The following is a 72,089-nucleotide window of genomic DNA, read 5'->3' as shown; positions in this document are numbered from 1 at the left end:
GTCAGCAAAATGGGAAAGATTAACACAAATTGAACAAACTTCCTTTGGCAAGGCAGTTTGTGGATTAGCAACAGGAGCAAAGCCAGATGATAAGATTTGATCAAACCTACAGTTCAAGGCTTCTATTTTAGCGGCTAACTAATTAGATTTATCTACCTCATAAAGTTTTTCAACCTTATGCATTCTAGGTGAAGACATAGACCTCGAGGAAGAAACATGTTGCACTGAATTTTCACTTAGGGCCTCAAACAGTTCCCAAGCATCAACCAGACTCTTACGCAGAAAGGTTCCATTACTGGATGCATCAACCATGTTTCTATAAGAATCTGTAAAACTATCATAGAAAAGCTGTATTAAGTGCCATTGAGCAATATTATGGTGTTGACACTTTCTTAGAAGATCATTATATCTTTCCCATGCATCATGGAGCTGTTCTCCCAGGATTGGGAAAATGCCATGATTTCTCTTCTCATTTGTGTGGTTTTACCCACAGTACAGTATTTCTTTAAGAACTCCTGCTGCAACATGTCCCATGAAGATATGGAATTTGTTGGAAGGGACTGCAACCAAGTTCTTGCTTTGTCCTTAAGAGAAAATTAGAAAAGACGCATCCTGAATGAATCATTGGTAAGGGTGGTCAACTTGGTAGTCGAGTACAATTCCAAGAATACATCCAAGTGCTTATAAGGATCCTCTATTGCAAACCCATGGAAGGTAGGAAGCATTTGGATCATAGCAGGCTTGATCTCAAAATGGGTTGCATCAACATCCGGAAATACAAAGCACAAAGGGGAATTATATGTGGTTGGAATAAAATGGTCCATTAATTGTGGTTGTGGTGGAGGACTAGGTGGAACCTGTTCTCCATTACCATTACCATTGCCATTACCCGGTGCATCACGCTGATCAGCCATATTATCAGAGGAACTTCCTATGGAATTCAAATGTCTTTTAAGTTTTCTTAATTGACTAAGAGTTCTCTCTATTTCAGGATCATGCACTAAAGGTTTTGACCGATTATGGCGAGTAAAATGCAATAATTCCACTAATCCTAAAAGTAACAAAAATAAAATTTTCCAAGTAAAAAAAAAATAGTAAAAACTCACAAAAGGTTTAATAAACCGAAGCTTTTTATCCCTTAAGCGTCTTTGCCCTCACTGCTATTTGTACCTGAAAAGAAAAAGAATTAAGGTGAGATATCAGAAAATCAAAAGACTAGTAAACCAAAAATAACTAATTAAAAACTAAACTAATAACAAATCTCCCCGGCAATGGCGCCAAAAGTTGTTGTGTGTTTTTGCATACTACTTATAAATTTACCACTTGCAACAGCATGAATCCTTGCAGAATAGCACTATATAGAGAGGTGTCGATCCCACAAAGAGATGAGTTATTAAATTTTGCTTTTAACTAATTCTATTGGTCTATAGGTAACTGGTTGAATAGATTGATTTGGTTATTATGATTATAAACTGAAAATTAAACTAAATTAATCTAGAATGATCAGAGAAAGAAATCTTAGGGATTTGACTTCACCACAATCATCATATTATGGTTAATTGTGTCAACTCTGGGGATTCAACAAATTATGTTTTTAAATGAATTGAACTCAATAACATTCGTTCAATTCGAGTTTTAAAGAAAGATATTTTATAAAAGGCAGTTAACTATAACCTATCTGCGGTTAGCATGGACTATCCACCTACCTACTCTAACTACTTTGCAAATAATCCATCTTTCCTAAGCATAGACTATGGAAACATTCTTTTATAAAAACGTTGGAACACCATTATATGACCTCTATTCTCATGTCCGGCAGGACTCTGCCAGATATCGTCCAAAAAGATAGGTTGAGAATATAAAACAAACAGTTATATCTAAGACAAGGTAATAACAATTTGTAATCTATTTAAAGCATGAAAACCAATTGAGTTGTCTTAATTGCTCATAGTCATATAATAAAAAATAATAAAAAAAAAAAACATAATATACATTAAAATAATCCTAGAGTTAAGAACAATCAAGCCATAATACTAGATCGGGTTACATCAGTGTCTTAAGAGAGGAATAAGCTACTCATGACGATGTCGGATATCATCTGTGTTGTAATCATATCTATCTTCACGGACAGCACTTCTCTTCTCAGGATCTTCACTTTCAAGGTTATGGAAACCCTAAAAGCCACCACAGTATCAGCCTTTTGAATCACACGAGAAAAAGGACTTGGAATTTCGGCACTTTTCTATCAAGGCTTATGCCTTCTTTTATAGAAAAAAACTAAGGATCTGGTGGGATTTTAGGTCTTGTGGCCCATCTGGAATGATATATGTCATGAAAAGAGAACAATCCCGAAACTTAAATCAGACATGTCATGGAAGGCTCGAGCTTTAGGAACAAAAGCTTGAGCTTTAAGGTTCGAGCTTTATGTACATGTATGATAACATATACATGAATAAATCAAAATGCACCATGAACATGGCGTTAATTTAATTTTAACAACGATGGTGTCATGATCAAATAACCAATTATTAAAGTTGGGTAGATCTGAAAAAAGTTCAAAATGTTGGGAATTTATGTATCAAGTGAGTGCATGTATCATGTGTGGTTGAGAATTGTTTTGAAAAGTTCAATAGTCTTTGAGAGAATAGTCTAAGGGATTTGTTGTTAAGAAATATCAATACAACAAATAATTCAATACAATACAGAAAAATATTTGTTTCTTCATTCTTCTCATTTCTTCATATAAAAATTATTTAGTTGATTGAAACTATAACCAACATAAGTGGTACGGGAGACATTTCTTGTGGAACTTCAAGAAAAATGCGAAGCCTTAGTGATGTGTATGCAAGTTGCAATTTTTGTATTGTTTAACCGAAGAACTTTGAAGAAGCAATTAAAGAAGAGGCATGGAAGAAAGTTATGGAAGATGAAATTTATGTGATTGAGAAGAACAAGACTTGGGAGTTAGTAGAGAAGCTGTAAGATAAAGATATGATTGGTGTGAAATGGATTTTTAAAACAAAATTTAATCCGAATGGCTCCATTCAAAAGAACAAAGCAAGACTTGTAGCAAAAGGGTATTTACAACAGGCCGGAATTGATTTTCGAGAAACTTTTGTACCCGTGGCTCATCTTGACACAATTATAGCACTCATTGCCTTGGCTACTCAAAATGGTTGGTCCTTGTATCAACTTGATGTAAAATCAGCCTACTTGAATGGTGTTTCGAAAGAGGATGTCTATGTAGGATAACCTCAAGACTTTGTTGCAAAAAGAGAAGAAGAGAAAGTTTACAAATTGAAAAAGGCTTTGTATGGCCTAAAATAACACCCCGGGCATGGTATAGTGAGATTGATTCTTACTTCATCAAAAAAGGTTTTCAAAGGAACAAAAGTGAGACAACCTTGTACTACAAGAACACAAAATATACATGATTCACCCAAATCTTAGGGCTATCTCCATGGAGCACACCAAACAAATTTACTATATATGAAGAAGATGAAGAATTATAATGGAGAATTTTTTCTCAATCTTTCTCAATTGTAAGGCTTCAAATGAGTCGAGCTTTACCATGTTCGAGCTCGGCTCACCAGTGCCATGAGTGAACTTGCGCTCGGGCGAGCCTAATCAAACCAAGCTCGAGCTCTGTTCACCAGAATTTCGGCGAGCTCGGGCTCAACTCGGCCCGATCTTGCCTGAAAAAAAAATTTAAAAGAAAAGCTTTAGATCTGTGTTTTCAACGAATGAAATCTGGAACCCATGAATCCATCGCTGCATTTCTTTCACTGAATGACATTCTACGCATCTTCCTCTGATCCTATTAACACTAAAATAAGATTGAGACCTCATAAGAGAAAAAAACTCAAGAAAGAGATTTGAGAGACAGAGATCTGTGGATACCGTCACTGATGAGCGAGAGAAAGATATTTTGAATTGCAAGGGATTAGAGAGCCGACCAGTAAGAGAGGAAGAAGAATGTTTTATTGAAACCGAAGGTCATTGCGAGATCTGCTATGGCTAGATGTGGGAACTTAATAGGATCTTATCTCAAGTAGTCAAATGTAATCAATGGTTAATACATACATAATATATATGTGATGATAGAGTTAACAGGTTAGTAGAGTTGGGCTCAATTTAAAAGAACTTGGGCTTAATGAAGAATCAAGTTGGGCTATTGCACAAACAGTTTGGACTGAATTTATACTATATGGGCTAAAAAAATTGTATAGAAAATTTTAAAAAAATAAATAAATAAACCTTTTACTAAATGAGCCTGTTCACGAACCTAATGAACTGAGCTTGGCATTGCTCAAGCTCGGCTCGTTTACTAAATGAGCCCAAAAAATGTGTTCAAGTTTGGCTCGTTTAAAAATGAATGAGGCCGAATCGAGCTTTTAACAAGCTGAGCCCGAGCTGTTCATGAACAGATAACTCGGTTCATTTGCAGTCTTACTCAATTGCTCTCTCTTGTATTGACACAAATTAATTAATCACACAACACGTATGATGATCCTCTCTTTTTTCTTCTCTTTATTTTTACCACACCACAAAAATCTGAGTAGAGTTCATATATATATAGCCCCAAATAATTTGTCCTATAAGAAATTGTCTTTTATAGAATCCAAAACCAATAAGAAAGTTAAAACAGATCAGGAAACTAAATTTTCCCTAAAATTTAGTAGTCTTGAAGTTTCCATATAATTAAATCTTCCTAAAAATCTTTCACCTAATCAGACTCGACAAAACCACAACAATTTCCCACTTGGAGACTGGAGCACTTGTAAACCTATTCCATCTTCTTCTCATGCATGTTGGTGCGCTACTCTCTGTCTTCAAGCTAGAAGACTGACTGAAGCTGCGCATAGCTTCAGTTTCTCCACGGTCACTGTCATGGTCAACATATCAGCCGAATTCTTGGTACCAAGTATTTTCTCAAGTTTTAACACCCCATCTTCTAACAAAGATCTGATGAAGTGATACCAAAGTCCTATAAGCTTGGCCTTGAATGAAATACAGAATTCTTTACCAGATGTATCGCACTCTGACTATCACTGTGCAAAATATTCTTCACCTATTCGAATCCCAACTCTGTCAACAAACCTTGTAACCAAATCATCTCCTTGTTGGCCTCTGTCATCGCCACATACTCTTCCTCTGTAGTAGATAATGCTACAATCCTTTGTATTTGCAAAACCCAGCTAAATAGATATCTCAATATCCATTTCACTGTTTCCCAGTGTAGCTTGTCTGGATCCTTCATGAACCTGCTTACAGCTCCTACTGCATATGCAATGTCTGGTCTTGTGCACACCATGGCATATGGCTGAGGCATATGGAATTTTAGCCATGAATTTTTTCTCATCCTCTGTCTTTGGACATTAAGATAATCGGAAGTGATTAGCTAAGGGAGTACTCACAGCCTTAGCATTATTCATGTTGAACCTTTTCAGAAGCCGTTCAATGTACTCAGTCTGAGATAACTGCAAATTACCTTTCTGCTTGTCTCTGTTAATCCCCATCCCAAGAATTTGTTTTGCTACACCAAGATCCTTCATCTCGAATTCGTTAGATAACTGCTTCTTCAATTTGCTGATTTCTTCAAAATTAGAACCTGTCACTAACATATCATCAACATAAAGTAGAAGGATAATGAAACTTGACTTGAACCTCTTGAAGTAGCAACAATAGTCAGCATTACACTTGTTGTAGCCATGTCGCTTTATAAAATCATCAAACTTTTTGTACCACTACCTCGGGGCTTGTTTCAAACCATACAAGTTTTTTTTCAACTTGCACACTAGTTTCTCTTTCCCTTTGACTGAGAAACTTTTCGGTTGTTGCATGTACTCCTCTTGGTCACCATGAAGGAAAGTAATTTTGACATCTAACTACTCAAGGTGCAACCCCTCTACTGCAACAATGCTTTAGAACTTAGCGAATGGTACTTAGTTTCACAACCGGGGAAAAATGTTTGTGTAGTCAATGTCTTGCTTTTGCTGAAAACCTTTGACGACCAATCTCAACTTGTATCTCTTAGAACCGTCATGTTCCTCTTTTACCCATATACCCATTTGTTGTGAAAAGCTTTTTTCCCAGTAGATAACTTGGCTAGTTCCCATGTTTTGTTAGAGATAAGTAATTTCATCTCATCTTCTATTACAAACTCCCACTTATTAGTATCTTCAACCTGACATGCTTCATCATAGCATTTAGGCTCACCATCATCTGTGAGCAACATATAATCCATATATTTCCGATTTGGTACGTGAGGACGCGTGGACCTTTTGGGTGCAGGCTTAGGAGTTGGAATCCGTGGTGAACTATGTTCTATGAGTTTTGGCCAAGAACCCTCATCTGTCTACTCCGCATCAATACTCTCTGAATCATCATCCAACTCAATAAACTCAAGGTTACTCTGTACATGACTAGTTAACTATGTTGTATCTCTATCCTTGCACATCACCTTTTCGTTGAAAACCACATCTCTACTTCTGATGATTTTCTTGTTCTGATTTCCCAAAGTCGATAGCCAAACTCATTTCTGCCATACCCAATGAAGATGCATTTTAGTGACTTAGGGTCAAGTTTTCCCCTTGCATGGTCACTAATATGCTCATATGCAATATAACCAAAAACTTTCAACCATGAAAGATTTACCCTTTTCCACTCCAAACCTCTTCTGGTATTCGATGCTCCAAAGGCACCGATGGTCCACGATTAATTAGGTAGGATGCTGTATTGACTGCTTCTCTCCAAAACTGTTTAGGTAGACCCAAATATATGCGCATGCTTCTGGCTCTCTCTGTTAATGTTTGGTTCATCCGTTGTCACCCATTCTATTATGGGGTTCCTTATACAGCCCTTTCTAATATGATCCCAGTATCAAAACAGAACTTCTTGAACCTAGTGTCTTCATACTCACCACCATTATCTGACCTCAACCTCTTGATCTTCAAACCTGTCTCATTCTCCACCACTCATTCTCCACCATGGCCTTCCACTGCTTGAACATATCAAAATACCTCAGATTTGTGCTTCAAAAAATACAACCATACATTCCTCACGTGGTCATCAATGAAAGTCACGAAGTAGGATTTTTCGCCAATGGATAAGACAGTGGCTAGCCCCAGACATCTATGTGAACTAGCTTAAGTTTCTCTTTTATGAGATCTCTACCACTCTTCTTGAAACCGACCATCTTCTGCTTGCCCATCACGCAACTCTCAAAGAATTTAATATCAATTGCCCGTATGCCTGGTACTTTCCCCTTTGAGTGCATAATCTTAAGCCCCCTTTCACTCATATGACCTAGTCTCTGGTGGTAAAGGTTATGATCTTCTTTATTTTCTGCAATTGTTACAGACCCACAAGCACTGGTAGTTGTGTAGAGAGTGCCAAATTTCTTGCCACATGCAATGGTCATAGCACCTCTGGAAACTTTCCACAAGTCTCCACTGAAACCTTCATCTGATAATTATCCCATCGGAATCAAATTCCTCCTCAAGTCAGGAATGTGTCTCACATCCTTCAACTTCCAAGCTGACCTATTCAACTTGATTTGCACTTCACCCTTGCCAATGACGTTACAAGGCTAATCATCACCAAGATACACATTGCCAAAGTTACCCAGTTCATAGCTATTAAATAGCTCTTTGCTTGAGGTGCCATGAAACGATGCGGCAGAATCTAAAACCCATGACTCATCTGATTCTTCTGAGACAACGTTTGCTTTAATTTTTCTTTCGATTCCCTTCTTTGGAAGTCTGTAATCAACACGGTAATGTCCCTTGTTTCCATAATTCCAACACTCAATATCACTGAGATCTGTGGAATTCTTGAAATTTTGAGACTGTGACCTTCTATTCATTAACTTGGATCTGCCTCTGTTTCTATTATTGTTTCCCTTCTTCTTATTTGAACCCTTGCCTCTACTTTCAATATTCAATGCCGAACCACCGGTGGAAACTTTTGTTGTTTGCCTTCTAATTTCTTCAGTCAAAATCATGATAACAACTTCATCAAACTTTAACTTAGTCTTCCCTGCAAAGCTACTAATCGCTGTAATTGTGCCACTCCAACTCTTGGGTAACTGCCTTACAATTAGCAATGCTCGGACCTTATCTTTGAAGTCGATATTAACAGACTCTAATTGCCAACTATCTCGTTAAACGCATTTAGATATTCGTTGAACTTACCACCTTCGACCATCTTCACGTTGAACAACTTCTTGATCAAGTGCACCTTGTTCGCTACAGAAGGCTGTTCATACATACCAAAAAGGGCTGCCATGAGAGAATTCATCATCTTCTCGTCCTTGATATTAAAGGCGACTGATTTTGACAACGCCAATCTGACGGTGCCAAGAGCCTTCCTATCAAGTTATTCCTATTTTGCATTCTTTGTTTCCTCTGGCTTCTCTCCCAAAGGTTGATACAAATTTTTCTAAAATAAGAGGTCTTCAATTTGCATTTTCCAGAAACTAAAGTTTATACCATCGAACTTCTCGATCATAGATATGGATGTCTTATCTTCTAATGCCAAACACCTTCTATGCCCTAGGTTCTCAACCAAAGGCTCTGATATCAGTTGTTGGAGTTGCTCTGCATAATCAACCGGATTTGATACCAGTTGTTGTGGCGGAACACAAAATAAAAAATGTTGTTTAAGGAATAAACAGGCAATCATAAAGAATAGAAAAAATCACACACAAGAACACAAGATATATATGCTTCACCCAAATCTTAAGGCTACATCCATGGAGCACACCAAACAAATTCCAATAGAGAATTACAATAGATGAAGAATTACAATAGAGAATTTTCTCTCAATCTCTCTCAATTACTCTCTTTTGTATTGGCACAAATTAATCAATCACACGACACATGATGAGCGCTTAAAAGTACGCATTTAAACCCCTTAAGTGAGGCTATTTTAGTCCATTCATCTATCTTTATTTACCCATTTTAGTACTTATTTGTGTTTTTGTCTATTTCAGGTCAATAAATTAAAACGGGCTAAAAATGGTTTCTTAAGGCCTTTTTGGAGTCAAACTAAGTCTTGGTGAGAATTTGGAGCAAAATGAGGCTGATTTGGAGCAAAAAGAGACTGATGTTGAAAAGCTGCCAAGTAAGATCGATCGTGAGAACGATTGAAAAAATTAAGATCGATCGAACTTTTCTCTGATCGATCGAATTGTTCGCCAAAGTTATTAAAAAGCAGATCTGAATCTCATTTTGAACTAATTCCGACAGAGCTTGTAAGGGGCGATTCTAGGGCCGAGTTCTCACATATTTGGGCTCTCAAAGCCTTGTATATAAGAGGGATTCAACCATTTTTGTTTAGATATCCATATTTTAACATTGTAATTTGTATAGTTTCATTAATTTCTCTCTCTAGAAAATTAGAAATTAGGGTTAGAAGAAAAGAGCAAAGTGGAGGCACATCTCAAGACCCATCTTTAGATCCACTCTCTCTCTATCTCTAGAGCTTCAAAGAAGAAGAAGAAGAAGAGGAAGAAGAAGATGGAGCCATGTTTGGAGCTTGCTTTTAAGGGTTCCATGACCACATCTACCTCCTCCATGATTGGCTAGATCTACACTTAGGGCTTGGATGAGCCCTAAGTCTTATGTAATCTAAACCCTTATATTTCTATTCTTGGGGATTTGTATATGTTATTGTGATTAGTGCTCTAGTCTTGTGAATTTAATAAATCTTGGTATATGGTTTAATTCTTCCTATTAATTCTCTAGTTTACTTACATGTCTATGTGTGATTAAATTAGGAATTATGTCTCACATGATTTATATGGATTAATTCTTCCTATTGATTCTCTATTTTAATTATATGTTGTCTTATATGTGATTATTTGGGAATTAATCTCTACACTAGTTTTTCTATATTAATTGCATGTCTATGTGTGGTTGATTGAGAATCTAGTGATAGCTAGACACGGGTTTTCATTAGATGGGTTTGTCAATTAATTTGATGGATTATTCTTACACTTGATTGGTTGTTCTACAATTTAATTCATGTTTGTAGGTAGGTAAACAATCTATACTTGATTTGATATTCCATGGCTTATTATTGCAAATTCCATGATTTTCTAGATTGATGTGTGCAAAAATTGTTACTAGTTTGATGGATCATGCTTAGAATTGATGGGTTGTGCTACACTTAGTTTAAGTAGACAATTAATTCTTTAATTTGATGGTCCATGCTTAATATTGTAATTAGTAGTCGCATTTTGTTCACAATAATGTATTCCCCATTAATGGAAAGCAAGTGGTTAATTACATGAGCTTAGTGGTGATTCCAACACCCTAAAACCTCTTTTCATATCTCTTAAATCCCTATCTCTCACTAGTTTACTTTAATTACATTTTAATTTTAATTCACCTTAGTGTAATCAACTAAACCAACCCTCCTTTGTATTCTTTTGATACGCTAGAGTCGAAGTTAAATTCCAACACGTATAATCTCTGTGGACGATCCCTACTCGCTATACTTCATTAGTTGTAGTAGTGGTTTTTATAAATGTAAATTTGACTAGAAAAGCTTCCGAAACCACATTCATATTTTGACTTTACGAAGCGACCTCTCACATTAAAAAGTTCACTTTCTAAATGCATTAGAAAGGGGCTCGTCAAATTTTGGCGCCGTTGCCGGGGATTAACGGTTTTATTGGAATTAAACTAGACAATAGTGTTCATTTGATTGCTTCTATTTTTATTTTATTTTCCATTGTATATTTTTTTCTCTTGTTCTCATTATTATTTGCTCAATTAGGTACTTGACTACAAGAAAGGAAAACTTTGGAACTTGAAGCAATAATTGGAGCATAAAGCTAATATTAAAATTTGAAATTGCTTAAGGACCGTTGTGAGCAATTCTTAGAACTCTTAGAATTTTAATTGTTTCACTTCTTTGCATGTTTTTGATAGCCCTTGTTGAGGCTTATTTCATTGCTTTATTTTAAGTCCAAGCATAAGCCCTTATTGAGGCCAATATTTTCTTGCATTTGGATTTTAATTGTGAATGGAGGAATTGTTTGATCCAAGTTTGGGGGGAAATTATATCCCTTCACCCTATGCTTTTCCATTATATTTTAATCCTTACAAGATAGAGTCCAATTCATTTCATGCATCATCTTATTATGGACTTAATCACTCTTTTGATCCTTCTTATGACTATTGCCCTCCCCCACCATTTTATGATGAACCAACTCCACCACTTTCTAGGTACTCACCCGGATTTGAAGAAAAAGTTTTAGCTTTACTTGATGTGTATATTTCACAAAATTCACTTATTAATTCTCATTCTCAAACTTTAGCCAATCTTGAAGCTCAAGTTGAGCAAATTGCAAGTACTCTTTCTCGTCAAGAGGAGGAGGAAGAGGCAAATGAAAAAATGGCAAGAACTTCAATGTATATAAATGAGAATGATGAGAGTGAAGAGGATGAAACAAGTGAGCTAATGTCTAGCACTCTATCTTGTATAGAGGAGGAAGTGGCAAGTAAGTTAGTGGCTAATCCAATAGCGCATAACATGATTAATGAGGACTTTCCTTGTTTTTATTATGATTTTATCTCGGACAATGCTACTCTAGAGAGTAAAGAGACCTTGACCACTATAGAGGTAGGAAAGGAGGAGGAGGAACTTGTTGAAGAGGGCCTTCTTTCTATTATCTCCAAAGATCCTCTTGAGGAGTGTCTTTTAGAAATGTATAAAAATTATGGTTTTGACCTTGAAAGCTCCAAAAATGAAATAAACTCTCTAATGGACTCCTTAGCCAACTTGGAAGGTAAGGAGGTGTTTATTTTTTAAGAGGAGAAAAAGGATGAAGAGAGGGTGTTCCTTGATATTCCAAATGAGTTTTTGAAAGACATGAACTTGCCAATTCACATAGGAAGTGATTCTTTGAAGACACTTCAAGAGCACAAAAATAAGGCAAGGCTAACCATGATTGATTTTGTTTTCAAGACCGTGGATGAAAGAAACAATATCATCTCTTTCATTTCTTTTCAAGTCATTCTTTTGGAGAATGATTTCATTGTTATAAGTGAGGCATCAAATGAAAAAAGTGAAAAGAGGGTCAATAAAGATATTTCATATCCAGTTTTTGAATCTTTTGATTAGTGAGTAAGCCCAACGTCTTGCTAGAGACGTTAAACACTAGCATTCGTAGAGTTTTCAACTCTATTCCTCTCCCATTTCTTTTTATTATTTATTTTTATTTTTCGTTTTTGTGTACATTCTTCTATCCATTTTTCAATCTCTATTTTTGTTAGCATCATTGGGGCTTAGCATAGGGTTTTCTGCACTTTCATATTGAAAATTGAGCATTTTGTATAAGTTCGATCGATCTCAAATGAGAGTTCGATCGATCGAACTTCATTCCTGAAGCAAACCTACATCCAAATCACTCTCTGTCTCATCAATCCAAGAAAATCTTCAGATCTCAGTTCTTAGTTAGATCGATCAGAAAACCTTCGATCAATCCAAACATCAAGTTCGATCGATCTGTAGTTTCAACACTTAGAAAAAATTTGAGCCTGCATCAACCTACATATTTCAGCTCTTTGTCAGATCGATCGAAATTACTCCTAGATGGATCTAAAGTTCTTCGATTGATCCAACTTCATTATTGGATCGATCTTGAGATTCCATACTTAGAAAAATTTTCAAAGCACTGCAAATTCCATACTCTCTATCCCATCGTGCGAGCATAGATCGATCATAGCTTTGCCCCTTTTACTTTTTGACTTTTTCCTTTTTCTATTTTTATTTTATTTTCTTTTTCATTTTCTTTTTCCAAAAAAAAAAATAATAAAAATAATCTTTACATTCTTTATTTCCTTACATTTTTATTTCTTGCATTTTTACTTCTTACATTTTTATTTACTTGCCTTTTTATTTTTGTTTATGTACATATTTGTCTTGTCTAAAAAAAAATTATTAAAAATAAAAAATTATTAAAAATAAAAAAATATAATAAAAAAGGGATTTTTCAAAGTAGCATTCCGTCTTGCTAGAGACGTTAAACTTAGCACCCACATGACACATTGTGTCTTTTATCTCTTGTATCATATATGTTTATTTTCATTCTTATTTCTTTATTTTTCTTGCATTTTGTTTTATTGTACATATTTTCATAAAAAATAAAAAAATAAAAAGAATATAATTTTTGCATCCCTTATTTCCTTGCATTTTCATTTCTTGCATATTTATTTGTTTTATTTTTGTGTGTGTGTATATACTTGTTATGTCATAAAAAAAAATTAAAAAAAAAAATGAAAAACAAAAAGTAAGAAAATTTGTATATACTTGCAATGTACATATTGATTTTTCATTTCTCGCATTGTACATATTATTTCATTGTATTTTGTCTTCTTGATTTTTCTTTTTGCATTTTGTTCATGCATTTTATTTATTTTTTTATTTTCTTGCATTTTGTATATACTTGCTTTCATAAAAAGAAAAATATAAAAACTTTTCACCATTGTGCCCTTATGTGTAGTCATGCTACTTTCATATTTGATATTGGGCTTGATCTCATATCCCTTTTTCATATTGTATTATATTGCCTTAGATTGTATGCCTTGGTTATTCTTATCCCATTTGATATTTGATGTGAGTTTGTTAGTGTGGTATTCAAGTTGGTTGTTGATTCCAAGTTTGGGGGAGACGTCTTTCGAATTGGATCACTACCGGGCTTCATGTCTTTGCCACCACGGTATACTCTTTCTATCTTTTCCATTATTCTCATTGCACATTGAGGACAATGTGTGGTTTAAGTTTGGGGGTAAGGTGACTTTGTTGCATTCTACATAAGTTTGAGACTTAATTACATTATTGAGATTTGAGATTGATGTTAGCTATGATTTTGATCTTTTGAAGACTATATTGCTTAGAATTTAAAAATTGCTTGACTTGAGAGTCCAATACTCCTCGTATGCCTTGTGGATGCCATTTATGAGTAAATTTTTCGAAAGATTGATATCATGATTGCATTTGTGGTCCACATCATCTTGATTTTGTGATTGTTTTGAGATTCACTCTAGGATTCTACACTAGCACAGGCGCACGCTAGCATTCATTTGTGGGGTACATGCTTTGTTGACTATTGAATCGGTTATATCCCAATTGAGCTAGTAGTGCATTGAAAGCTTTCATCTTGATAAAAGTGGATAACAAATCCTTTTCATTTAGTAGCCGGGATTCTAGCCTTTCTCGCGCCGAAAGATGGAGAACCCAAACTCTAGGTTAATAATTGAACTTGCTAAAAAAAAAAAAAAAAAAAAAAAAGGTAAGGACTTCTCCCAAAAGGTGAGAAGTGGGAAATGATTAGATGTAAGTTGTCTTAATTTGTAGCCTAGTTGATTTGAGCTTGTAAGTCCGTAGGGGTGTTTGAATACCTAGTGCCCTAAAGCCGTCTGGTTTGGGAGTCATTGACCTAACGCTCGACCTCATGGATCGCTAGAAAGCTTAATAGATCAACATATTGTACCATGTTTCCATCTTTGATCCTAAAAAATAATAATAATAATAAATAAATAAAATCGAGTGGAAAGAATAAGCACACCTAGAACAATAAAGCTCTAAAAAAAGGTCCACTCTTTGTCTTGATGATCGGTACTAGATTTGTGTGTTAGTTTAAGGGTAAGGATGTGATCATTTCTTTAGTTGGCTAAAATAGCAACATATTTGATGTCGGTCCACTCAAAAAGAATTCTAGTGTTGTTTTGATTTGCATGATCATTTTCTTGATGTGTGGAGGACCATATTTGCTTACTTGATGTTGAGATTTTAGGAGATTGCTTGGAAAAGGTTGAAAAATTGCATACTTGCAGTAGTTTTCTCCCAAAGCTTGTTTGTAATATTGGTGCCTTCTTTGAAAGAATGAGCTTAATGTTTGTACGTATCATTTCTGGAAACCTTCACGAGACTTCACTCGTCCATTAGGGGTAACTTAGGGGTTTAAAAGGCATGTTGCATACGCTAAATGCAATCGTGTTCCTTACGAAAGTGGCGTTATCCATTTATTACTTTCTATTTCGTAGTTGTTTAGTTGTTCATTTCATTCCTTTACTTTGTAGTTCATTACTAGGGACTAGCAAAATTTAAGTTTAGAGGTGTGATGAGTGTTTAAAAGTGCGTATTTAAACCCCTTAAGCGAGGGTATTTTAGTCCATTCATCTATCTTTATTTACCTGTTTTAGTATTTATTTGTGTTTTTGTCTATTTCAGATCAATAATGTTAAAACGGGATAAAAATGGTTTCTTAAAGTCTTTTTGGAGTCAAACTAAGTCTTGCTGAGAATTTGGAGCAAAATGTGGCTGATCTGGAACAAAAAGAGACTGATGTTGAAAAGCTGCCAAGTGAGATCGATCGTGAGAACGATCGAAAAAAGTGAGATCGATCGAACTTTTCTCTGATCAATCAAACTGTTCGCGAAAGTTATTAAGAAGTAGATCTGAGTCTCATTTCGAACTAACTCGGGCAGAGCTTGTAAGGGGCGATTCTAGGGCCAAGTTCTCACATATTTGGGCTCTCAAAGCCTTGTATATAAGAGGGATTCAACCATTTTTGTTGAGAGATCCATATTTTTATATTGTAATTTCTATAGTTTCATTAATTTCTCTCTCTAGAAAGTTAGAGATTAGGGTAAGAAGAAAAGAGGAAAGTGGAGGCACATCTCAAGACCCATCTCTAGATCCACTTTCTCTCTATCTCTAGAGCTTCAAAGAAGAAGAAGAAGAAGAGGAAGAAGAAGATGGAGCCATGTTTGGAGCTTGCCCTTGAGGGTTCCATGACCACATCTACCTCCTCCATGATTGGCTAGATCTACACTTAGGGCTTGGATAAGCCCTAAGTCTTGTGTAATCTAAACCCTTGTATTTCTATTCTTGGGGATTTATATATATTGTTGTGATTAGTGCTCTAGTCTTGTGAATTTAATGAATCTTGGTATATGGTTTAATTCTTCCTATTAATTCTCTAGTTTACTTACATGTCTATGTGTGATTAAATTAGGAATTATGTCTCACATGATTCATATGGTTTAATTCTTCCTATTGATTCTCTATTTTAATTACATGTTGTCTTATATGTGATTATTTGAGAATTGATCTCTATACTGGTTTTTCTATATTAATTGAATGTCTATGTATGGTTAATTGAGAATCTAGTGATGGCTAGACATGGGTTTTCATTAGATGGGTTTGTCAATTAATTTGATTGATTATTCTTACACTTGATTGGTTGTTCTATAATTTAATTCATGTTTGTAGGTAGGTAGACAATCTATACTTGATTTGATATTTCATGGCTTATTATTGCAAATTCCATGATTCTCTAGATTAATGTGGGTTACAATTGTTACTAGTTTGATGGGTCATGCTTAGAATTGATTGGTTGTGCTACACTTAGTTTAAGTAGACAATTCATTCTTTAATTTGATGGTCCATACTTAATATTGCAATTAGTAGTCGCATTTTGTTCACAACAATGTATTCCCCATTAATGGAAAGCAAGTGGTTAATTACATAAGCTTAATGATGATTCCAACAACCTAAGACCTCTATTCATATCTCTTAAATCCCTATCTCTTACTAGTTTACTTTAATTGCATTTTAATTTTTTTGCACCTTAGTGTAATCAACTAAACCAACCCACCTTTGTAATCTTTTGATACGCTAGAGTCGAAGTTAAATTCCAACACGTATAATATCTGTGGACGATCCTTACTCGCTATACTTCATTAGTTGTAGTAGTGGTTTTTATAAATATAAATTTGACTAGAAAAGCTTCCGAAACCATATTCATATTTTGACTTTGCGAAGCAACCTCTCGCATTAAAAAATTCACTTTCTAAACATATTGAAAAGGGGCTCGTCAACACATATGATGATCCTTTCTTTTTTCTTTTCTCTATTTTTACCACACCAGAAAAATCTTATTGAAGTTGATATATATATATAGCCCCAAATAATTTATGGAAATTTCCTTTTGTAAATGCAAAACCAATAAGAAAGTTAAAACAAATCAAGAAACTGAATTTTTTCAAAAATTCAGTAGTCTTGAAGTTTTCATATAATTAAATCTTCCTAAAAATCTTTCACCTAATCAGACTCTATAAAACCACAACACAGTTTACATCCAATGCCTTTGAACATACTGAATATATATATATATATATTGACTAACACAATGCGCTGCACTATTGCATTTTCTCGCACTCAATGGATTCATATGTCTATCATGTACTATCAAAATTCACTATGTTATGTGGGTTTTAAGAATCAGCTGTTTAAATACAAAAACAAGTTTTAGAGAAAAAGTTAAAATAATTAATGAAGTGAATAAAAAGTAGTTCTAAAATAAAATAGATTTATTCCAGATGTAGCAAAGTAACAACGTGACTTTTGAAAACTCTAACTTTTGTGAATTGTTGCAAAATAGAGATTTTTTCTTTTTCTTTTTGAGCAACTAGAATTCACTTCTTATAAAAAAAAATTAAAGATAAAGAAACCATTATCTCGTTAGGGTTGTTTAAATGGCAATCTTACGGATTTACTTTCTTGAAGTCTTGTAGCTAGGTGTGGCTATCTTTGTATCCAAATGTAGTAAAATTGATATTTATTTTTGATATGTTGTGCTTGTGTTGAAATTTTTTGTCAAGAATCCGTGGCAAGAAAGGGATTACCAATAACTAAAGTTGGCTCTATTATGAGTCTTACAGAACTCAGTCGCACGTTCTATGCCCTAATTTGAATAAATTTAAGACATCGTAATATTACATGTAATTTCCGTATCTACTTTAAGGTGTACATATTGACTAATAACGATTTATAGGAACAAGTCTTCAACCGAAGATGTGTTCCAGTCACAAGATTTCAATAGTAGGATAGCTCTTTGTTGATCGATCCCATTCAAACCATTTAAAGTCCTTGAATTGCTGAATCAGCTCAACACATTGGTGTATATGGCACCATTCTTAATTTATTGGGAAATGATTGTTCGGCATTGTATTTCATTTTTTTTTTTTTTTTTTTTTTTTTTGGGTAAATCAAATATTATAGAAGAACCAAAATGTACAAAACATAGGTTAAGTCCAAAGAAGGCCGAAGCCATACAGCCCAATGGCAACCCAACCCACCCCAAGCATTCAAAGTACCTTTGCTACAGTAAAATTACTTTTAGAGAAGTAAAGAAAACCAAAGCAAAAAGAGGGTAAACAAAATTAAAGGAAGCCAATAATTATACCACAAGGATATAGCCTTGCCATCACCCACCACATGTTTGATGAAAGGTCTAGCAAGGGTTCTTCGCTTAAGAATCATACGCCAATTCCAAGAACTCAATTAGGAAGGTTTAAAATTCCAGAAGCTTTTGTCCTTGATCAAATTGGCACGCACCTAGTCAAACCACAATGATTAATCATTAAATAGATTCCAGAAGTGCCTTAAAATGGAGATTATGTTGAGTGCAGATAGATTTGGAAGCCCCAGACCTCCATACTCCTTGGGTTTACAAATATAGAACCAATTGACCTTCGCTCCAGTTGCCTTCTGTTGATCCCATTAACTTAGACAAATATAAAGACGGACATGTAGCGAGCTCCAAAGGAATTTGTCACACTGAAAAATTAATTAACAACTTGGAAAAAAGGAAGTTATATTAGGACACTATCATACATGCAATCCTATTTGATGACATAAAAGTCACACCACTCAAATGTTGCCACGTGAACTTATGAATTGGGTAAGAATCAAGAAGGAATCCGCTTACCAATAGGAGGGAAGGGGTGGCGAGTTCAAGAAGAACTTGCTACATGGGATCACCATTCCAATAACTTGGAAGGAAGAGATATGCTGGGGTAATATCATACAAGCAATTTCACTCAACATAAAATGTGAATGACTTAGTTGCTGCCATGTGGAATTCATTAAATTAGAGACAAATAAAAGGGTAGAATATGGTGAGTTCCATAGGACTTACCACACCAGACCATCTCTCAACAATTTAGGTTTGGCGGAGGAATGTTACTCTACAAACAGTTTCACCAGCAACTTGGGTTTAAAGTTTAATACTGCTTAGATGTTGACATATGGCACCAAAGATGGAATCAAAAAAGTTGGAAGGGATTCGGTGTGACACAAATCCACTATAGAAATACATTTTGGCTTATTATTACCACATTGAAAACATCGAGATGGTCATGTGTATCTTTGACTTGGTCATCAGGAATGACAACTCACCACTTCTACAGTATCTCTAGTTTGTAAGATCCAAACACGTAACAATTATGGCATAATGAAAAATCAAAATTAGATTTATGTCTAGGTTCATTGAGAAGTTATAGGAAGTTATGCTAAATTATAGCATATATCTAAAATTCGGTTAGGGGAAACATGTCCACTAATATATATATATATATATATATATACTAGAAAAAGAAGGATTCACACAGAAAAGAATTGTTAAATCATGGGATACTTGGCGTTATGAGGACATGGCAGGTAGAGGTTCTGTAATGACCTGGTCATTTCCCTTCTTTCCTTTTTTCGGTAAATTTCTTTTTTTGTCTTTTCCCTATTTTGTCCTTTTGTCATTTTTTATTTTTTCTTACATAACCTCACTTTTTGTGCTCGGATTTGATTCCGGTTTTGCATACACTCGTGATATTTAAATTCCATGATATCTACATTTTCACTTTTGTAGAAAAGCACGTTAATTGTTTACTTCCTTGTAAAGGGCATGAATGTATAACTTTTGGAAATTTCTCTAAACTTGAGGGTTTTGTATAATTAAATAAAGTAATTATTTTTTAACTTAGAGACTATTTTGTAATTTAATTTGGAAGATATTTTTAAAAAGGACCTTTTTGTAATTTTTGAAAAATGTGACAAGTGTCACATTCCCAAGGTGCCACTTGTTGGTTTTGTGGTGGAACCACTTGGGGACTTAATCTCATGACACATGAAGGGTGGAGATTCACCCATTTGTTGGCCTAGGATTGGAGCACTTGGTTACATGGATGGTTGACAAGTGTAGGCTCAATGTTAAGTCTTGTAAGTTTACATAAGATGGTGACAAGTGTATGCTTCACAATTGGTCTTGCAATTGTGTGTGTGTGAGAGGTAGTGCAAGAGCACCTAGTGAGTGGAGAATCCCACCATTTAGCTTAGGGTTTACACCTTTGTTTCATTTTAGCTCTTTCTTCTCAAGAACCCTAACTTGAGCCACCATTGGAGAAAAGCTTGGTTAATAGCTTTCTTCTTCATTTTGGCCTCCTTCCGCTCACCTAAGACCATTAAGCTTAGAATACATTATCTTCCTCTCACTCTCCTTTACAAAACCCTAGTTTGGTTTGTCATTTTAAGCTTGGTTGCTTTGGATTATAGAAATTCAATTCTCTATTGAGGTAAGGGTGGTTGTATGTTTATCCTCTTTGGGTTTTATATATATTAGAGCTTAATATATTGATTACATGCCTTTTAAAATTCTTGTACTAGTATGCAAATAAAGATTTTATATGCTTGACTAAGGATTTTTGGATTAAAGCATGTATGTGACTATTAAATTGTATAGGTAGGTTATTGTCTAATAAATTGCCTAATAATTATGTTTCTATTGAAGTTTTATTATGGATATCTTAAGATTATGCTTATGATGTTAAGTAATATAGATTTCGTTGAAAGCTTAGTTTGAAAATCTTGTGTGTGGCACTTGTAATTACTTGTAGGTAGATTACTATATTTCATGATTTGCGATTATGGCCTATATTAATAGTAAATTGATATAACATGATGTGTAATATCATTAACTTGCCACTTTAGACATGTAACCTTAAGGCATGGGTTGTGTGGTTTTACCCTACTTGTGCTTGGTAGGTAGTTTCATGCATTGTGATTGCAAAAATATCATGAACTTGCTTATTTTTGGAAGCTTGTAAGGATATGAGATGTTAATGGATAAGGTTTGGCTCTAGTGCGGAGGATAGGAATTCTCCTAAGTCATAGTGCGCACTAGGTAGTACCTTGTGGATCGTAATTACCCAAAATAACTTGTATGGTCTCGTGGCCACATATCCTAGTATTTCTATTATTTGATTTCGCATTACTTTCCAAGTAGTAAATCATGGATTTCTTGTAGGTTGTGATTTGGTAATCTTAGTTTTAAATGCATTAGTGTACTTGTTTAATGTATACTTGGATGCCATGTTTTTATCATTTTAAACATTAGTATAGATTGAGATGATCCCTTAGAGTGCCTTGAAAACATAGACGTTAGGTGGAATGCACCCTTGGGATGATCTATATTTGATTCACATTATACTAGAAACTATAGGGTATGCGCATGCACCACATCCTACGAGTAACTTGATTACTCACCCTAATTGTTTGGGTTATTTTTCAGGTAAAGAAGCTTTGTTGTGGGATGCACAACACTCTTAGGATTGCTAGTCTACTTGGAGCATTTTGTTATGTTGGGATATACACTTGTTAGCATATCATGCTCTATTTTTGTTTATTTTGACAAAACATGTATCTAATGTTCAAACTATGTAGTGTGCACTTAAGTGCACTTTTTGACTCTCTTTTGATATGTATGTAATGAGGCCAATGGCCAAAGATACATATATGCCATGTATGCTACTTTATCTTTATAGTTTGTATGTGGAATTTAAGGGATTTCATCCACTGAAGGGTCATATTTTGCATATGACGTCCCATGAGGCCGTAGGCCAATGTAGCGCATCTACTTCACCATTTTATGTATGCATGCATGTTTAAATTTCACAAAACTCTTAAACTCCAACTTTTGAACTATTTATGGATGAATTATGCAAATTTAAGCAAAAATGCATGCATTGAGGTAGCATTCAAAGCTTCGTTTTGATTTAGCATGTTTTAGATGCTTACATGAGACTAGGAAACGTTTTGAGACTTGTTTGGATCATTTAGGAAGCATGCTTAGCCTTAGAACCAAGCCAAGCACCTTTCCCATGGATCACAGTAGGTTTCAGCAGCTTTTTATGCTGCTGCTAAGCCCATCAGTCGGCTGAGGGCAATCATCAGCCGGTTAATGATTGTCTCGCATCATTCCAGCAGCCATTTTTCTGAAAATTGGAGTTTCAGCCGGCTAATGATTGGGTTCAGCCGGCTGATCATTGAGTTTTAGTCGGCTGATGATAGGGTTCAGCCTGCTGATCCTCCCTGAAGCTTGGTTTACTTTCAGCATCTCAGACAGATTTCTTGGGTCAAATTCAGAGGGCCATAACTCCCTCATTTCTAATCCAAATTAGGTAATTCTTGAGCCTAAACTAAAGAGCTTGAAGTCAGCTTTCCAATAATACCAATTACACTCAAAAACTCCAACCGTAGTGAGAGTTATACAGTTTTAGTAAGATAGGGTCGTGCTATCTCTTAAACGGGGGATGCCACTTCGTTCTAAATTCATATCTTTTCCATCCGGACTCCGAATCAGGTGACTCTTGAGTCTAAATTCATTAATTTTTTGTTGTCTTTCTAATAGTATGTTTGGTAGCACCCATTTCTCTTTGAAATGACCATTTTGCCCCTAGGTTCATTCTTGTTTATTTTTGAGACGTAGTTTCCGCATTCGTTTTCTTTGGGTTTCGTGACTTCTTTGAGGGTCACATTGGTGTTCTATGGATGTGTAATATCTCTTAAAACCATTGTTGTACCTTTTGCTTCTACATTCGAGATTCATCATTGGATTTACGTTCCGTTCATCTTAGGACGCACTGGCCTAAAAACTAGGGGCCGTCGCAGGTGGTATCAAAGCTCCTAGATTCAAAAACCTTAGGACGACGGGTTTGGGTGCATATCATGTTTTCATTGACTTACTTTGATATATGTACGTCTTTCTTGATAACATGTTTTGATTTAATAACATGTTTACGTGCTTATGTGGTAGCATGTTTATAAGTGTTCCTTAACTATTTTAGTATGTTGTATATGCTTGTATGCCTTATCATTTTGTATATGCTTGTTGGGTGTTAGCATGTTGTATATGTTTGTATATTTAGCATGATTGTCTATTGCATACATTTCTTGACTGTATTATGTGCTACTTGCTCCGTGCATTCATGGCGTGAGTTGCATTGGGTCTTAACGGCTTGTATTGTTGTTGACCTTTTCCCTTATGTGTGTAGCACCATGGTTTTGACTCGCAGAGAGTCTTCTCGTCACATTGGAGTGGATTAGCAGGTTGCGGACACCGGGCTCGCACGGGGTCCAGGGAGGCTCAGGGCTCGACCACGTGGCATGGATCTTAATCCACCACGAGCGCCGACTTATGAGGAGCAGATTGTACAGGGAGTGGCTCTGGGGATGTCAAAGTCCATTCAAGCGATGTTTCGCTAGCACATGGCAGGGATGCAGATTCTGGTACCGGCACCAGCACCGGCACCGATACCTGTTGCTAATGAGGCATTAGACTACTTCATGAAGTTACAGCGGGTTAAGCTCGACCAGTTTGATGGGAGTATGGATCCGCTTGCTTCAGAGGCATGGCTTGATCTCATGGTACGCAAGCTCGATAGCATGGCAGTACCTATACACCGATTGAGGATCTCCTTGACAGCTTCTATGTTTATGGGGGATGCCGATATCTGGTAGAGGTCCATCACCAATATCCACGATGTGGAGGTGTAACGTGGGAGGAGTTCAGGACATTATTCTTCAACCGTTTCTTTCCGAGGGCTATGAGGCAAAACATGAGAGTGTAGTTCACAGGTCTCTATCAGGGCAGGATGAGTGTCATTGAGTATGAGACATGTTTCACTTCTCTTTCCGCTATGCACTGGAGATGGTAGCTACCGAAGAGCTCAGGGCAAGGAAGTTTTAGGATGGGTTACACCTTGATATTAGGCCACGAATTTCAGTGTTGGAATTGAGGACCTACGGGGAGGTAGTACAGAAAGCTATGTTGGTTGAGGCAGAGGACCGAGATCAGCTCAGGATCAAAGGTTCATATAAGCAGTCTCGTGGGGAGGATTCATCTATATCTGTTGGGGGCCAGTGGAAGAAGGCTAAGGCAGGTGAAAGTTCACGTACTCAGGGATAGTCACAGCAGGCTCAGTCTGTACCAGCAGTTTCAGTATCTTTGGGGTCAGTCCGGGGAGTGATTTGTCACCACTGTCAGCAGCCGAGGCATATCAAGCCTCGCTGCCCACAGCTTCAGCCACAGGCCAGTCAGTCACAAGCTAGTAAGCCTATAGCTTCGACGAAGGGGGTTCGCAGAGCTTGTTATTATTGCAAGCAACCAGGTCAATTCAAGAGAGATTGTCCGAAATTACAACGGGGAACACAGAGTGGCATAGGCTCACAGGCCACACCGGCACAGTCAGCAGTTGTGCAGTCAGGTTTCAGGGTGCCACAGGCACCGCAGTCAGTGGCGCACCAGTTGGTTCTTTTCCGGTCAGAGACTCTACGCCTACTGCTTTCAGAAATCAGTCGGGCCACCAAGGCAGTTCACAGCAGTCGGGGGCTCAGGGACGAGCTTACGCATTGCCACAGGCTGATACCTCTGCTAGGACTTCTATAGTTCGAGGTATCTTTCCAGTTTTCAGTTCTTGGGCTAGAGTTCTTGTTGATACAGGTGCATCGCATTCATTTATATCTGCTTCATTTGCACATTCATGGGGTCTGGAAGTCACGTAGTGGGATGGTTTCATTTGTGCTGACACACCAGTTGGGGGTCTAGTGTTTTTGGACCGTGTTTGTTAGGGTTATGCTATTGAGATAGCTAGGAAGACGTTAGAGTTCGATTTTGTTATTTTCAACATGACGGGCTTTGACGTCAATGTCGGGATGGATTGGCTATCCTTCTTTCATGCTATGATCGATTGCTTCCATGGGAGGGTGACTGTATGCACTCCCGAAGGAGACTGTTTTCACTTCGTGGGAGATCGGAGCGATTCCCACTTGACGATGGTTTTCAGTATTAGCGATTGAAGTCGCCACAGGTCTTGCTTGGCTAGCCTATTAGCTGAGGAGGACAGCAGCTTGGGCCGTATTTTTTTGACAGCTGTAGACGAGTTTCAAGATGTCTTTCCGGAGGAATTAACGGAACTTCCTCCTTTTCGGGAGGTTTTCTTTGTCGTTGATGTCATTCCCGGTACTGCACCTATTTCTATGGCACCACACCGCATGGCACCGGCAGAGCTTGATGAGCTGAAAGCTCAATTAGATGATTTGAAACCTAAGGGCTTTATTCGTCCTAGTGTTTCGCCCTGGGGAGCACCGGTTCTTTTTGCGAAAAAGAAGGATGGGTCTTTAAGACTTTGCATTGATTATCATAAACTGAACCACGCTACGATCAAGAACAGGTATCCTTTGCCTAGGATTGATGACTTGTTTGATCAGTTAAAAGGAGCCACTTATTTTTCGAAGATTGATTTGAGATAGAATTGCTATCAGTTGAGGGTTAAGGATGAGGATATATCTAAGACCGCTTTCCGTACATGGTATGGCCATTATGAGTTTCTGGTGATGCCATTTGGTCTGACCAATGCTCCAGCAGCATTCATGGACTTGATGAACCGTGTATTCAGTGACCATCTTGATCAGTTAATTATGGTTTTTGTTAATGGCATTCTCGTATACTCAACTACAGTAGAGGAGCATGAGTATCATTTAAGGACAGTGTTACAGATCCTTAGGGATAATCAATTGTATGCCAAGTTCAAGAAATGCAAATTTTGGCTACAGGAAGTAAAGTTCCTTCGACATGTTTTGTCAAGCGGTGGTGTTACAGTGGATCCAACGAAGGTTGAATCAGTGATGGATTGGGAGCGTCCGAAGACAGTGTTTGAGATTCGGAGTTTTTTGGGCCTAGCTGGCTACTACCGGAGATTTGTTCGGGATTTCTCTCGTCTAGTGGCACCTATGACTCTACTTACCCGCAAGGGGGTCAAGTTCGTATGGAACGAGGCATGTGAGCTTGCTTTTCAGGAGTTGAAGGTCAGGTTGACATCGGCTCTAGTTTTGATCATTCCTGAACGTGGTTTAGGTTATGTGATCTTTTGTGATGCTTCGCGAGATGGTTTGGGTTATGTCTTGATGCAAACAGAACGGGTGGTTGCTTATGGGTCTCGACAGTTGAAGACTCACGAGTTGCACTATCCAACACATGGTTTGGAGTTTGCAGCAGTTATCTTTGCCCTGAAGGGGTAGAGACACTATTTGTACGGCGAAAAGTTTGAAGTTTTCTTCGACCACAAGAGTCTCAAGTATCTCTTCTCTCAGAAGGATTTGAACTTGAGACAGCGCAAATGGGTTGAGTTCATGGAGGATTATGACTTTAAATTATAGTATCATTCGGGTAAGGCCAACGTGTTGGCCGATGCATTGAGTAGGAAGTCACGGGGAACTCTTGCTAGCATTTCCATTCACAGATGGAAGGTGCTAGAAGAGCTTGCAGATCTTGTTTTGCAGTGTTATGAGGATGTTTGACCAGCTATTTTGTTTAGACTTGTGGCTCAACCGGCACTTGTTAGTAGAGTTATTGAGGCACAGTTGGAGGATGGGGTGATGAAGGCCATCTATGATCAAATTTTAAACAGTGAGGATGTAGAGGGTTGGACCTTACATTCAGACGGTGGTCTCAGGTATAAAGGAATGATGTTTGTTCCTTTGTCTTGCCGTGAATACGTTCTTCGGGATTTTCACCACTCTCGGCTCGCAATTCACCCTGGTGGTACAAAGATGTATCATAATCTGCGGCGACAGTTTTGGTGGCAGGGCATTAAACAGGATGTTTCACAGTTTGTGGCTCGATGCTTTACTTGTCAGCAAGTGAAGGCAGAGCATCAGAGACCGGCAGGATTATTGCAACCATTACCTGTAGCTGAGTGAAAATGGGAGCATATCACTATGGATTTCGTAACAAGACCTCCAAGGTCTCAGGCAGGGAATGATGCCGTTTGGGTTATAGTTGACAGGTTGACTAAGACGGCACACTTCTTGCCCATGGCAGTGACAGACAGTTTAGAGAGACTAAGTGGATTGTATGTGAGACAGATTGTCAGGCTTCATGGAGTTCCTGTATCCATCATTTTGGATAGGGATCCACGATTCACGTCTCACTTTTGGCAGAGTTTTCAGGAGGCTCTTAATACGGGGCTTCATTTTAGTATGGCATTCCATCCTCAGACTGATGGTCAGTCGGAGCACACCATTCAGATATTGGAGGATATGTTATGGGTTCGCATCTTGGATTTTGGGGGTGGTTGGGAGGACTACTTGCCTTTGGTTGAGTTTTCCTACAACAACAGTTACCAGACCAATGTTGGAATTGCATATTTTGAGGCGTTGTATGGCAGACCTTGCAAATCTCTAGTTTATTAGACCGAGGTCGGTGATACCATTGCCTTGGGTCCAGACATTATCATTGAGACTACAGCAAAAATCAAGTTGATTCGACAGCGATTGGCTACCGCACAGAGCAGACAGAAGAGTTACGCTGACAGGACGAGATGATCCTTGTCTTTTCAGATAGGGGACCATGTCTTTCTTAAAATTTCTCCGCATAAAGGGCTTCTGAGATTTTGACAGACTGGCAAGTTGTCTCCTAGATTCATTAGACCATTTGAGATTTTGGAGTGCATCGGTAAGGTTGCTTATCGTTTGGCATTGCAGCCAGACTTGGATAGGGTTCATGACGTCTTTCATGTCTCTATGTTGAGGAAGTACGAACCGGACCCATCGCATGATCTGTGATGGATGGATGTGGTTGTTGATAAGGACGTGACCTACAAGGAAGGTCTGGTTCAGATTCATGATTCACGGGAGCAGGTCTTGCGGACCAAGACCATTCCATTGGTTAAGGTCTTATGGAGACACCATGGCATTGAGGAGGCTACCTGGGAGCTTTAACAGGAGGTTCGCTCTCGGTACCCCCATTTGTTCTCTCTTTCAGGTATGATTCGATTTCGGGGAAGAAATCCCTTTAAGGATGGTAGGTTGTAATGACCCGGTCATTTCCCTTCTTTCCTTTTTCAGTAAATTACTTTTTTTGTCTTTTCCCTATTTCGTCCTTTTGTCATTTTTCATTTTTTCTTGCATAACCTCACTTTTTGTGCTTGGATTTGATTCCGGCTTTGCATACACTCATGATCTTTAAATTCTATGATATCTACATTTTCAATTTTGTAGAAAAGTACGTTAATTGTTTGCTTTCCTTTGTAAAGGGCATGAATGTATAACTTTTGCAAATTTCTCTAAACTTGAGGGGTTTTTGTGTAATTAAATAAAGTAATTATTTTCCATCTTAGAGACTATTTTGCAAATTAATTTGGAAGATATTTTCAAAAAGGACCTTTTTGCAATTTCTAAAAAATGTGACAAGTGTCACATTCCTAATGTGCCACTTGTTGGTTTTGTGGTGGAACCACTTGGGGGCTTAATCTCACGACACATAAAGGGTGGAGATTCACCCATTTGTTGGCCTAGGATAGGAGCACTTGGTTGCATGGATGGTTGATAAGTGTAGGCTCAATGTTAAGTCTTGGAAGTTTACATAAGATGGTGACAAGTGTAGGCTTCACAATTGGTCTTGCAATTGTGTGTGTATGAGAGGTAGTGCAAGAGCACCTAGTGAGTGGAGAATCCCACCATTTAGCTTAGGGTTTACACCTTTGTTTCATTTTACCTCTTTCCTCTCAAGAGCCCTAACTTGAGCCACCATTGGAGAAAAGCTTGGTTAATAGCTTTCTTCTTCATTTTGGCCTCCTTCCGCTCACCTTAGACCATTAAGCTTGGAATACATTATCTTTCTCTCACTCTCCTCTACAAAACCATAGTTTGGTTTGTCATTTTAAGCTTGGTTGCTTTGGATTATAAAGATTCAATTCTCTATTGAGGTAGGGGGTGGTTGTATGTTTATCCTCGTTGGGTTTTATATATATTGGAGCTTAATATATATTGATTACATGCCTTTTTAAATTCTTGTACTAGCATGTAAATAAAGATTTTATATACTTGACTAAGGATTTGTGGATTAAAGCATGTATGTGACTATTAAATTGTATAGCTAGGTTATTGTCTGATAAATTGACTAATAATTATGTTTCCATTGAGGTTTTATTATGGATATCTTAAGATTACGCTTATGATGTTAAGGAATATAGATTTCGTTCAAAGCTTGGTTTGAAAATCTTGTGTGTGGCACTTATAATTACTTGTAGGTAGATTACTATATTTCATCATTTGCAATTATGGCCTATGTTGATAGTAAATTGATATAACATGATGTGTAATATCATTAACTTGCCACTTTAGACATGTAACCTTAAGACATGGGTTGTGTGGTTTTACCCTACTTGTGCTTGGTATGTAGTTTCAAGCATTGAGATTGCATAAATGTCGTGAACTTGCTGATTTTTGGAAGCTTGTAAGGATATGAGATGTTGTTGGCTAAGGTTTGGCTCTAGTACAGAGGATAGGAATTCTCCTAAGTCATAGTACGCACTAGGTAGTACCTTGTGGGTCGTAATTACCCAAAATAACTTGTATGGTCTCATGGCCACATATCCTAGTATTTCCATTATTTGATTTCGCATTACTTTCCAAGTTGTAAATAATGGATTTCTTGTAACTTGTGATTTAGTAATCTTAGTTTTAAATGCATTAGTGTACTTTTTTAATGTATACTTGGATGCCATGTGTTTATCATTTTAAACATTAGTATATGATCCCTTAAAGTGCCTTGAAAACATAGACGTTAGGTGGAATGCATCCTTGTGGTGGTCTATGTTTAGTTCACATTATACTTGAAACTATAGGGTATGCGCATGCACCACATCTTACGAGTAACTTAATTACTCACCCTAGTTGTTTGCATTGTTTTTCAGGTAAAGAAGCTTTGTTATGGGATGCACAACACTCTTAGGATTGCTAGTCTACTTGGAGCATTTTGTTATGTTGGGATATGCACTTGTTAGCATATCATGCTCTATTTTTGTTTATTTTGACAAAACATGTATCTAATGTTCAAACTATATAGGATGCACTTAAGTGCCCTTTTTGACTCTCTTTTGATACGTATGTAATGAGGCCAATGGCCAAAGACACATATATGCCATGTATACTACTTTATCTTTATAGTTTGTATATGGAATTTAAGGGATTTCATCCATTGAAGGGTCATATTTTGCATATGACGTCCCATAAGGCTGTAGGCCAATGTAGCGCGTCTACTTCACCATTTTACGTATGCGTGCATGTTTAAATTTCACAAAACTCTTAAACTCCAACTTTTGAACTATTTATGGATGAATTATGCAAAATTAAGCAAAAATGCATGCATTGAGGTTGCATTCAAAGCTTCATTTTGATTTAGCATGTTTTAGCCTTAGAACCAAGCCAAGCATCTTTCCCATGGATCACAGTAGGTTTCAGTAGCTTTTTATGCTGCTGCTAAGTCTATCAGTCGGCTGATGGCAATCATCAGCCGGCTGATGATTGTCTCACATCATTCCAGTAGCCATTTTTGTGAAAATTGGAGTTTCAGCCGGCTGATGATTGGGTTCGGCAGGCTGATCATTGAGTTTCGATCGGCTGATGATGGGGTTCAACCGGCTGATCCTCCCTGAAGCATGGTTTGCTTTCAGCATCTCGGACAGATTTCTTAGGTTAAATTCAGAGGGCCATAACTCCTTCATTTCTAATCCAAATCAGGTCATTCTCTAGCCTAAACTCAAGATCTTGAAGTCGTCTTTCTAATGATACCAATTACACTCAAAAAATACAACCGTAGTGAGAGTTCTACCAGTTTTAGTAAGATAGGGTCGTGTTGACTCTTAAACGGGGGATGCCCCTTCTTTCTAAATTCATATCTTTTCCGTCCGGACTCCGAATCAGGGGATTCTTGAGTCTAAATTCATTAATTTTTTGTTGTTTTTCTAATGGTATGTTTGGTAGCATCCATTTCTCTGTGAAATGACCATTTTTCCCCTAGGTTCATTGTTGTTTATTTTTGAGGCGTCGTTTACACATTCATTTTCTTTAGGTTTCGTGACTTCTTTGAGGGTCACATTAGTGTTCTATGGATATGTAATATCTCTTAAAACCATTGTTGTACCTTTCGCTTCCGCATTCAAGATTCAACATTGGATTTACATTTCGTTCATCTCAGGACGCACTGGCCTCAAAACCAGAGGCGTCGCAGGTGGTATTAGAGCTCCTAGATTCGAAAACCTTAGGACGACGGGTTTGGGTGTATATCATGTTTTCATTGACTTGCTTTAATATGTGTACGTCTTTCTTGATAACATGTTTTGATTTAATAACATGTTTACGTGCTTATGTGGTAGCATGTTTATAAGTGTTCCTTAACTGTTTTAGTATGTTGTATATATTTATATGCCTTAACATTTTATATATGCTTGTTGGGTGTTGGCATGTTGTATACGCTTGTATATTTAGCATGATTGTATATTGCATACATTTCTTGACTGTATTATGTGCTACTTGCTTCGTGCATTCATGGCGTGAGTTGCATTGGGTCTTAACGACTTGCATTGTTGTTGATCTTATCCTTTATGTGTGTAGCACCATGGTTTTGACTCGCGGAGAGTCTTCTCGTCACGTTGGAGTGGATGAGCAGGTTGAGGAGCAGGTTGCGGACACCGGGCTCGCACGGGGTCCAGGGAGCCCCAGGACTCGACCTCGTGGCGTGGATCTTAATCCACCATGAACGCGGACTTATGAGAGTCCATTCTGGCAATGTTTCGCCAACACATAGCAGGGATGCAGATTTTGGTACCGGCACCAGTTGCTAATGAGCCATTAGATAACTTCAAGAAGTTACGGTGGGTTAAGATCAACCAGTTTGCTAGGAGTATGGATCCGCTTGCTTCAGAGGCATAGCTTGATCAACCAATTTGTACGCAAGTCGATAGCATGGCAGTACCTACAGATCGATTGAGGATCTTCTTGATAGCTTCTATGTTAATAGGGGATGCCAATATCTGGTGGAGGTCCATCACCAATATCCACGATGTGGAGGTGATGACATAGGAGAAGTTCAGGATATTGTTCTTTGACCGTTTCTTTCCGAGGGCTATGAGGCAGGACATGAGAGTGTAGTTCACAGGTCTCTATCAGGGCAGGACGAGTGTCATTGAGTATGAGACACACTTCACTTCTTTTTCCCGCTATGCACCGGAGATGGTAACTACCGAAGAGCTCAAGGCGAGGAAGTTTCAGGATGGGTTACACCTTGATATTAGGCCACGGATTTCAGTGTTGGAATTGATGACCTACGGGGAGGTAGTATAGAAAGCTATATTGGTTGAGACAGAGGACCGAGATCAGCTCAAGATCAAGGATTCATATAAGCAATCTCGTGGGGAGGCTTCATCTGTATCTGTTGGGGGCCAGTGGAAGAAGGTTAAGGCCGGCGAAAGTTCACGTACTCGGGGACAGTCACAGTAGGATCGGTCTGTACCAGTAGTTCTAGTATCTTCGGGGTCAGCCCGGGGAGTGATTTGTCACCACTATCAGCAGTCGGGGCATATCGAGCCTCGCTGCCCACAGCTTCAGCCACAGGCCAGTCAGTCACAAGCTAGTAAGCCTACAACTTCGACGAAGAGGGTTCGCGGAGCTTGTCATTATTGCAAGCAACCAGGTCACTTCAGGAGAGAGTGTCCAAAATTACAAGGGGAAACACAGAGTGGCATAGGTTCACAGGCCACACCGGCACAGTCAGTAGTTGTGCAGTCAAGTTTCAGGGTGCCTCAGGCACCGCAGTCAGTGGAGCCACCAGTTGGTTCTTATCTGGTTAGAGGTTCTACGCCTGCTACTTCCAGACATTAGTCGGGCCACCAGGGCAGTTCACAGCAGTCGGGGACTCAGGGACGAGCTTACGCACTGCCACTGGCTGGTACCTCTACTAGGACTTCTACAGTTCAAGGTATTTTTCCAGTTTTCAGTTCTTGGGCTAGAGTTCTTATTGATACAGGTGCATCGTATTCATTCATATCTGCTTCATTTGCACATTCAATGGGTTTAGAGGTCATGCAGTGGGATAGTTTACTTTGTGTTGACACACCAGTTGGGGGTCCAGTGTTTTTGGACCGTGTCTGTCAGGGTTATGCTATTGAGATAGCTAGGAAGATGTTAGAGTTTCATTTTGTTGTTTTCAACATGACGGGCTTTGACGTCATTGTCGGGATGGATTGGCTATCCTTCTTTCGTGCTACGATCGATTGCTTCCTTGGGAGGGTGACTGTATGCACTCCCGAGGGAGACTATTTTCACTTTGTGGGAAATCGGTGCGATTCCCACTTGATGATGGTTTTCAATATTGGCGAATGGAGTCACCAAAGGTCTTACTTGGCTAGCCTGTTAGCTGAGGAGGACAGCAGCTAGGGCCGTATTTTTCTGACAGCTGTAGACGAGTTTCAGGATGTCTTTACGGAAGAGTTGACGGAACTTCCTCCTTTTCGAGAGGTTCTCTTTGCCATTGATGTCATTCCCGATACTGCACCTATTTCTATGGCACCGTATCGCATGGCACCGGCAGAGCTTGATGAGCTGAAAGCTCAATTAGATGATTTGAAAGCTAAGGGCTTTATTCGTCATAATTCTTCGCACTGGGGAGCACCGGTTCTTTTTGCGAAGAAGAAGGATGGGTCTTTAAGACTTTGCATTGATTATCACAAACTGAACCACGCTACGATCAAGAACAGGCATCTTTTGCCTAGGATTGATGACTTGTTTGATCAGTTGAAAGGAGCCACTTTTTTTCGAAGATTGATTTGAGATTGGATTGCTATCAGTTGAGGGTTAAGGATGAGGGTATATCTAAGACCGCTTTCTGCACACGGTATGGCCATTACGAGTTTCTGGTGATGTCATTTGGTCTGACCAATGCTCCAGCAGCATTTATGGACTTGATGAACCGGGTATTCAGTGACCATCTTGATCAGTTCGTTGTGGTTTTTGTTAATGGCATTCTCGTATACTCAGCTACGGTAGAGGAACATGAGTATCATTTAAGGACAGTGTTATAGATCCTTAGGGATAATCAGTTATATGCCAAGCTCAAGAAATGCGAATTTTGGCTACCGGATGTGAAGTTCCTTGGACATGTTGTGTCAAGCGGTGGTGTTATAGTGGATCCAACGAAGGTTGAGTCAGTGATAGATTGGGAGCGTCCGAAGACAGTGTTTGACATTCGGAGTTTTCTTGGCCTAGCTGGCTACTACCGGAGATTTGTTCAGGATTTCTTTCGTCTAGCCACACCTATGACTCGACTTACCCGCAAGGGGGTCAAGTTCGTATGGAACGAGGCATGTGAGCTTGCTTTTCAGGAGTTGAAGGTCAGGTTGACGTCGACTCCAGTTTTGATCATTCCTGAACGTGGTTTAGGTTATATAATCTTTTGTGATGCTTCGCGAGATGGTTTGGGTTATGTCTTGATGCAGACAGAACAGGTGGTTGCTTATGGGTCTTGACAGTTGAAGACTCACGAGTTGAACTATCCAACACATGATTGGGAGTTGGCAGCAGTTATCTTTGCCCAGAAAGGGTGGAGACACTATTTGTACGGGGAAAAGTTTGAAGTTTTGTCCGACCACAATAGTCTCAAGTATCTCTTCTCTCGGAAGGATTTGAACTTAAGACAGCACAGATGGGTTGAGTTCATGGAGGATTACGACTTTGAATTATAGTATCATTTGGGTAAGGCCAACGTGGTGGCCGTTGCATTGAGTAGGAAGTCACGGGGAACTCTTGCTAGCATTTCCATTCACAGATGGAAAACGCTAGAAGAGCTTGCAGATCTTGGTTTACAGTGTTATGAGGATGTTTCACCGGCTATTTTGTTTAGCCTTGTGGCTCAACCGGCACTTGTTAGTAGAATTATTGAGGCACAGTTGGAGGATGGGGAGATGAAGGCCATCTATGATCAAATTTTAGGCGGTGAGGATGTAGAGGGTTAGACCTTACATTCAGATGGTGGTCTCAGGTATAAGGGGATGAGGTTTGTTCCTTTGTTTTACCGTGAAGACGTTCTTCGGGATTTTCACCACTCTTGGCTCGCAGTTCACCCTGGTGGTACAAAGATGTATCATAATCTGCGGCAACAGTTTTGGTGGCAGGGCATGAAACTGGATGTTTCACAGTTTATGGCTCGATGCTTTACTTGTCAGCAAGTGAAGGCAAAGCATCAGAGACCGTTAGGATTATTGCAACCATTACCTGTAGCTAAGTGGAAATAGGAGCATATCACTATGGATTTCGTAACAGGACTTCCAAGGTCTCCGGCAGGGAATGATGCCGTTTGGTTCATAGTTGACAGGTTGACTAAGACGGCACACTTCTTGCCCATGCCAGTGACAGACAGTGTGGAGAGACTGAATGGACTGTATGTGAGATAGATTGTCAGGCTTCATGGAGTTCCTGTATCCATCGTTTCGGATAGGGATGCGCGGTTCACGTCTCACTTTTAGCAGAGTTCTTAGGAGGCTCTTGATACGGGGCTTCATTTTAGTACGGCATTCCATCCTCAGACTGATGGTCAGTCGAAGCGCACCATTCAGATATTAAAGGAATTGTTATGGGCTTGTATCTTGGATTTTGGGGGTGGTTGGGAGGACTACTTGCCTTTGGTTGAGTTTGCCCATAACAACAGTTACCAGACTAGTGTTGGAATGGAACATTTTGAGACGTTATAAGGCAGACCTTGCAAATCTCCAGTTTGTTGGCCCGAGGTCGATGATACCATTGCCTTGGGTCCTGACATTGTCATTAAGACTACAGAGAAAATCAAGTTGATCCGGCCGCGATTGGCTACCGCACAGAGCAGACAGAAGAGTTACGCTGACAGGAGGAGACGATCCTTGTCTTTTGAGGTAAAGGACCATGTCTTTCTTAAGATTTCTCCACGTAAAAGGCTTCTAAGATTTCGACCGACTGACAAGTTATTTCCTAGATTCATTAGACCATTTGAGATTTTGGAGCGCGTCAGTGAGGTTACTTATTGTTTGGCATTGTCGCCAGACTTGGATAGGGTTCACAACATCTTTCATGTCTCTATGTTGAGGAAGTAAGAGCCGGACCCATCGCATGATTTGCGATGGACGGATGTGGTTGTTGAAGAGGAAGTGACCAACGAGGAAAGTCCGGTTTAGATTCTTGATTCACGGGAGTAGGTCTTGCGGACCAAGACCATTCAATTAGTTAAGGTCTTGTCGAGACACTATGGCATTGAGAAGGCTACCTGGGAGCTTGAACAGGAGGTTTGCTCTCGGTACCCCCATTTGTTCCCTCTTTCAGGTATGATTCGATTTCGGGGATGAAATCCCTTTAAGGATGGTAGGTTGTAATGATCCGGTCATTTCCCTTCTTTCCTTTTTTCGGTAAATTACTTTTTTTGTCTTTTCCCTATTTCGTCCTTTTGTCATTTTTCATTTTTTCTTGCATAACCTCACTTTTTGTGCTCGAATTTGATTCCAGCTTTGCATACACTCATGATATTTAAATTCCATGATATCTACATTTTCACTTTTGTAGAAAAGCACGTTAATTGTTTACTTTCCTTGTAAATGGCATGAATGTATAATTTTTGGAAATTTCTCTAAACTTTAGGCGTTTTTGTGTAATTAAATAAAGTAATTATTTTTCATCTTAGAGACAATTTTGTAATTTAATTTGGAAGATATTTTCAAAAAGGACCTTTTTACAATTTCCAAAAAATGTGACAAGTGTTACATTCCTAAGGTGCCACTTGTTGGTTTTGTGGTGGAACCACTTGAGGGCTTAATCTCATGACACATGAATGGTAGAGATTCACCCATTTGTTGGCCTAGGATTGGAGCACTTGGTTGCATGGATGGTTGATAAGTGTAGGCTCAATGTTAAGTCTTGGAAGTTTACATAAGATGGTGACAAGTGTAGGCTTCACAATTGGTCTTGCAATTGTGTGTGTGTGAGAGGTAGTGCAAGAGCACCTAGTGAGTGAAGAATCCCACCATTTAGCTTAGGGCTTACACCTTTGTTTCATTTTAGCTCTTCCCTCTCAAGAACCCTAACTTGAGTCACCATTGGAGAAAAGCTTGGTTAATAGATTTCTTCTTCATTTTGGCCTCCTTCCGCACACCTTAGACCCTTAAGCTTGGAATACATTATCTTCCTCTCACTCTCCTCTACAAAACCCTAGTTTGGTTTGTCATTTTAAGCTTGGTTGCTTTGGATTATAGAGATTCAATTCCCTATTGAGGTAGGGGTGGTTGTATGTTTATCTTCGTTGGGTTTTATATATATTGGAGTTTAATATATATTGATTACATGCCTTTTTAAATTCTTGTACTAGCATGTAAATAAAGATTTTATATGCTTGACTGAGGATTTGTGGATTAAAGCATGTATGTGACTATTAAATTGTATAGGTAAGTTATTGTCTAATAAATTGCCTAATTTTTATGTTTCCATTGAGGTTTTATTATGGATATCTTGAGATTACGCTTATGATGTTAAGTAATATAGATTTCGTTGAAAGCTTACTATGAAAATCTTGTGTGTGGCACCTATAATTACTTGTACGTAGATTACTATATTTCATGATTTGCAATTATGGCCTATATTGATAGTAAATTGATATAATATGATGTGTAATATCATTAACTTGCCACTTTAGACATGTAACCTTAAGACATGGGTTGTGTGGTTTTACCCTACTTGTGCTTGGTAGGTAGTTTCATGTATTAAGATTGCATAAATATCATGAACTTGCTGATTTTTGAAAGCTTGTAAGGATATGAGATGCTGATAGCTAGGGTTTAGCTCTAGTACGGAGGATAGAAATTCTCCCAAGTCATAGTGCGCACTAGGTAGTACCTTGTGGGTCGTAATTACCCAAAATAACTTGTATGGTCTCGTGGCCACATATACTAGTATTTCCATTATTTGATTTCACATTACTTTCCCAGTTATAAATCATGGATTTCTTGTAGCTTGTGATTTAGTAATCTTAGTTTTAAATGCATTAGTGTACTTGTTTAATGTATACTTGAATGCCATGTGTTTATCATTTTAAACATTAGTATAGCTTAAGATGATCCCTTAGAGTGCCCTGAAAATATAGACGTTAGGTGGAATACACCCTTATGATGGTCTATGTTTGGTTCACATTATACTTGAAACTATAGGGTATGCGCATGCACCACATCCTACGAGTAACTTAATTACTCACCCTAGTTGTTTGGGATGTTTTTCAAGTAAAAAAGCTTTGTTGTGGGATGCACAACACTCTTAGGATTGCTAGTCGACTTGGAGCATTTTGTTATGTTGGGATATGATCGGTTGGTCAATCATACATCAACCTTCGCAATAGCACGAATCATTGTAAAATAGGGCTATTGGTCGGGTAAGTCGAACCACTGGGACTGCGCTAATCTATGGCAACCTAAGTGTGTAGAGTCATTTTAGAGTGATAAGGGGGTTTATAAAGGTTTGTTTGTTTGTCACTAAACTAGGAATTCAAAGATACATTAACAATAAAATTGTAAGAAATTTAAAAAAAGAGATCTAGGTAGAGAAGACTAAGGAGATGAATTCACACTACACCCTAAGTACATGCTAGATTAAGTGTAAATTGGGGATGGACAATATATGCAATGGTCAAGAAATACATGACAACACTTAGTTACCATATATTTGTTAAGAGATCCATTTAATTGGCACAAGAATGATCCTTCAAAAGCTAACACATTGAACTACCTAAACTAGGATGTAGAGTCAAATATATTATCTTAAGCTAAAGACCATCAAGCATTCAACCAAATGACAAAGCACATGAAGTATGAAACTAACATAACCCATCAAAGGAAGTTCCTAAGCAATGGACTATCCATTTTTCTATCAACATGCCTTGAAAACATTTCATAGTTTTCTCCCTATTGTCACCATGAGAATACAAGCAATAAGATTAATGTAAGAATCATCAAGTCAAGCTAAATAACTTACATCAATCATTTAAACATAATAGAATTCATTACAAGGAGTAATATGCTCTAAACTATGAAAAGGCCAAAATCTATACATTAAAATCCCCAAAATAGAACCTAATTTAGAACATGAACAACAAGGGGAGGCTTCATCACCTCCCTGGATAAAGTTTAGTTACCCATTGATGCACTAGAGGAAGGAGGAAGCTTGAAGAAAGACTCCATTTTCGTGCTCCTTCATTTGCTTCAAGAACACACCTTTCTTGCTCTCTTCTCTCTCCTCTATCTTGTAAAAATGAAGCATAATTTTATTGTGTGGTCCTCCCTCTCTCTTATCAAGCTCAAGTCAAGGCTCTCTCTCCTCCAAGGAACACCTCCAACCACTTCATAAAGAAGGAAGATGGCATTGAGGAAACCAATGTGCAAGTGGCTGAAATTGAGCCATTTCCGAGTGCAATCTGCCAGAAATTTGAGCACTCGAAGGGTGGTCTCGAGCACTCTAAATTAGTGTAATGAGCAACATGCAATTCTTGCCCATCTCTGACCCACTGTGGAAGAATAACCATAACTTTGTGCTCCGAACTCCGAATGATGATCTGTTTAAAGATTTGGATAGCTGATTCAGAGCTTTAAAAACTTTATGTTTGATGAAGTCCCAATTCTCAAGTCTGGTTGGTCAAAAATGGGGAGAAAGGCAGTACTTCAGTGCTGCCAGGCAGTTCTGTGCACCTCTGTTAAGAATATCATAACTCTCTGCTCCGAGCTCCAAATGATCAACCGCTTGAAGATTTGGAAAGGTGATTCAGAGCTCTAAATCTTTCATGTTATGATGGAAGTCCAGTTCTTGAGGTTGCTAGGTCGAAAATGGTGACAAAAGTCAGGTTCTACTGCTGCCAGAATTTCAGAATTGGCACATTTTTTGTTCAAAATTCCACAAGGCATCATTTTTGCTTCCTTTTTGCAATTTAACCTGAAAATGTAAAAAAACATGCAAATGGAGATAATCTACATAAAATAATCAATTAATGGACTTTGTTAATGAAATTTAGGGCGCTTGAATATACAGTATTCGGCGCTTATCACACCCCCAAACTTACATTTTGCTAGTCCCTTAGCAAAACAAAAATGCAAAGCTCAATGGTATGAAAAACATGGGAATGCTATTACAAAAATATCCACCATGGCAAAAATAAACATAAACATAGCTCAAATACAACTTGAAACAGATAAAGAGCTGGAGACGGGATCATTGGGAAGACTACCTTGCATATATGAAGCATTGATACAAAAATTGGCAAAAACCATTTCAACATGCATGCATCAACATCATAGTCCATATAAATAATTCAATTGTCATCTCTTAAATGGAAATAACTCAAACTCCAGTGAAAGTGTATTGAATTCTCAACATGCGGCTTTTACTTTCTTTTCCAATTCCAAGGTACAAGTTTTCAAATCAATGAATTCCCCTTTACATGAAGTCTCTAAGGCATGATTTTATTTTCAAGACAACTTTTGTTGCCTGTTAAGAATTTATTATAACTCAAAAGTGAAACATAAAATGGTTGTGCAGTGTTGAAATCCTTTAAGCTTTCTAACCAACCCATATAGCAAGCGTTAGGCCAACAACTCCCAAACTAGACGGCTTTAGGGTGCTAAGTGTAAAGACACTCCTAGGGCTTAATAGCTCAAGTTGGAAAGGTTACGAATTCCAACAAACCATGTTTATTACACACATTTTTTTTGAATGACCGTGCAATGTTTAAGTCCTTTAAGCTTTCTAACCAACCCATGTAGCAAGCGTTAGGCCAACAACTCCCAAACCAGACGGCTTTAGGGTGTTAAGTATAGAGACACTCCATAGGGCTTAATAGCTCGAGTTGGAAAGGCTACGAACTTCAACTGGTCATTTTTTTTTTTTTTTTTAACTCAAAATATCATGCCAAAGATATTCATCTATCAGGTTCATCAAATCAGATTAACTAAGCCAAGGTCAAGGTCAATCAAGTTGCATGCCTCATAGTTAAGTTTCCAATGTGCATCTGTGCATTGTGAAGCTTATAAGAGTGTAAATCCAGCAAGAATCTAATTGAGGTATTTATACAGACTACATTGTATTTGCAGGATCACTTCAAATTCAAATTTCTTTATTTTCAAAATTTTTCAATTGCTTCTATACACAAGGTATTAAACATATACTTTATCTCCGACAAGTTTCAAGCTATACTATCATTGCTTTACAAAATAGTGATACCAAAATTATGCCAAAAATGCAATATTGCACCCCCAAACTTAAACTACACAGTGTCCTCAATGTGGACATGGGTTGATGTTAAAGACAAAAATGACAAAGAGTATAAAAAGGAACAAAAATACCCAGGGGGAGGAAACGGCATGGTGAGAAGAACCCCTAAACTTGAATTGGACTGCGCAACTTGGAGAGCATCATGAAAAACAGAGAGAGATAACTACAAAAAACATTAATAGCACAAGCATAAATACAAAAAAAATAAAAATAAAAAAAAATAAAAAATAAAAAATAATGAACAAAAAGTTAACAGAAAAGAGAGAATTTGCATTCAAAAGGAAGTTTACATGATTACAAAAGAGCTGTACATAGATCATGTCTACTAGAGCAACCTATACATAGCAAATTCTGAAAGTTCAAAAGTAAAACAAAAGATACAAGAGAAATATTTACATATTAACAAGAAGATAAGGTCCAACACTCGCAACAAGCTACGGGCCAGAGGGTAAACGGGCGAGGATGGAATGGAGGAGAGATTGAGTCTTACGCCGCTCGGCGAAAGCCAAACGACGTTCCTCAGCTGCGACACGGGGGTCTTCAGCAGCAAGACGACGATCTTCTTCGGCACGTGAAGAAGTCTCACACATAGTTCGAGTGTACGCGGACAAAGAATTCTCAAAACGATCCATCCGCTCATGAATACCAGCAATGCTAGCCCGGATGAAAGCCTGGTCCTGCTGAGAATCGACCGGAGGCTCTACCCTTGCAGCGGCTGCTGCCGTGGAAGCATCCTCAGAAAGAGGAGGAGGTGGAGCTTGGATGAACAGAGGGGCAGCAGGCTGAGGGGTACTAGAATGGCTAAGAACATTGATCCACCGGCGCTTGGTAAAAATTTTAATCTTTTCGCCTTTTGGTTCATGGGGAGGAACAATGAAACCTTTGTGCTTTAGGAGCCGAGTGATGAAAAACGGCAAAGGCAATTTCTGATTTTCAACTCGCGGAGCCCGTGCATTATGAGCGTCATGCCAAAACTTCATAAATGTGGTCCAAATGAGCTCTGGGATGGAGAACCATTGGCCTTGGTCCATGGCATATAAGGCTTGCAAAATGAGGCCCCTACGCTCGGTGCTATGCACCAAAGGGCAGACATTGTGCTTGAAAACAGTGTCAATGAACCAGAGGCGTTCCGGAAGATTGGTTTTGCGGATAAAAGACTGGGGCCTATTAGGATCGTCAACATTGCCAATGGCAGCGACAACCTGGTCCACAGTTAATGTATCCGGCTCCTCATATAAAGGGAGATTCTCACGATTGATAATGTCATCGGGGCACTCAATGGGGCAACCAGAAACCTGAATGATGTCAGTCATAGTGAAAGCATAGGTGGTGCCATCAATGGATGTAGTGAGAGAAATGGGTGGCTCTTCAGGGCATTGGAGATTCTGGTAGAAGAGGCGCACTACACGGGGGTAGGCAACCCTGGCAAGGGGCACGCAAATGTGCTGCAGACGCCGGTTAGTCAATTCGGCTACAGCCCACGAAGTAGTGGGTAGAATGTCAAAGGCATCCGTGAGCGGAAAAGAAAGCTCGTAGTTGAGTTGTTTGCGATCCCAAGGATCACGTGGTTGCTCACGATTGACAGCACGGGCACCCGTAGAGGGTCTAGGAGGGCGAAAAGGACCGGCACGAGACATTTAGAGAGGTGGACTTAGTTGAGGAATTTCAGCAAACACCTGGCGTGCACCACAAAAAGGAGAAGGTGAAAATGAGTGGGGTGAATGATGAAACCCAAAATTTTTGACAAGCAAATCAAGCTCTATCATCAACAAATCAACAACAAAGCATCAACAGAACCAAACTCCAACATTACAAGCCCATCCTTCTTGGAAAACACCATGAATGAATAAAGGAAAAGAAAAACAAATGAAGAGGACACAAACCTGAATTTCAGGGTATCCGAGAGCAAGAAGGAAGGCAGAAAGAGGGAGGTGAGATGATGGGGTGGTGGGGTATTGAGGTGAGTGAGAAGTGGTGTGGAAGTGAGAGAATGTGGTAAGGGGTGAGAGATGGTTGGTTTGGTAAGGATTTGGGGGTTGAGGTAGGTTGATGGTGGTTGAGAGGTGGTGGTGTGTGAAGTGGGGGTGATTTTGAAGGAGGTTGAGAGGGATGGTTGAGAGGGTTTGGTTGAGAGGGTGGTGTGGGTGGCTTAGTGAATGCCGAGAAGAGAGATGTGAGGTTGGTTGGTTTTGAATGTGACCTAAAGTGGGAAGGGAAGTGGAGTGGGGGTTCAGGGTTTAAAAGAGAGGAGGGTAAGCTTGGTTCGAGCACTCGAAGTTGGACTTCGAGTGCTCTAGAATGGGGCAGTGGGTTGGGAGCCAAGGGGTGAGAGAACTCAAGGAATGGCGAGCACTCAAAGCTTGGCTTCGAGTGCTCTAGAGTTTTGCAGAGAGGGTTTGGTTTGGTGTTTGGGGTGAGAGATGAGGTTGGAATGAAGTTTGGAGCATGCATGGAAGTGGGTTGGTTTTGTTGGTGGCTGGTTGAGGGGCATGCATGCATGGGTTGGTTTGTAGATGCCGAGAGGGTGGGTTTGGGAGGTGGATGCAGGTGGCTCATGCATGGTAGTGTTGTAGAGAGAGATAGAGAGAGAGAGTTGATGAGGGAAGATAGAAGTGCATGCATGCATGGGGCTTGCATGCATGCATGCAGGTCGTGGGTTGCATGGTGTGTTGCATGTATGTTGCCAAGAGGAGATGAGGAAGGTTGTGTGAGTTGGTAGTTGGATTGAGGAAGATGAAGTATTGTGAGGTGGTGGGGTTGTGTTGAGTGGAGTGCTGAGAGGTGGGAGGTGATTGGAGTTAGTTTGCATGGTGCATGGGGCATGGTTGGCATGGTGCATGGTTTGAAGTGGGCAAGAGAGAGAGATAAAAAAAGCATGGTTGCAGGAGGTGGGGGTTGTTTTATGGAATGCCGAGAGTTTGGTTTGGTGAAGGAGGGTGGAGTTTGTGAGGTTGATGCCGAGAGTGAGTTCGAGGGCTCGGGATTTGTGGGTTGAAGGCTTTTCGAGCACTCGAATGGGATCTTCGAGTGCTCGAAGATCCGGCAGTGGGTGCAGCACTTGGAGGAGGGCAGCTGCGAGCACTCAACATGGAGCTGAGATTACTCGAAATTGAGGCAGAGGGTTCGAAATTTTGGGTTAGAATTTTCAAGCACTCAACTGGACTTTGGAGTGCACGAAATTGGCATCAATAGGTGCGGAAATGAAGTTGCACACCATGGAAATTGAATGGTTGCAATGTGAAGGTTGGGTTTGCATGGATGGAAGTGATGGGTGGATGCATACTTTTGCTCACATATTTGTATGGATGCAATTTGCATTTCATTCCCATGCATTGTATAAACTGTGTATACATGATGCAACATCATTTTGAGCATTTTGAATTTACTGTGCATCTACCTGATCATTCCAATGTATAAACTGTATATACATCTTGCAGCATGTATACATGATGCAACATCATTTGGATGCAATTTGCAATTTGCATGGATGCAATGGATTGAATTTTAAGAATTTTGTATGGATGAAATGGATTGAAATTTTGCATGGATTCAACATGGAAATGATGAAGGCCTTGGGATAAAATGAAATTTTTTTTAAAATGCGGCAACCTCAATCCAATCCCATGCATGGAGAAATTTTAAAGCTTTGCATGGCATTCCCATGTATGGAAGAAATTTTTGAACTTTTGCATGGCAACATCATTCCAATTTAATATAAGGAAAATTTTTGAAGCTTTGCAACATAAATCCAATCCAAAGCATGGATGGAAAATTTTTGAAACTTTGCACTTCATCTCTAAAGCATGGAAATTTTTTTAAAAAAATTTCAAATTCATTCCATTCCAATGCATGGGAAATTTTGAGAAAATTTTCAACTTGTTGCAAGAACTGTGAAACAATCACTCCAATGCATGTAAAATTTTCAAACTTTGCAACAATTTGGGAAAATTTTCAAACCATTCCACATCACTTCAAGCTTTTGCAACCTCACACGATTCATTGAAAATTTTTACGAAATTTTTTTTTTAAGAATGCAATAAAAAGGAGAGTTTATGCACATGAGTAGCATTCCAAAGCCAATGAAATTGCCGGATAGAGCTGAAAATTTCCAGGAGTGAAAGAAAAAGTTTCAGAAGGTCTAGGAAAGCCTAATGTGAAGTTTGGAATGCAATTAGAGACACTTCCGGAGGAGGTCAAATTTTTGGCTTTCCTTAGCGAATTTCCAGAAAACTCAAGGCTCAGGCAATTTTATTGGGAGAGGGAAGCATGAACATCGAAAGAATTTCTTCCCTTGCTTTGCTAAATTTAATGTCGATAGCTAGACGAAGTTAGAGTTGGCACTAATCCTCATAAATTGGGTCCGTCAAGAGGACTTTCTCAACTTTGCGGGCTGGGATTGTGCCATCAATGCAAGGCTTAAGCCGTTGGCCATTAACCTTGAAGAGTGATCCATTTGCAGGATCTTGAAGTTCGATTGCTCCATGAGGAAAGACGGTAGTGACAATGTATGGACCATCCCATCTTGACCGGAGTTTACCAGGAAAGAGTTTCAAGCGGGAATTGAAAAGCCAAACCTTTTGTCTGGGGGCAAAAGACTTCTTGACGATGTGTTTGTCATGAAAAGCTTTAGTCTTTGCCTTATAAATTTTTGCACTTTCATACGCGTCATTACGCAATTCCTCAAGTTCATTTAATTGTAATGCACGATTAGAGCCGGCTTGTTTGAGATCAAAATTGAACCTTTTTATGGCCCAATAAGCACGGTGCTCTAATTCTACCGGGAGATGACATGCTTTGGCAAAGACAAGTCGATATGGTGACATGCCAATGGGTGTCTTATAAGCTGTCCGGTAAGCCCAAAGTGCATCGTTTAGCCTTAATGACCAATCTTTGCGGTCCGGTCTAACCGTTTTTTCCAAAATGTGCTTAATCTCCTGGTTAGAAATCTCTACTTGACCACTCGTTTGAGGGTGGTAAGGTGTAACAACTTTATGAATGACTGAATACTTAGTAAGGACGGATTTGAGATAATGATTTCAGAAATGAGATCTGCCATCACTAATGATTGCTCGGGGCGTACCAAAACGACTAAAGATGTGAGACTGAATGAAATGGATCACGACTTTATGATCATCGGTTTTGGTAGGCTCGGCTTCAACCCATTTAGATACATAATCCACCGCTACAAGGATGTACTCATAGCCATAAGAAGATGGAAATGGTCCCATGAAGTCAATCCCCCACACATCAAAAATTTCAATAATTAAAATGTTAGTGAGGGGCATCATGTCTCTTCGGGACATGGATCCAAGTTTTTGACATCGTTCACACGATTTGCAAAAATTCTATGCATCCCGAAACAAGGTAGGCCAAAAGAATCCGCTTTGAAGGACTTTATTAACGGTCTTTTTAGCACTGAAATGGCCTCCACAAGCAAGAGTATGGCAAAAATTTAGAATGCTTGTGGCCTCGGTTTCAGGAATGCATCGCCGGATGATTTGGTCCGGGCAATACTTGAATAGTTCCGGATCTTCCCAAAAGAAATGCTTGACTTGGGAGAAAAACCGGTCCCTCTCTTGTTTGGACCAATGAGCTGGAATTTTGCCAACCGCAAGATAATTGACAATATCCGCAAACCATGGAAGAGTAGAATGTGAAACTTAAAGAAGTTACTCATCCGGAAAGGAATCACGGATGGCTGCGAATTCTGAAGATTTCTCAATAAGTAAGCGAGAGAGATGATCGGCGACAACATTGTCGGTCCCTTTTTTATCCCTGATTTCAATGTCAAACTCTTGAAGTAAGAGGATCCATCGAATTAAACGGGGTTTTGTCTCTTTTTTCGCTAACAAATGCCTAAGAGCGGGATGATCCGAAAAGACGATGACCTTGGAGCCAAGAAGATAAGAGCGAAATTTATCCAAGGTGTACACCATAGCTAGCAATTCTTTTTCAGTGGTGGTGTAGTTCAATTAGGCATCGCAGAGAGTCTTACTGGCATAATAAATGACATGCGGAAGTTTATCCACACGTTGGCCCAAAACCGCCCCTAATGCATAGTCGGATGCATCACACATGATCTCAAAGGGAAGAGACCAATTAGGCGGTTTCATGACTGGGGTGGATGAAAGAAGAGTGCGAAGTTTAATGAAAGCTTCCATGCAAGCGTCATCAAAATTGAACGGAACATCCTTGGCTAAGAGATTACACAAGGGCCGTGAGATTTTGCTAAAATCTTTGATGAAGCGACGATAGAATCCGGCATGGCCAAGAAAAGAACGGATTTGATGGACGGAAGAGGAAGAGGAAGATTAGAGATCAACTCAACTTTTTCCTTGTCTACCTTGATTCCCCGTTTAGAAATGACATGTCCTAAAACAATGCCTTCTTCGACCATGAAGTGGCTTTTCTCCCAACTTAGAATGAGATTCGTCTCTTTGCATCTTTGGAGCACCAGAGACAAATTTTTGAGACACGAGTCAAAGGAGGAGCCAAATACGGAAAAATCGTCCATGAAAACTTCCAAGAACTTTTCAACCATATCCGAGAATATAGACATCATACACCTTTGGAACGTTGCCGGCGCATTGCATAGACCAAAAGGCATGCGTCGATAGGCAAAAGTACCAAAGGGACATGTGAATGTTGTTTTCTCTTGATCTTGGGGGGTGATTGCCACTTGGTTATAGCCAGAATAACCATCAAGAAAACAATAGAAGCTTTGGCCGGCTAACCTTTCTAGGATTTGATCAATAAATGGGAGTGGGAAATGATCCTTCCTAGTTGATGAATTGAGTTTCCGGTAGTTAATGCACACACGCCACCCGGTGGTAGTTCGTTGTGGCACGAGCTCACCCGCTGAATTTTTAACAACGGTGAGACCGGATTTCTTGGGAACAACTTGTGTGGGGCTCACCCACTTGCTATCAGAGATAGGGTAGATGATTCCCGCATCTAGCAATTTGATCACCTCTTTCATGACCACTTCCTTCATATTTGGATTTAACCGGAGCTGGACCTCTCTAGTAGGCTTTGCGTCATCCTCCATATGAATGCGGTGCATACAAATGGAGGGGTCAATTCCTTTTAAATCTGCCACTTTCCAACCAATAGCTTTTTTATGGTCTTGGAGCACCGCATAAAGGTTGGTGTCTTGGTCTTTTTGAAGGTCCGAGGCAATGATGACCGAAAGGGTTTGCTTTGGACCAAGGAACACATACTTGAGATGGGCCGGGAGCGGCTTAAGCTCAAGTTGTGGCGGAGATAGCAATGATGGGACTGGAGGAGTAGTGGAAAGTTGGGGAAGCGGTTCTTTTGGAATTTTTCAAGGAGGTACATCCATGATAGCATTAATATCAAGCAAGGAATTGACCTCTTGAATGGCTTGATCAACATCAAAGTTTGAGAAGTCAAAATGGGACATGCAAGTTTCAAGAGGATCTTTGCTCAGAATGAAGGGAAGAGATTCTTCGACCACTTCATCAATGACATCCACAAGAAAACAATCATCCTCATTGGAGGAATGTTGAGTTACATGAAAAATGTGGAGTTTGACTTGCATGTTTCCAAAAGCAATGTCCATCACCCCGGTTCGGCAATTAATTGATGCATTAGCCGTGGCTAAAAATGGCTTACCAAGGATCACGGGAATGTGCTTTTTTGGGTCATGGACCGGTTCCGTATCAAGAACCACAAAATCTACCGGGAAGTAGAATTTGTCCACTTTGATGATAACGTCCTCAAGAATGCCTCGTGGATGCTTGACCGATCTATCGGCAAGTTGTAAAACCATGGAAGTCGGCTTAAGATCTCCCAAACCAAGTTGTAGGTAGACTAAATATGGAATTAAATTCACACTAGCGCCTAAGTCAAGGAGGGCCCTCTCGATTTTGCTGTCACCAATGACGCAAGAGATTATGGGGGCACCCGGATCCTTATACTTCGGAGGAGTGCTGTGCTGAATGATAGCACTAACATTTTCAGTCAACCTCACCTTTTTTGGCAAATGATTTTTAGAAGTGCGCTTTTGAGTGCACAAATCTTTGAGAAATTTTGCATAGGGAGGGATTTGCTTGATAGCATCCAAGAGGGGCAAGTTAATCTTCACTTGCTTGAAAGCTTCCCACATGTCTTGAATTTTACAATTCTTGTTCCCAAAATGTGTCGACTCTTGAAGACGTTGAGGAAACGGAGCTTTTAGCTCATAAGTAGTTTCCACATTTGGGGTGACATGCGTGGGATTTTCGTGAATGGTATTTGGACAAGAATTTGGATTAGAAGAGCTTGGATTTGGATTAGAAGAGCTTGAATTTGGATTTTTCAAAGGAGGGTTTTTCTCACTTGTGTCTCCATCAACCTTGTTGTCAACCACTCTACCACTCCGAAGGGTAGTGATAGCTTGAACTTGTTCATAAGTCGGCCCACTCGGAGGAGGGGTTTCATCAATCACATGCATTCCTCTAGGATTTTCAAAAGGTTGAGAGGGAAGCTTACCCTTGTCCTTTTGAAGTAATTGATTCACCGAGTTAGCTATTTGGCCCACTTGATTTTCGAGATTAGCTATGGATTGAGTATGAGAGTGAACCATTGGGAGAGTAGGCTACAAGGATGTCAAGAGTTGCTTGTTGAAATCCATTATTTGCTTATTTAATGATTCCATCATTTGCTTGTTTGCAGCTACTATCTCGTCAGTTGGACACACAGGAGGTTGATTGGAAACATTTGGATTGTAAGGAGGACGGTAGCTTGAAGAGGCTTGGAAAGGCCTACCTTGATATTGAGAAGAGGGCTGATTTTGAGGCCCTTGATTTTGAAATTGGGAATTTTGTGGGGCTTGTTGCCTCCACGAAAAATTCGGATGGTCCATCCAACCCGGATTATATGTATTGGAATACGGGTTATGCCCGGCCTTGAGAACATGGCATTAGCTTGCTCTTGGTTGGGATTGGGAAATTGCTCCGGTGTGGGGCAATCTTCCGAGAGATGGAATGGACTAGTACATGAAGCACAAACTGAACTTGCAGAATTTTGAGACAATGAAGAAGGAAGATGTGGTGCCATCAATTGGTAGAATTTATGAGCGATGGCATCCACTTGTGATGATTCCTCCCTTATTGATTTTGGTTGATAAGGGTTGGTGTTCTTTGCAATGGTTGAGGTCGGAGCCCTACGAGAATTATGGTCAAGTGAATTTTTGCTTAAATTCTCAAGTAGGGTCCAAGCCTCATCCGCATTCTAGGACATGAACATCCCACCACAAGAAGAATCAACCATGAATCTATAGGTTTCGGTCAAGCCGGCATAGAAAGCTTGCACTAATTGCCATTTTGGGATCAAATGATGAGGACATTTCCGAAGAAGATCTTGTAGCCTTTCCCAAGTCTCATGGAGTTGTTCTCCATCAATTTGAGAAAAGCTTAGAATGGAATGCCTCATTTGGTTGGTTTTACTCACCGGATAATACTTCTTAAGGAATTCTTGTTGCAATTGAGCCCAAGAACTAATGGAATTGGGAGTGAGGGAGTTCAACCAATATTTTGCCCTATCCTTTAGGGAGAATGGGAAAAGATGGAGATGGAGTGCATTGTCCAGAAAACCTCTCAACCGGATGGTCGAACAGATTTCAAGGAACTCATCAAGATGCTTATATAGATCTTCATTATCAAAGCCATGAAATGATTGAAGCATTTGGATGGTGCTTGACTTGATCTCATATTGAGCTGCATTGATGTTTGGCATTACTATCCAAGAAGGAGAAGCATAGGTGGTAGGGATGAAATGATCACTAAGAGTCATTGGCTCGATATTAGGAATTTCAGCCCTTTCATTCCCTGGATTTCCTATATTATCTCCCATTGTATTAAATTCAGTTTCAAGATCCCTTGTAAGAGTAGATTCCCTAAGGTTTCTTCTAAGAGTTCTTTCAAGAGAATTGATATCAATGGGCGAATCGATTGTGGGTAGAGAGAGTGACCTACGACCAAACATCAATAACACAGCATATAATCAACAAAGCAATTCATTATCCACAATTCCACATACGATGTTCCCTTTCTCCTCAATTATCAAGACAGAAAATAAATGGCCACGACAAGGACCGATGCTTATACACAGAATTAAAACAATAATATAGCGTCAACAAGGGCTTGCAAATAAATTAACTACTTCTAAGCTTAACAAATGCACGATATCTTACAATGTGAAACTAAAAGGTCAAGAAACTTACCTGGGGTCCTCTAAACTTACGCTTTGCTAGCGTTCCCATGGCGAGATTCGAGTCCCTAGAAACTTACAACACGAAAATGTTTAAACCACACGAAAAATATGCACAAAACACAATATGCACAATCAAACTAAATTTAACCCTAAACTTTGGTTGCTAAACCGTTTGCAGTCCCCGGCAACGGCGCCAAAAATTGATCGGTTGGTCAATCATACATCAACCTTCGCAATAGCACGAATCATTGTAAAATAGGGCTATTGGTCGGGTAAGTCGAACCACTGGGACTGCGTTAATCTATGACAACCTAAGTGTCTAGAGTCATTTTAGAGTGATAAGGGGGTTTATAAAGGTTTGTTTGTTTGTCACTAAACTAGGAATTCAAAGATACATTAACAATAAAATTGTAAGAAATTTAGAAAGAGAGATCTAGGTAGAGAAGACTAAGGAGATGAATTCACACTACACCCTAAGTACATGCTAGATTAAGTCTAAATTGGGGATGGACAATATATGCAATGGTCAAGAAATACATGACAACACTTAGTTACCATATATTTGTTAAGAGATCCATTAAATTGGCACAAGAATGATCCTTCAAAAGCTAACACATTAAACTACCTAAACTAGGATGTAGAGTCAAATATATTATCTTAAGCTAAAGACCATCAAGCATTCAAGCAAATGACAAAGCACATGAAGTAGGAAACTAACATAACCCATCAAAGGAAGTTCCTAAGCAATGGACTATCCATTTTTCTATCAACATGCCTTGAAAACATTTCATAGTTTTCTCCCCATTGTCACCATGAGAATACATGCAATAAGATTAATGTAAGAATCATCAAGTCAAGCTAAATAACTTAGATCAATCATTTAAACATAATAGAGTTCATTACAAGAAGTAATATGCTCTAAACTATGAAAAGACCAAAATCTATACATTAAAATCCCCAAAATAGAACCTAATCTAGAACATGAACAACAAGGGGAGGCTTCATCACCTCCCTAGATAGAGTTTAGTTACCCATTGATGCACTAGAGGAAGGAGGAAGCTTGAAGAAAGACTCCATTTTCATGCTCCTTCCTTTGCTTCAAGAACACACCTTTCTTGCTCTCTTCTCTCTCCTCTATCTTGTAAAAATGAAGCATAATTTTATTGTGTAGTCCTCCCTCTCTCTTATCAAGCTCAAGTCAAGGCTCTCTCTCCTCCAAGGAACACCTCCAACCACTTCATAAAGAAGGAAGATGGCATTGAGGAAACCAATGTGCAAGTGGCTGAAATTGAGCCATTTCCGAGTGCAATCTGCCAAAATTTCGAGCACTCGAACGGTGGTCTCGAGCACTCTAAATTAGTGTAATGAGCAACATGCAATTCATGCCCATCTCTGACCCACTGTGGAAGAATAACCATAACTTTGTGCTCCGAACTCCAAATGATGATCTGTTTGAAGATTTGGATAGCTGATTCAGAGATTTAAAAACTTCATGTTTTGATAAAGACCCAATTCTCAAGTCTGATTGGTCGAAAATGGGGAGAAAGGCAGTACTTCAGTGCTGCCAGGCAGTTCTGCGCACCTCTGTTAAGAAAATCATAACTCTCTGCTCCGAACTCCGAATGACAAACCGCTTCAAGATTTAGAAAGCTGATTCAGAGCTCTAAATCTTTTATTTTATGATGGAAGTCCAGTTCTTGAGTTTTCTAGGTCAAAAATGGTGACAAAAGTCAGGTTCTACTGCTGCCAGAATTTCAGAATTGGCACCCTTTTTGTTCAAAATTCCACAAGGCATCATTTTTGCTTCCTTTTTGCAATTTAACCTGAAAATATACAAAAACATGCAAATGGAGATAATCTACATAAAATAATCAATTAATGGACTTTGTTAATGTAATTTAGGGCGCTTGAATATACAGTATTCGGCGCTTATCAGGATATGCCCTTGTTAGCATATCATGCTCTATTTTTGTTTATTTTGACAAACTATGTATCTAACGTTCAAACTATGTATTGTGCACTTAAGTGCTCTTTTTGACTCTCTTTTGATATGTATGTAATGAGGCCAATGGCCAAAGACACATATATGCCATGTAAGCTACTTTATCTTTATAGTTTGTATGTGGAATTTAAGGGATTTCATCCATTGAAGGGTCATATTTTGCATATGACGTCCCATGAGGCCGTAGGCCAATGTAGAGCGTCTACTTCACCATTTTACGTATACGTGCATGTTTAAATTTCACAAAACTCTTAAACTCCAACTTTTGAACTATTTATGGATGAATTATGCAAATTTAAGCAAAAGTGCATGCATTAAGGTAGCATTCAAAGCTTCATTTTGATTTAGCATGTTTTAGATGCTTGCATGAGACTAGGAAGTGTTTTGAGACTTGTTTGGAACATTTAGGAAGCACGCTTAGCCTTAGAACCAAGCCAAGCATCTTTCCCATGGATCACAGTAGGTTTCAGCAGCTTTTTATGCTGTTGCTAAGTCCATCAGTCGGCTGATGGCAATCATCCACCGACTGATGGCAATCATCAGCTGGCTGATGATTGTCTCGCATCATTCTAGTAGCCATTTTTGTGAAAATTGGAGTTTCAGCCGGCTGATGATTGGGTTCGGCCCTCTAATCATTAAGTTTCGGTCGGCTGATGATGGGGTTCAGCCAGCTGATCCTCCCTGAAGCATGGTTTGCTTTCAACATCTCGGACAGATTTCTTGGGTCAAATTCAAAGGGCCATAACTCCTTCATTTCTAATCCAAATCAGGTCATTATTGAGCCTAAACTCAAGATCTTGAAGTCATCTTTCTAATGATACCAATTACACTCAAAAAAATACAACCATAGTGAAAGTTGAACCAGTTTTAGTAAGATAGGATCGTGCTGTCTCTTAAACTGGGGATACCCCTTCGTTCTAAATTCATATCTTTTCCGTCCGGACTCCGAATCAGGTGATTCTTGAGTCTAAATTCATTAATTTTTTGTTGTTTTCTAATGGTATTCTTGGTAACATCCATTTCTATCTGAAATGACCATTTTGCCCCTAGGTTCATTCTTGTTTATTTTTTAGACGTCGTTTACACATTCGTTTTCTTTAGGTTTCGTGACTTCTTTGAGGGTCACATTGGTGTTCTATGGATGTGTAATATCTCTTAAAACCATTGTTGTACCTTTTACTTCCACATTCGAGATTCATCATTGGATTTACATTCCGTTCATCTTAGGACACACTGGCCTAAAAACCAGGGCCGTCGCATGTGGTATTAGAGCTCCTAGATTCGAAAACCTTAGGACGACGGGTTTGGGTGCATATCATGTTTTCATTGACTTACTTTAATATGTGTACGTCTTTCTTGATAACATGTTTTGATTTAATGACATGTTTACGTGCTTATGTGGTAGCATGTGTATAAGTGTTCCTTAACTGTTTTAGTATGTTGTATATACTTGTATGCCTTAGCATTTTGTATATACTTGTTGGGCGTTGGCATGTTATATATGCTTGTATATTTAGCATGATTGTATGTTGCATACATTTCTTGACTGTATTATGTGCTACTTACTTCGTGCATTCATGGCGTGAGTTGCATTGGGTCTTAACGACTTGCATTGTTGTTGATCTTATCCCTTATGTGTGTAGCACCATGGTTTTGACTCGCGGAGAGTCTTCTCATCACCTTAGAGAGGATGAGAAGGTTTAGGAGCAAGTTGCGGACACCGGCCTCTCACGGGGTCCAGGGAACCCCAGGGCTCTACCTCATGGCGTGGATCTTAATCCACCACGAGCGCTGACTTATGAGGAGCAAATTGCACAGGGAGTGGCTCTGGGGATGTCAGAGTCCATTCAAGCAATGTTTCGCCAGCACATAGCGGGAATGCAGATTCTGGTACCGTCACCAGTTGCTAATGAGGCATTAGACTACTTCATGAAGTTACAGCGGGTTAAGATCGACCAGTTTGCTGGGAGTATGGATCCGCTTGCTTCAGAGGCATGGCTTGATCTCATGGTACGCAAGTTCGATAACATAGCAGTACCTACAGACCGATTGAGGATCTCCTTAATAGCTTCTATGTTCATGAGGGATGCCGATATCTGGTGGAGGTCCATCACCAATATCCACGATGTGGAGGTGATCACATGGGAGGAGTTCAGGATATTGTTCTTCAACCGTTTCTTTCAGAGGGCTATGAGGCTGGACATGAGAGTGCAGTTCACAGGTCTCTATCAGGGCAGGATGAGTGTCATTGAGTATGAGACACGCTTCACTTCTTTTTCCCGCTATGCACCGGAGATGGTAACTACCGAAGAGCTCAAGGCGAGAAAGTTTCAAGATGGGTTACACCTTGATATTAGGCCATGGATTTCAGTGTTAGAATTGAGGACCTACGGGGAGGTAGTACAGAAAGCTATATTGGTTAAGGCAGGGGTTCATATGAGCAATCTCATGGGGAGGCTTCATCTGTGTCTGTTGGGGGCCAGTTGAAGAAGGTTAAGGCAGAGGAAAGTTCACGTACTCAGGGACAGTCACAGTAGGATCGGTCTGTACCAGCAGTTCTAGTATCTTCGGGGTCAGCCCGAGGAGTGATTTGTCACCACTATCAGCAGCCGGGGCATATCGAGCCTCGCTGCCCACAGCTTCAGCTACAGGCCAGTCAGTCACAAGCTAGTAAGCCTACAGCTTTGACGAAGGGGGTTCGCGGAACTTGTCATTATTGCAAGCAACCAGGTCACTTCAGGAGAGAGTGTCCGAAATTACAAGGGGGAACACAGAATGGCATAGGCACACAGGCCACACCGGCACAGTCAGTAGTTGTGCAGTCAAGTTTTAGGGTGCCTCAGGCACCGCAGTCAATGGCGCCGCCAGTTGGTTCTTATCTGGTTAGAGGTTCTACGCCTACTATTTCCGGACATCAGTCGGGCCACCAGGGCAGTTCATAGCAGTCGGGGACTCAAAGACGAGCTTACGCACTGCCACTGGCTGATACCTTTACTAGGACTTCTACAGTTCGAAGTATTTTTCCAGTTTTCAGTTCTTGGGCTAGAGTTCTTATTGATACAGGTGCATCGTATTCATTCATATCTGCTTCATTTGCACATTTATTGGGTCTAGAGGTCACGCAGTGGGATAGTTTCCTTTTTGTTGACACTCCAGTTGGGGGTCCAGTGTTTTTGGACCGTGTCTATCAGGGTTATGCTATTGAGATAGCTAGGAAGACGTTAGAGTTTCATTTTGTTGTTTTCAACATGACGGGCTTTGACGTCATTGTCGGGATGGATTGGTTATCCTTTTTTCGTGCTACGATCAATTGTTTCCGTGGGAGGGTGACTATATGCACTCCTGAGGGAGACTGTTTTCACTTCGTGGGAGATCGGAGTAATTTCCACTTGACGATGGTTTTTAGTATTGGCGATTGAAGTCGCCACAGGTCTTACTTGGCTAGCCTGTTAGCTGAGGAGGACAACTGCTTGGGCTGTATTTTTCTGACAGCTGTAGACGAGTTTCAGGATGTCTTTTCGGAGGAGTTGACCGAACTTTCTCCTTTTCGGGAGGTTATCTTTGCCATTGATGTCATTCCTAGTACTGCACCTATTTCTATGGCACCGTACCGTATGGCACCGGCAGAGCTTGATGAGCTGAAAGCTTAATTAGATGATTTGAAAGCTAAGGGCTTTATTCATCCTAGTGCTTCGCCCTGGGGAGCTCCGGTTCTTTTTACGAAGAAGAAGGACGGGTCTTTAAGACTTTGCATCGATTATCACAAACTGAACCACGCTATGATCAAGAACAGGTATCCTTTGCCTAGGATTGATGACTTGTTTAATCAGTTGAAGGGAGCCACTTGTTTTTTGAAGATTGATTTGAGATCGGATTGCTATCAATTGAGGGTTAAGGATGAGAATATATTTAAGACCGCTTTCTGCATACGGTATGGCCATTACGAGTTTCTGGTGATGCCATTTGGTCTGACCAATGCTCCAGCAGCATTCATGGACTTGATGAACCGTGTATTCAGTGACCATCTTGATCAGTTCGTTGTGGTTTTTGTTAATGGCATTCTCGTATACTCAGCTACGGTAGAGGAGCATGAGTATCATTTAAGGACAGTATTACAGATCCTTATGGATAATCAGTTATATACCAAGTTCAAAAAATGCGAATTTTGGCTACCGAAAGTGAAGATCCTTGGATATGTTATGTCAAGTGGTGGTGTTACAGTGGATCCAATAAAGGTTGAGTCAGTGATGGATTGGGAGCGTCCGAAGACAGTGTTTAAGATTCAGAGTATTCTTGGCCTAACTGGCTACTACCGGAGATTTGTTCAGGATTTCTCTCGTCTAGCGGCACCTATGACTCGAAAAACCCGCAAGGGGGTCAAGTTCGTATGGAACGAGGCATGTGAGCTTATTTTTTGGGAGTTGAAGGTCAGGTTGACGTCGGCTCCTGTTTTGATCATTCCTGAACGTGGTTTAGGTTATGTGATCTTTTGTGATGCTTTGCGAGATGGTTTGGGTTATGTCTTGATACAAACAGTATGGGTGGTTGCTTATGGGTCTCGACAGTTGAAGACTCACGAGTTGAACTATCCAACATATGATTTGGAGTTGGCAGCAGTTATTTTTGCCCTGAAAAGGTGGAAACACTATTTGTATAGGAAAAAGTTTGAAGTTTTCTCCTACCACAAGAGTCTCAAGTATCTCTTCTCTCGGAAGGATTTGAACTTGAGACAGCACAGATGGGTTGAGTTCATGGAGGATTACGACTTTGAATTATAGTATCATTTGGGTAAGGCCAACGTGGTGGCCGATGCATTGAGTAGGAAGTCACGGGGAACTCTTGCTAGCATTTCCATTCATAGATGGAAAACGCTAGAAGAGCTTGCAGATCTTGGTTTACAGTGTTATGAGGATGTTTCACCGGCTATTTTGTTTAGCCTTGTGGCTCAACCGGCACTTGTTAGTAGAGTTATTGAGGCACAGTTGGAGGATGGGGAGTTGAAGGCCATCTATGATCAAATTTTAGGCGGTGAGGATGTAGAGGGTTGGACCTTACATTCAGACGGTGGTCTTAGGTACAAGGGGATGAAGTTTGTTCCTTTGTCTTGCCGTAAAGACGTTCTTTAGGATTTTCACCACTCTCGGCTCACAGTTCACCCTGGTGGTACAAAGATGTATTATAATCTGCGGCGATAGTTTTGGTGGCAGGGCATGAAACATGATGTTTTACAGTTTGTGGCTCGATGTTTTACTTATCAGCAAGTGAAGGCAGAGCATCAGAGACCGGCAGGATTATTGCAACCATTACCTGTAGCTGAGTGGAAATGGGAGCATATCACTATGGATTTCGTAACAAGACTTCCAAGGTCTCAGGCAGGGAATGATGCCGTTTGGGTCATAGTTGACAGGTCGACTAAGACAGCACACTTCTTGCCCATGGCAGTGACAGACAGTGTAGAGAGACTGAGTGGACTGTATGTGAGACAGATTGTCAGGCTTCACGAAGTTCCTGTATCCATCGTTTCGGATAGGGATCCACGGTTCACGTCTCACTTTTGGCAGAGTTTTCAGGAGGCTCTTGATACGGGGCTTCATTTTAGCACGGCATTCCATCCTCAGACTGATGGTCAGTCGGAACGCACCATTCAGATATTAGAGGATATGTTATAGGCATACATCTTAGATTTTGGGGGTGGTTGGGAGGACTACTTGCCTTTGGTTGAGTTTGCCTATAACAACAGTTATAGGCAGACCTTACAAATCTCCAGTTTGTTGGACCGAGGTCAGTGATACCATTGCCTTGGGTCCTGACATTGTCATTGAGACTACAGAGAAAATCAAGTTAATTCGGCAGCGATTGGCTACCGCACAGAGTAGACAGAAGAGTTACACTGACAGGAGGAGACGATCCTTGTCCTTTGAGGTAGGGGACCGTGTCTTTCTTAAGATTTCCCTACGTAAAGGGCTTCTGAGATTTCGACAGACTGGCAAGTTGTCTCCTAGATTTATTCGACCATTTGAGATTTTGCAGCGCGTCGGTGAGGTTGCTTATCGTTTGGCATTCCCGCCTGACTTGGATAGGGTTCACAACGTCTTTCATGTCTCTATGTTGAAGAAGTACAAGCCGGACCAATCGCATGATCTGCGATGGACGGATGTGGTTGTTGAAGAGGATGTGACCTACGAGGAAAGTTCGGTTCAGATTCTTAATTCACGGGAGCAGGTCTTGCGGACCAAGTCCATTCCATTGGTTAAGGTCTTGTGGAGACACCATGGCATTGAGGAGGCTACCTGGGAGCTTGAATAGGAGGTTCGCTCTCGGTATCCCCATTTGTTCTCTCTTTCAGGTATGATTCGATTTCGGGGACAAAATCCCTTTAAGTATGGTAAGTTGTAATGACCCGGTCATTTCCCTTCTTTCCTTTTTTGGATAAATTACTTTTTTTGTCTTTTCCCTATTTCGTCCTTTTGTCATTTTTCATTTTTTCTTGCGTAACCTCACTTTTTGTGCTCAGATTTGATTCCGGCTTTGCATACACTCATGATATTTAAATTCCATGATATCTACATTTTCAATTTTGTAGAAAAGCACGTTAATTGTTTACTTTCCTTGTAAAGGGCATGAATGTATAACTTTTGCAAATTTCTCTAAACTTGAGGGGTTTTTGTGTAATTAAATAAAGTAATTATTTTTCATCTTAGAGACTATTTTGCAATTTAATTTGGAAGATATTTTCAAAAAGAACCTTTTTGCAATTTCTGAAAAATGTGACAAGTGTCACATTCCTAAGGTGCCACTTGTTGGTTTTGTGGTGGAACCACTTGGGGGCTTAATCTCATGACACATGAAGGGTGGAGATTCACCCATTTGTTAGCCTAGGATTGGAGCACTTGGTTGCATGGATGGTTGATAAGTGTAGGCTCAATGTTAAGTCTTAGAAGTTTACATAAGATGGTGACAAGTGTAGGCTTCACAATTGGTCTTGCAATTATGTGTGTGTAAGAGGTAGTGCAAGAGCACCTAGTGAGTGGAGAATCCCACCATTTAGCTTAGGGTTTACACCATTGTTTCATTTTAGCTCTTCCCTCTCAAGAACCCTAACTTGAGCCACCATTGGAGAAAAGCTTGGTTAATAGCTTTCTTCTTCATTTTGGCCTCCTTCCGCTCACCTTAGACCATTAAGCTTGGAATATATTATTTTCCTCTCACTCTCCTCTACAAAACCTTAGTTTGGTTTGTCATTTTAAGCTTGGTTGCTATGGATTATAGAGATTCAATTCTCTATTGTGGTAGGAGTGGTTGTATGTTTATCCTCGTTGGGTTTTATATATATTGGAGTTTAATATATATTGATTACATGCCTTTTTAAATTCTTGTACTAGCATGTAAATAAAGATTTTATATGCTTGACTGAAGATTTGTGGATTAAAGCATGTACGTGACTATTAAATTGTATATGTAAGTTATTATCTAATAAATTGCCTAATATTTATGTTTCCATTGAGGTTTTATTATGGATATCTTGAGATTACGCTTATGATGTTAAGTAATGTCGATTTCGTTGAAAGCTTAGTATGAAAATCTTGTGTGTGGCACTTATAATTACTTGTAGGTAGATTACTATATTTCATGATTTACAATTATGGCCTATATTGATAGTAAATTGATATAACATGATGTGTAATATCATTAACTTGCCACTTTAGACATGTAACCTTAAGACATGGGTTGTGTGGTTTTACCCTACTTGTGCTTGGTAGGTAGTTTAATGCATTGAGATTGCATAAATGTCATCAACTTGCTGATTTTTGGAAGCTTATAAGGATATGAGATGTTGATGGCTAGGGTTTGGCTCTAGTACGGAGGATAGGAATTCTCCTAAGTCATAGTACGCACTAGGTAGTACCTTGTGGGTCGTAATTACCCAAAATAACTTGTATGGTCTCATGGCCACATATCCTAGTATTTCCATTATTTGATTCCGCATTACTTTCCAAGTTGTAAATCATAGATTTCTTGTAACTTGTGATTTGGTAATCTTAGTTTTAAATGCATTAGTGTACTTGTTTAATGTATACTTAGATGCCATGTGTTTATCATTTTAAACATTAGTATAGCTTGAGATGATCCCTTAGAGCGCCTTGAAAACATAGACGTTAGGTGGAATGCACCCTTATGATGGTCTATGTTTGGTTCACATTATACTTAAAACTATAGGGTATGCGCATGCACCACATCCTATGAGTAACTTAATTACTCACCTTAGTTGTTTGGGTTATTTTTCAGGTAAAGAAGCTTTGTTATGGGATGCACAACACTCTTAGGATTGCTAGTCTACTTGGAGCATTTTGTTATGTTGGGATATGCACTTGTTAGCATATCATGCTCTATTTTTGTTTATTTTGACAAAACATGTGTCTAATGTTCAAACTATGTACTGTGCACTTAAGTGCACTTTTTGACTCTCTTTTGATATGTATGTAATGAGGCCAATGGCCAAAGACACATATATGCCATGTAAGCTACTTTATCTTTATAGTTTGTATGTGGAATTTAAGGGATTTCATCCATTGAAGGGTCATATTTTGCATATGACATCCCATGATGCCGTAGGCCAATGTAGCGCGTCTACTTCACCATTTTACGTATGCGTGCATGTTTAAATTTCACAAAACTCTTAAACTCCAACTTTTGAACTATTTATGGATGAATTATGCAAATTTAAGCAAAAATGCATGCATTGAGGTAGCATTCAAAGCTTCGTTTTGATTTAGCATGTTTTATTTGCTTGCATGAGACTAGGAAGTGTTTTGAGACTTGTTTGGATCATTTAGGAAGCATGCTTAGCCTTAGAACCAAGCCAAGCATCTTTCCCATGGATCACAGTAGGTTTCAGCAGCTTTTTATGCTGCTACTAAGTCCATCAGCCGGCTGATGATTGTCTCGCATCATTCCAGTAGCCATTTTTGTGAAAATTGGAGTTTTAGCCGTCTGATGATTGGGTTCGGCCGGCTGATCATTGAGTTCCAGTCGGCTGATGATGGGGTTCAGCCGGCTGATCCTCCCTGAAGCTTGGTTTGCTTTCAGCATCTTGGACAGATTTCTTGGGTCAAATTCAGAGGGCCATAACTCCTTCATTTCTAATCCAAATCAGGTCATTCTTAAGCCTAAACTCAAGATCTTGAAGTCATCTTTCCAATGATACCAATTACACTCAAAAAATACAACCGTAGTGAGAGTTGTACTAGTTTTAGTAAGATAGGGTCATGCCGTCTCTTAAACGAGGGATGCCACTTCGTTCTAAATTCATATTTTTTCCGTCCGGACTCCGAATCTGGTGATTCTTGAGTCTAAATTCATTAATTTTTTGTTTTTTTTCTAATGGTATGCTTGGTAGCATCCATTTCTCCTTGAAATGACCATTTTGCCCCTAGGTTCATTCTTGTTTATTTTTGAGACGTCGTTTACGCATTCGTTTTCTTTAGGTTTCGCGACTTCTTAGAGGGTCATATTGGTGTTCTATGGATGTGTAATATCTCTTAAAACCATTGTTGTACCTTTTGCTTCCACATTCGAGATTCATCATTGGATTTACATTCCGTTCATCTTAGGATGCACTGGCCTAAAAACCAGGGCCGTCACAAGTTCCAACTATAAACATGATTCTCATCTTCAACTACTGGGAGATTACCAAATTAAGGGAAACATGCACATGTATTGATATATATACACACACACACACAAGGAATGTATATATGTTCAGAATTTCAGAAGAAAAATGATTCATGTGCATGAAGAGCCACAACTAGGTCATGGGGCACATGGCACTACATTGGCACACTAAGTGGAAGATCTTAACCATCAATGAAACTATTATTGCCAACCATTTAAAGATACTTGGGGACGTGGGCAATAAGAATGGAGTTTGGTATAATGCATCAAGTAGACTTTGAGATAAACCTCAAAGATAGAGGAAGGCTGATACGAAGAATAGAGAAAACTACCAAGTTATGGGACACTTGGCAGTATAGAGATAAGCCAGGTGGAAAGTTTAACTAATGCTGAAATCGCCATTTTTAACTGCTGTAAGGAAATTCAATAAATAAAGCACTTAGGCCTAGCATGTAAACCCTGCTCAATGTACACAGCAAATCCATACAACATTTTGCTTATCAATTTCAATTTATGTATCTTTCATTCCAGTAATGAATTTACATTATGTTTAATTTAAGTCCAACACTTTCTTTTCCTACTTTCCAGCAAGTAGTTTTCAGTTCTTTCAATTACAAGTCTAGCACTTCCTTTCTTCCATTCCAGTAATTACATTTTAGTTATTTTATTTCAAAGTCTTGCACTTTCAGTTTCGTTTTCCATAACACTAGCTATAGAATCTCCTAAAGTTCTTTTTCAAGGAAAAAAGCTGCTTTGAAGGTGGTCATTCTAATCCTTCTTGCAATCGCCTGATCCCAATAATCTCCAACTAGAATTTTTCTTTGGAGCTCCCCTTTGAAATGACTACAGTTCCTAACACATCCACAACCTTTCCACTAACCAGGAAATGACCACTTTTTGTGAGCCAAACACCTTCAATTCAGTGCCAATCCATAAGAACTTCTTAGGATACAATTAATTGATCTGGTTAATGACTTGAAGTGGGAGAATAAAATGCCAACTCCAGTAGGAGTAAATGCTAACCAACACATATTTGATGAGTTGTAGTCTACCAGCCTAGGATAGAAACCTGGTGGTCCAATTCCTGATTCAAGTTGTTATCCTTTCAACTAGAGTCCTGCAATAAGTGGCTAGGAGTCTTGAAGATGATATAAGTAAACCAAGGTACATGAAAAGAAGTTGTCCCACCTCTAATCCACATGCATTAACCATAACAGCTTGAACTTCACTTGAGATGTTGGCAGTGAAGACATCACTCTTACTTAAATTAGGCTTCAATCCTGCAAGAGAGAAAAAGATCTCTAGGCCAGAGAGAAGAACTGAGAGAAAATGGATCCCCATTGCAAAATCAAGTCAAATCATCAACAAAACATAAATGAGATATTTTGTTAGCCTTGCATCCCTGGTGATAAAAAAAAATGAGGATCATTAGTAATTGCCCTATTAAGAGTGGTTGACAAGACATCCATCACAATGACAAAAATGAATGAAGAATGCAAGAGTAGAAACACAAGCTTTAATTCATTTGGAAATAACAATATAAAAAAATTAAATTATAAGATCTGTTTTTTAAATGCATGTCCAATAAAAAATGTCAGACACATATTCCATATTTATGTCCAAGTATTTCCGTCAGGCCTGACTTTCATTTACCTTTGAAAAATCTATGTAACGTAAGATGCAACACTAGGACGATTGTAATACCCCGATATTTTAAATGAATTATTAATTAAAATTAATTACTTTTGTTTTATTTTAAATGATTTATTTTGATTTAATTGCTTCTATTGTTATTTTTTTTTTACATAATTTGTTTTATTTAATTAAGTGCTAAATTAATTGGTTTATTTTATTTATATTTCGTGAATTATTGATATGATGATTGTTGTGTGTGTGTTTATTTATTAATTGAATTGTTGGCGTATTGATTGTATTGGTATGGTATGACTTAGTTGTAAATTCTTATTTGTTTGTGTGCTTTAGGTAATTAGTTATTTTTAATTTAAGTATTTATTTAATTATTTTGTTTATTTAAATTAATTAGATTGGGCTTAAGGAAAATTGGACCAACGGATATGGTCTTGGGCTTGGATGAAGCTTAGTTGGGTTAATTAATAAAGGCCCATGGTTATATGATTATTTAAAATGATTATTTTTGTATAATTATAAATATATATATATTTAATTATATATAAATATAATTAATTAATAAATGTTATGGAAGGATTTATAATTATGGATATATATATAGGATTTACGATTTATTAACCGATGGTTAATTATGAGAGATATATATGTATATGTAATATAATATAATATAATATAATATATATATATATATATATATATATTATTTAAAAAGTATTATTTTATTTGGTAGTCTTACTAGGAATAAGATTTAGGTTTTAATGTGTATAAATATACACATAAGGTTTAGGGTTAAAGAGTTTACACGTTAGAAAAATAAGAAAGATAGAGAGAGAAGAAGAAGAGAAAGTTAACAAGGAGGAAGCCGGATTAAAGAAAGAAGACGTTGGAATTGAAAGAGACAATCCAAGATTAAAGCGTTGGTTTCGTTTCGAAACCTTCAGGCAAGTTCTTTTCTAACTCTCCTATTAAGACCAATAAGTTTATCACCTTGAGTATCAATGTTCAGATTAAACATATTTGTTAAAAAAAAAAAATTATTGTTAGATTGGATTAATTAAAACATAAATTATTATAATTGATTTTTGGAATTTTAGATTTTAAATTGATATATATTAGGTGTTGTATATATTTTAAAATCAATGTATAGGTGGATTCGCGACCCAAAATGATTAATTAGGGTTTCTAGAATTTCTGGGATTTTTCTGGAAATTTTCTGAATTTTTTTAGAATTATTTTATATTTTTCTGATGGTATTTTAGAACTGGTTTTAAATATTATGTTATATATTTATATATATATATATATGGTTATATATATTCAATGGGGGTACTGTGTATCGGCGCATTAAACAGAGATGGGTAATCCAGTGTGGTGAGAACATATTACATATGTATGCATGCAGATCTGGGCCACAAAATTGTTAAATGTAAGAAGATTTATCCAGTGTGGTATGGCGCATGGAGCTTCGGTACTCCACTGATCATAGGCCGTTAGGTGGGGTTTAATTAATAAAAGCAATCTAGTGTAGTGCGGATCACAGAGGGATGGTGCGCACGAGATTTGGAGGGCTGAGATACGCTGATGGGGAGCAGCTAATCTGGTGAGATGCAGCTCAACGGATCTTGGAGCTCCAGCCAACCAGAATCAGCCACATCAGCTAAAAAGAAGAAACAGGCGCGTGGCAGTGCATGTACCGCGCGTGAGCGCACGTGCAGACAGCTGCCAGCTAGGGGTGGCACGTGGAAGCGCATGAGATGTGTTTAGGAGAGTGTGACGGCGCGTGGGAGCGCGTGCAAATGAGTTTGATGCCCCGGGAGGTTGTGTGGAGTCTGTTGATGTCCCAGAATTAATTTCAAGCTTGTTAAAGTGTGACATCAATCAGTAAAGGAGGTGTTTAGGTGTTTATGGGTTGTGGAATACTACTAGATTATTTAGTTGCATTTAATTGGTGTAATTATAATTAATTAATAAATTAGTTATGGAAGGAAGTATAAATATAAATATATATATATATATATATATGAATTTAATAATATGTGATTAGTATGGAAGGAGATATATATATATATGTATATATACATATTTATATATATGATTTTAAATAATCAAAGATTATTATGGAAGGTGTTGTACATATCTTCATATTAAATAATATATGTGGATATGTATATTGTTTGAAATAATTAATAGTATTATTTCTTATTTGGTATATCATAGTTGATAGGTAGTATGATTGATTTAATCATTTGGTACATCATGGTTGATGATTAGTATGACTTATTTAATCATAATAGGCGGGTTATTAAATTGTGATATGCTTATAATTTGCATGAGATATCTATGTATGACTTAGTTATCACTGAGTCTGAAGTTGGTACATGGTTGAATTGTAGGCATGGATGAGTTGCCATATGTATAAATATATATTGCCTAAGTATGTGTATGAATAAATTACATACATAGGAAGTATGGATGAGTTGCTAGTTTAAAAGTATAAAATATATACTTGTGGGGGTATGGTTGAATTGCCAAAGTATAAATATATATACTTAAGGAGGCATGGTTGAGTTGCTAATATATAAATAAATATATTTATAATGGCATGGTTAATTTGCCAAAGCATAAGTTAATGGCTATGGGTATTGGAGGTTTGAACTGCTTCTATGGTTATTGTGTGTATCAGTTGGATTAAGATTATATATTCTTAAATTAGAATAATCTAGTACTTACAGATTAGTGTATTATTTTATACATATTAATAAAATAATACTGGTGGTGACATGGGTGATTTGTCAAAGCCTAGATATTGGCGGTGTGATTTAAATACTTAAAATCATTATTGGTTTTGAAATTAAATATAATGTTCTTTTAATTATATTTTATTATTTAAATTATTAAATTGTCGTGTAAGATGGAATTAAGGTTAGGGAAGTTTCTTTAAAAAGAAATTGTGGATTGGACTAGATATGATTATTATTTAATCATTGTTAATGGTTTTGAAATTAATGCACCTAACTATAGATGTTATTGTTATACTGTATATAATTAGTTATATATATATGTATATCATGATATATTAAGATTAAAACTTTTTTAGGTTTACTTTTGATCAGAGATGATCTATTTTTTGGTTTTCAGAGGTCTGGTAGATAGAACTTGCTCGTAGGGTTTAACCCACGATTTATTTTTCAGGTTATTAGAGGTTCCAGTCTCGACATTGAGGATCCGCAGCTGGGAGACTGTCATTCATCTAGTCATCTTGTGTACTTTTTAGTAGTATTGGATTATTAGATAGTGTTTGAAGGGGTCCTTGAGTTACGGGATTCCCAAGTTGTAACCATTGGAGAATTATTAATGGATTTATTATTAAATAGATTTTTCTTCAGCATATTATTTATTCTTTTATTTCATTCTGTATTCTGTGCTTGTTCAATACTTTTATTGTTTTGATATCCCTTAATTTTGTGCGCGGATTTGATCAACCCATATTCCGAAATCAAGGGGTATCACAGTTGGAATCAAAGCCAGGTTCAAGTGTCTCTAGGGTGTCTTTCGTTGTGTGACTTCCGCGTTGTGTACTCTTTTACTTAGAGGTTAAGTTTAGGATTCATTGTATTCTAAATTCGGTCTGTTAGGGCATTTTAAACTTAAATCGTTTAGTCTTATCATTAAATAGTAGGACACCGATTTGGAAGGTATTTTTGGAGGTAAGAGCATAGATGCCAAGATCGAATACTAAATCAGTATGTCGGGAGACAATATCTATTGTGGAAACTAATTGAATGACATAGACTACGACGATCAATAGTTTACGTTTGTACTCGTAAACGCCGGTGCGCGATATAGTAGATAACTGAATTGTGGAAAGTTATTACTTCTACACTCAGTATTGTTCAGGGAGGATGAATGTAGTTTCAGATATTCTCGAACGTCAACACGATACAAAATGGTTAGTATGTTGAGAAGTAATTTGGTTTAGGGGTTTGAAGAAGATTAATTGAGAGCATTTAATAAAGCTTTTGAGGTTGCCTGTGGGTATGGCATTGTTTAAGGATTTATATGGACGGTCTTTTAAGATTTTTCATTCGTGGATCGTTGTTTAATAGGAATGGAATTATGAGTCTTACATTAAATAAGGATATATTTATGGAGATTACTCTTTTTAGAGATCTTATGTGCGCTGGCAGAACAGGGTGAAATAGTTAGGTTATCATCAACTCGTATATTAGAGTTTGAAAATGGGAAACGGGTTATTACCTAAATCATTTTTTTTGTGAAGAGTATAACGTAGTTTAGCAATAAAGAAGAGGTTATTACCTCATTATGTGGGTTATTCATATTTTGTTTGATTTGGCAATAGTCTATTGTTAGCGTTATTATATTTTTCACGTCAGTGTGTGTAAACGGATTTCATGTATTTTTGCTGCAAGAAAATACAGCAATGGGGATATTTCTCAATGCATATAAGTTGGCGAGGTTAGGTTGCAAATAAATGCAACACGTATGGATTATCTTAGCATAATCTTCATAAATTACGAGATATGTCTGCTAATTATGAGTAGGTGTGGATAGATTAATTCCACACGGATAAGGGAAGAATGAAAATTTGGATTAAATAACCAGAGTTTCATGTCATGGATTCGTGAATTCCGAGGACGGAATTCCTTTTATTAGGGGGGAATAATGTAATACCCCGATATTTTAAAGGAATTATTAACTAAAATTAATTACTTTTGTTTTATTTTAAATAATTTATTTTGATTTAATTGCTTTTATTGTTATTAATTTGTTTTATTTAATTGAGTGCTAAATTAATTGGTTTATTTTATTTATATTTCGTGAATTATTAATATGATGATTGTTGTGTATGTGTTTATTTATTAATTGAATTGTTGGTGTATTGATTGTATTGGTATGGTATGACTTAGTTATAAATTCTTATTTGTTTGTGTGCTTTAGGTAATTAGTTATTTTTAATTTAAGTATTTATTTAATTATTTTGTTTATTTAAATTAATTGGATTGGGCTTAAGGAAAATTGGACCAACGGATATGGTCTTGGGCTTGGATGAAGCTTAGTTGGGTTAATTAATAAAGGCCCATGGTTATATGATTATTTAAAATGATTATTTTTGTATAATTATAAATATATATATTTAATTATATATAAATATAATTAATTAATAAATATTATGGAATGATTTATAATTATGGATATATATATATATATAGGATTTACGATTTAATTAACCGATGGTTAATTATAAGAGATATATATGTATATGTAATATAATATATATATATATATATATATATATTATATTATTTAAAAAGTATTATTTTATTTGGTAGTCCTACTAGGAATAGGATTTAGGTTTTAATGTGTATAAATATACATATAAGGTTTAGGGTTAAAGAGTTTACACATTAGAAAAATAAAAAAGACAGAGAAAGAAGAAGAAGAGAAAGTTAACAAGGAGGAAGCCGGATTAAAGAAAGAAGACGTTGGAATTGAAAGAGACAATCCAAGATTGAAGCGTCAGTTTCGTTTCGAAACCTTCAGGCAAGTTCTTTTCTAACTCTCCTCTTAGGACCCATAAGTTTATCACCATGAGTATCAATGTTCAGATTAAACATATTTATTATAAAAAATAAAAATAAAAAAAAATCATTGTTAGATTGGATTAATTAAAACATAAATTATTATAATTGATTTTTGGAATTTTAGATTTTAAATTGATATATATTAGGTGTTGTATATATTTTAAAATCAATGTATAGGTGGATTTGCGACCTAAAACTATTAATTAGGGTTTCTAGAATTTCTGGGATTTTTCTAGATTTTTTTGGAAATTTTCTGAATTTTTTTAGAATTATTTTATATTTTTCTGATGGTATTTTAGAACTGGTTTTAAATATTCTGTTATATATTTATATATATAAATATATGGTTATATATATATTCAATGGGGTACTGTGTATCGGCGCATTAAACAGAGATGGGTAATCCAGTGTGGTGAGAGCATATTACATATGTATGCATGCAAATCTGGGCCACAAAATTGTTAAATGTAAGAAGATTTATCCAGTGTGGTATGACGCATGGAGCTTCGGTACTCCACTGATCATAGGCCGTTAGGTGGGGTTTAATTAATAAAAGCAATCCAGTGTAGTGCGGATCACAGAGGGATGGTGCGCACGAGATTTGGAGGGCTGAGATGCGCTGATGGGGAGCGGCTAATCTGGTGAGATGCAGCTCAACGGATCTTGGAGCTCTAGCCAACCAGAATAAGCCACATCAGCCAAAAAGAAGGAACAAGCGCGTAGCAGCGCGCGTACCGCGCGTAAGCGCGCGTGCAGACAGCTGCCAGCTAGTTGTGGCGTGTCGAAGCGCGTGAGATGTGTTTAGAAGAGTGTGACGGCGCGTGGGAGCACGTGCAGGTGAGTTTGATGCCCCGGGAGGTTGTGTGGAGTCTGTTGATGTCCCAGAATTGATTTCAAGCTTGTTAAAGTGTGACATCAATCAGTAAAGGAGGTGTTTAGGTGTTTGAAGGCTGTGGGATGCTACTAGATTATTTAGTTGCATTTAATTGGTGTAATTATAATTAATTAATAAATTAGTTATGGAAAGAAGTATAAATATAAATATATATATATATATATATGAATTTATTAATAAGTGATTAGTATGGAAGGAGATATATATATATATATATATATATATATGATTTTAAATAATCAAAGATTATTATCGAAGGTGTTGTACATATCTTCATATTGTATAATATATGTGGATATGTATATTGTTTGAAATAATTAATAGTATTATTTCTTATTTGGTATATCATAGTTGATAGGTAGTATGATTGATTTAATCATTTGGTACATCATGGTTGATGAGTAGTATGACTTATTTAATCATAACAGGCGGGTTACTAAATTGTGATATGCTTATAATTTGCATAAGATATTTATGTATGACTTAGTTATCACTGAGTCTGAGGTTGGTACATGGTTGAATTGTAAGTATGGAGGAGTTGCCATATGTATAAATATATATTGCCTAAGTATGTGTATGAATAAATTACATACATAGGAAGTATGGATGAGTTGCTAGTTTAAAAGTATAAAATATATACCTGTGGGGGCATGGTTGAATTGTCAAAGTATAAAGTATAAATATATATACTTAAGGAGGCATGGTTGAGTTGTTAATATATAAATAAATATATTTATAATGGCATGGTTAATTTGCCAAAGCA

Source organism: Cornus florida, unplaced genomic scaffold (genome assembly GCF_030987335.1).
Source record: "Cornus florida cultivar Cherokee Brave unplaced genomic scaffold, ASM3098733v1 CherokeeBrave_3.0.0_Hap2_Chr10, whole genome shotgun sequence".
Classification (NCBI taxonomy): Eukaryota; Viridiplantae; Streptophyta; class Magnoliopsida; order Cornales; family Cornaceae; genus Cornus; species Cornus florida.
The sequence above is the reverse complement of the archived record's forward strand: the minus strand, read 5'-3'. Positions refer to the sequence as shown.